The sequence below is a fragment of the Taudactylus pleione genome, unplaced genomic scaffold, assembly GCF_031769625.1.
Source record: "Taudactylus pleione unplaced genomic scaffold, aTauple2 ptg000320l, whole genome shotgun sequence".
Taxonomy (NCBI): domain Eukaryota; kingdom Metazoa; phylum Chordata; class Amphibia; order Anura; family Myobatrachidae; genus Taudactylus; species Taudactylus pleione.
Window position 1 is genome coordinate 786,804 of NW_028284721.1, and position 72,089 is coordinate 858,892.

The 72,089-nt window shown below is 44.2% G+C and overlaps 1 protein-coding gene across 1 annotated transcript; it reads left to right on the forward strand.

The window, feature by feature from the left end:
* Positions 1-13,057: 13,057 nt before the first annotated feature.
* On the forward strand, positions 13,058-41,550 carry LOC148509538 (uncharacterized). Its single transcript, XM_088442992.1, has 10 exons — positions 13,058-13,545; positions 14,698-14,765; positions 30,526-30,718; positions 31,114-32,655; positions 35,765-35,864; positions 36,063-36,316; positions 36,603-37,100; positions 37,308-37,392; positions 37,502-37,620; positions 38,133-41,550. Exons 1-10 carry the CDS (start codon positions 13,135-13,137, stop codon positions 40,473-40,475), a joined length of 5,613 nt encoding a protein of 1,870 aa, XP_088299118.1. The 5' UTR covers positions 13,058-13,134; the 3' UTR covers positions 40,476-41,550.
* The last annotated feature ends 30,539 nt before the right edge of the window (positions 41,551-72,089 follow it).

A 72,089-nucleotide genomic window follows, 5' to 3' on the forward strand; every position in this document is an offset into this window, starting at 1 on the left:
CAAGGCCTACAATTGTTAAATGATAGCTAAATGTCTGACCATTGTTTCCAAATCCACATTCAGCATATCAGTGTCTGTGTTATACTTCAATTGTCAGACACACTGTATCTATATGCAGAGCAAACACAGTATCCTTGTGTATTCTTATTTGTCACAAACATGTCCACAAGACATGTCTATCATCCCTGAATATATGAAGTCTTTAAATATATATATTTATATGTGTATTCGTGCGTATGGGGTATGATAGGATTTGAAACAGTATGCGGTGGCAATGCGATTGCACGATGCTAATAGCATATTAGCATCACACACAATGGTTTCATGCTGATGACGCACGATGGCGTCGTCAAGTGCAACCTAAAGTGGCGTCACTCAATATTAATTTTAAGATATGGTCTCAGCCAATCATCTGGCTTCGACAGTGTACATGTCGTATGAATGTGTACAATGCAAATATGGATTGTGCTGGTATGTTTAAACCGATAATGTGCGTTGTGCATGTATGTGTTTTGTATTCGCTAATGTGCGTTGTGCTTATCCGCACCCGCATGCAGTAGCATGTCGGACTTCCGCTATTAGGAGTCTCACAATAGCGTCACTAGCTATTAATTTGTAAGATTTGGTCTCAGCCAGTCATAAGACTTCTATAATGGTGATTTATGATAACACAAGTGCGCACGGTGCTGTAGGTGAATAAACAAAAATTATTATAATACTTCCCAATTCTGCATATGGGAGTCCAGTAAACGATGATCTGCAGTTGATAGTATTCACATTTACATGAAAGACATAAATATATCAAACATAGTGTGATATTGTAAAAATATATTTATTGAACATCAATACTCTAAAAAAATTCAAATTGGTATGTTCCTCACAACGCACTTAATCATGTGCATCCAAGAGATGTATCCTAGGCCGTGTATATGACACAAAATAAAAATCATAAAATATAAATTCATATACATGGGCTGTTGCCCCTTCGTTTCCAGTGAAAGATAATGGGGAATTACCAGAAGTCCTTAGCATATGGGCCTGTAGTGATATCGATGGTGGTCTCCGGATCACCTCCTCTCAAATCCTTTCAGGCGGCTTTCTGTAAGTAGTCCTGTCACATGTACCAACGCGTTTCAGGAGCTTAACTCCCTTCAAGGCTATGTGACATAGCCTTGAGGAAGGGAGTTAAGCTCCTGAAACGTGATTGAGACTACATTATCTAGGAAGTTTAAAATAACATTTACAATACATCCATGCATGAGCAAACCCATCCAAATTTCATAATCTCATTGCACATTCTATTTCAAAATTGAAATATAATCCTTCACCATATTAGCGCATGTGTTATGTATGTTGACCATATAGGTGGTGTAAGAGAAAATTCAATTTGGAGAGAATCATAACAATATAATTTTCATAGTTCTAAAAATCAAAAAACTTATGATTGTTCTTATTATGTTATCTTCGCCCTATGGGGTGAGGGCACGCTTCTGGATGATCTGGATCCCGATTCTTCCAATCTGTGTCTCATCCGGTTATCTTCGTCATCTACCAGGAATATCATCTGTCCACAGCTGGGCCTTGTCAGCATCTAGATTAGGAAATTTGAGATATCAGTCCTCTAGAATGTTTCCATCTTTCCTACCCAATCTGACATCTTCGAGCGTTAGTGGTCCCCCCCCTTCCCACTGTGACAATTTTGAATTTTGTCAGCTCCATATTGGAGTTTCCAAAAAACACAACTCATTAACATTGACGAGTGTTACATACTCAACTTTACCTGGTTTTCTCCACAAGGTGGCAGTCAATGATCCTATAATGCCTTTCTCATTTTTGGTGAAAATCTCCAAATAATTATCCCTAATCTAGGAAATTCTAAATACACTTTGACCTGTTTTCTGATGTTCCAGGGAACTAGAAAGAGATGTTAGTATACATCATACATGTATGTCAATATATAACCAATTCCTATCTATTCCAAACATATAAACTGTTAACAGATATACCCAGTTCATTTAGCAATAACAGAAAATCATCCTGTGAAACCTGTTTAAATATAAGATCAATTTTGGAACAATCTTAAATGTATTTTTCTTCAAGTTCAAGACATTCTATTCTCGAGAAATTATTATAGCATAACAGTCTATCCAATCCAGTAAAAATTTCAGAAATCCCGTACCAATAAAGAGAATAATGCAAAGATAATCACTCAATTTGCAAATTTAAAGACCATCAATATCTTACACCTAATATTTCAGTGGAAAGAAAGAAAAAACAAAACAGGCACACTGCCCAGACTGTGAAGGAGGGGAGAATCTTATTATCATACTATTAAAATAATGGGGAAAAAACTTCTAACAAGAATAAATAAATCCAAAACACTCATTTAATACAGCACAGTTAACTTACCACACAGGGCCGTATTCAATTTGGAGCGAAAAGCTGTTTTTGCGTGTTTTTGGCGAAAACTTTTCACAGATGATGTAATTTTTGCCTGTTTTGGTTTTACTCCGTATTCAATTTGAAAGACTTTACGCCTAGGCGGAAAGTCAATGCAATGCAATAGGCGAAAAAGTTTCGCCTATGAATAGCAGGCAGGAAAAAGTGCAGAATTGGGGTTTTGGGGTGCAACGTTGCAGGAACCCCCATGCAGCCTTCAGACAGTCCCCTAAAGGTAAACTGTGTCAATTTAAAAAAAAAAACTTAAGGACACCCCCAAAAAAATCACTTTGAAATTGGGGGCGAAAAAAAAAAATGTTGGGGTACAAAGTTACAAACTAGCGAACTTGACTCTGGGGTGGGTCCCCAAATATGCCCCAGGTGTTTTTTTCATTGCAGGTGCTTGCGGAAGGTGGATTTTTCATTTTTTCAACTTCACTTTAGCAACTTTAAAATATGCTGACCCCCATTTTCAAGTACCCCAAATTTGCTGTGCTTTTACTTAAAGTTATTTTGTGCAAAAAAATCCCCAGAATACTATTCTTCACCACATATACAAAAATGCTATTTAGCCCATTTAAAAACACCAAATACCTTCAGCAAGCCAAATCAGGGGGTACCATAGTGAACCCCCATGTCAGAGCATCTTTTGGGGATATCAGACTGATTTCCCCAAATCTTACATGACTTTCTGCTTGTTTATGTTTCCTCGGTCCCGTTTTCGCCTATTTTCAAATTGAATACGGCGATACGCGTGCAATACTTTTCCGCCTGCAAAACAAGTGAAGTAGGCGAAAAGTCCGGGAGGCGAAAAAGTATTGCGGCTGAGCTCAAATTGAATACGGGCCTAAATCAGAGACCAAGGGAGGAAGGGGAAGAAAAAAACAATACTGCACGTTTAATAAATTTATGAGTAAAACAACTGCCCATGCAGACTCTCTCTCTCCCTCACCAACCCACAGTAGGCGTCAACTGGTGTATCTCGCTGCTGGGCTACATAATTGATAACGCGATGTGTTCTAGATTTATTTATAAACCTTACTTGTTATAAGGAATGAAAAAATTCACACCAATACAGATTCGAAAATAAATGACAGTGCTTTTACTTAAAGACAGCATAATTATACATGTATTTTGCCAATGCAGAGTTACAACAAAAACACTTAGGTTATATTAGCAGGGAATACTTGTAAAATAAATTAGTGACACACAGTGCAGCATCAGCCAATTTCATACATACATACGGCAACGGCACCCTCGTTGTGTGCTCCCTCCTCCTAGTGCTCCCCGACTGTTCCCCCCTCCCTCTCTGGGGAGTTTTTAGACTTAACCTGGCTATACTTCCAATTAACCCAATGGGGAATATTAATTTATTTAATATCCGTACATGCTAGACCTTAATTGGTTACCAAAATATTGACACTATTCGTTGTTATCTTTCTGTTCTCATGTCATAATTGCTCATCTAGCTTTCACCTCTATTGCAGACAAAGGCTATCTCAGTTAGATCATTTGTTTATAATTACTGAGACTTGCTGTTCGCTAGTCTGCTCACGCTAAAATTGACACACTTTAAACCCATGACTCTTTCTGCAAGAGCAAAATGGCTATCACAGTTCTAACCTATACATATCTCCGCAGTTAATCACACCTGCATAGAAATAAACACTGATCTCTATATACTTTTTAATACATGTTTAATAACATACCTTTAACTAGAATATTAAACAAAATGGCTGTTGTCTCAGACACGCACTTATTTACATGCGCTGGTCACCTGTTCTCTGCAGGGTCAAATCGACCCTGTGTGGGGGTCCCACTGTGTGTGTACTGAATATAATCTCAAACATTTCTATACACTCTTAAGTGTAATAAAAGTAATAATGAGATAAACAAGCATGCATATATTCGTGAATTGCTGAAGAAACATGTACATCCACATAATTCTGTCTTATCAGTTGTACACACTGATAGCTTCACTGAAATATCTATCATAGATATCTGTCTTTTTACAATCAGATCTTTACAAAATCGTCCAAGTTGGCCTGCATGCATGAATGACCATAGATATCGTTATCGTTCCTGCGGGAAAACGCATCGTTGGAAGTTGTCAGGTCGGTGACTGCCAAAAAGTGAACGATAACGATATCGTTCAAATCACTCACAAAAGTCGTACTGTGTGTATGCACCATAACACATATGCACAATATCACATACCAGGGGTGTTTCTAGAGAGGAGGGGGTCCGTGTGCAGTCTCCGACACCTGCCCCCTCCTCTCTGCCTGGCAGCGCACTGAGCTGTGCATGGCCAGCGCCGGAGTTATAGACTCTGGGAACTAGAGTCTGCCCAGAGTCTATAGTGTCTACACAGGACACCGGGAAAATGGCTGCAGTGGCCATTTTCCCTGTACTGCGCATGCGAAAACGACGGGAAAATGGCCGCCGTGGCCATTTTCCAGTCGTTTTACAGCGCCAGACCCCTGCGCGGACGTGGGACTCCGGAGAGGTAATATTATGGGTGCAGGGTGTACGGTGCGGGGCCCACCTGGACCCATGGGCCTGTGTTCCCCGCACACCCTGCACCCATTATAGGTACGCCCCTGTCACATACATACACACTGGCATTGGCGGGGGTCACAGGGGATTTACGCACTAGTGAAGCTGGCCCTCTCTCTCCCTTAGCTGATGCATGCAGTCTGTTGAACAGCGCGGCACCAGAGCCTCTACCTGGGAACAGGTGCCGCAGGTCACCTGTTCTCGGCAGGGTCAAATCGACCCTGTGTGGGGGCCCCCCTGGGGACCCTGTGTGTACCGCCCCTGTCACCCCCCCTGAATCCGGCCCTGCCTGTTGATGTATAATGATTTTTTTTCATGTGGAGCTCATGGGCCCCATTTCACAATGAGACATAGGGCCTGATTCAGAGCCGGTCGCTATTTGCGCTCACTCGTCCAGAAAATAGGGGTGGCTATTCAAATGAACCGTTCGCTGTTTGTGGTCTGTTCACGCCTCTAGGTCTGAACGAGCGAACAAAACTTGCGGTCGTTTTTTGGGAAACTATGCCCCCTGTCCGCTCGCATCCTACGTCATGTCCGCTATTTATTAGATTAATCGAGTACATTGAACAGGGTATGAGCTGCTCGCTATTCTTGTGGTTGGTTTTTGCTACCACAATTTTGCGAGCAGTTCTGGCTATAAAATAACCCAGTGACGTGGTCAATGACGCTGCTGTTTTAAATATGCACACCCATAAAACGCCCGTTTTGACCTTTAAGCACGCCTGCGATCGGCTCTCCACTCCCCGTTTTCAAGCACCTTCCCCTGTTACCACCCACATACGCCTCATCCTGTCACTCAAATTAGCAGGCATTCGCTATTTTGCGAGCACATGAATTTCGGCCGCACTGACTGGTTCGCGCATGCGTATAACGATCCGTACGCATGCGCAGTTGGGCAAACATCGCTCGGAGCGAACGAGCTGCCAGTTACGAGTGGCTCTGAATCAGGCCCATAGCCCCTTAAGCACTCACTGAAGAGGTTATGTCCTCCTTTCAGTATTTTTTTTTTAAATTACGTTTATTTATAGGACATTTTTGTTTTCAAAACACAATACAGAAAAAAAAAACAGAATCCCCCCACCCAAAAAAAACTAAACCCCCCCCACAAACTATAATAATAATCAGCCATTAACATATACTCTTATTAATACAAATAACCAATCAAATTCGGTATATAAGTAATACAGATCAAATATCTGCACAAAAAAAATCTCAGCCATTCAATTTAGCAGAAAAATCATAAAGAAAAACTCAGAATATCAAAACATCATTATGCCGTCTCGCCGGTTGCCAGCCCTTCAGCGTCTGAGACCTCCCCACCTACTAAACGTGAATACGGTCACGCTTAGTATAGAAAAATCATTCATGGCCCACCACTTCATTCATCAACCCACACCACTCAGCAAGTAGGGCCCCTAGATGCCATCCAAGTGCGGGCAATACAAACCTTTGCCAGAGTCATTGCATTAATCACATATTGGACCGTTAAACGATTGGCCCAGTCCAAGAGACCCAATCCAAAAATACACATTTTAGGGGACAAAAGGGGGATACCACGTTCCGTGTTTGTGACACAGTTGATGACCTGGGTTTAAAACATCCGGACAGAACACTCCCAGGGGAGATGCCAAAATGAGCACTGGGGAGTAGAGCATTTAGGACACCTATCAGAAGCTCCTGTTCCAAATCTACTCAATAATAAGGGGGTGAGATACACTCTGTGTAATAAAAAAAATTGTTATCTGTTGAAATCGCACTACAGAGGTGGCAGACACAGGACTATTCAACATTAGAGACCACTCTTCATCATCTAATGGACCCAAATCATCCACCCATTTAAGTCTAAGTGGTGCTAGGACATTATCAGAGTTAACGGTTAGGAGGTAGGAATATATTCGAGAAATCAATCTCTCACCACTAGTCGCTTGCAGCATAGCCCCTAACAGGATCAGGAGTAAATTGCGGAGGGCCAGAAGAAAACTGGACAGATAGGGCATGTCGAAGCTGTAAATAGCGAAAAAACATAGAATTCGGGACCCCAAATTCAGTCCTAACAGTGTCAAAAGTTTTGAAGACCCCATCACTATACAACTGTCCGAGGGAGAAAACCCCCCTCCTGGACCACAAAAAGCTACAATCGAACAGGTCCAGCTCTCCAAGAGTGGATGAATGCCATAAAGGCAAATCAGGATCAATACCTTCCACCCCCACTAAAGCACGGGCCTGTTTCTACAATATATGAGCCTGTGTGACCAATGGAGCTCCCCCCGTAGGACAGCTGTCATCAAGTAGGAGTTGTAAAGGGGAATGTCTACTAGAAACAGTATGTACCAAGAAAGTAGGCAGATCCTGGCTCTCCTCACCCAAAACCCATCCCCGTAGATGAACTAATTCAGAGGCCAAATAATAAAGGCGAAAATTCGGCAATGCTAGGCCACCCAACACTCTAGGTCTACATAGGGTTTTAAGTTTTATTCGAGGACGTTTTTCTGCCCAGACTAATGAGATATAACTATCTATCAATCGAAATATACAAGGAGAGATATATACAGGGGCCTGCTGAAAACATACAAAAATTTTGGGAGAACTATCATTTTTACCAAATTCACCCGACCTATAACGGTCAAGGGAAGTTTATTCCAGACGTGCAGCTTGGATCTCAGGTAGTCAACTTGTGGCTGGACATTAAGCGGGACAAAGTCCGACATAGATGATGTTACCCAAATATTTAAACCTGGAGGTCCATTCTAAGGGGGTGTTCACAGCACCAACCGGAGTAGAAGGACCATGAACAGGAAGAATGGAAGGTTTGTTCCAGTTAATGCGCAGCCCAGAAAACCGTCCAAAAGAATCCACCACTGAAAGAAGGGTGATCAAAGACTCCTATGCAACAGACAAGAATAACAGCATGTCATCCGCATAGAGAGCCACCTTGTCGACCCTTTGCTGTATCTGAATTCCCCATATTCTGGGGTTACTTCTGATAAGACATGCCAAAGGCTCGATGGCCAGGGCAAAAAGAGACGGAGAAAGAGGACAGCCCTGTCTAGTACCCCTAGAGAGGCGAAAAGGAGGAGAAACATAGCCATTAATACAGACCCGCCCTAAAGGGGAAGAATATAGTAATTTGACGCAAGCTATAAATCTAGGTCCCATCCCAAAACGAAGCAGGATCTCCCAGAGATAGTGCCACTCTACAGAATCAAATGCCCTGGCGGCATCCAAGGATACCACCACTGCCCCGTCGTCCACAGAGTTCGCCAGCTGCAAAATTGAATATAATCTACTAAGATTTTGGGAAGTAGACTTTCCTGGCATAAAACCAGTCTGGTCAGGATGCACCACCTCCCCAAATACCTTATTAAGCCTAAGTGCAAGCACTTTAGCCAATAGTTTAATATCCGTGGAAAGGAGGGAGATCGGGCGATAAGAGCAGGATCAAGGGGATCTTTGCCATATTTGGGAATCACAACAATAATGGCCTCTGACATAGAACGGGGAAGAGCACCCAGGTCACACAGTTCATTAAAAAGGTCAAGAAGTCTGGGGAAAAAGAAAAGGGCATGTCTCTTATAAATCTCAATAGGAATCCCATCCACCCCTGGGGCTTTACCTCCCGGAAATGAAGAAACAGCCACCCCAATTTCCTCTACAGTAAATGGAGAATCAAGGAATGCTCTACTGTCCTGGGAAATGCATGGAAGGGATATATGTCCCAAATATTCAAATAATACATCTAAAGCATAGTGGGCCTGGGAACAATAAAGACTAGCAAAATACTCATAGAACACATTCGTAATAGCAGGTGTAGAGGAGTGCAAATTACCCAAGGAGTCCCGAATTTAAGCTACGACCGTGACAGGTCGGACCTCACTAGACAAATAAGCCAGGAAAGCCTCAGATTTATCTGAATCTAAATAATAACTATGCTTAACAAAAAGCAGACGTCTTCTGGACTTATCTAAAAGGAAATCATATAAAAGTTTAGCGGCCTCTATATATGAGGATCTAGCAGTAATGGAACCAGAGGACAGATATTGCTGTTCAAGCACATTACAATGTTTTTCCAACTCCGCTTCTTTTTTCTTATGGAAAGTTTTAATACTTATCACCCTACCAATTAAAGAACCAAGAAGAACAGCCTTAAAGGCATCCCACAAAATATCATAAGAAGCAGAACCACTATTCTCAGCGAAAAAATCACTCCATTGGGATTCCAATTCCGAACCAGCGCCCATTAATGTAAGCCAGAAAGGATTAAACTTCCAAAAAGAGTGACCTCGTGGAGCAGCAACATCAATAGTCAGTAGTAAAGGGGCATGATCCGACACACCACGGGATCGATACTCCACAACCTGCGGGACCAGGTTCCCTGATATTAAAGCAAGATCAATCCTAGAAAAGGAATGATGAGAGGCCGAAAAGCAAGAGTACCGAGCCAGGCGAGGGTGCCGAATCCGCCAAATATCCACCAACCCAAGCTCATCCACTAAATTGGCAAAAGAATTAGGGGAGGAACCAGACACAGTCGAACTTTCACGCCACCTATCCAGGGCAGGGTGTAGCACATTATTAAAATCCCCTACACAAATAACTGGAGTATTAGGGGATAAGGAAATAAATTCAGCAGACTTTTTCAGGACCTCACTAGTACAAGGAGGGGGGATATAAACCACAAGAATATGGAATGGGGAGGAGTGAATAGATGCACGTATAAAGACATATCTACCCCAGGGGTCAATTTTAACTTCATCCAGCACAAAACCTAGGGATCTACGTACAAGAACTGACACACCTCTGAAATACGAGGAATGTGTGGAGTGATAAGCCCAGCCTATCCAAGGTTTACGCAACGCCAACACTTTCCCGCCCACTAAATGTGTTTCCATCAAATAATATCAGCCTGAGCCTTTTTAATCTGCGTCAAACTAAGGAGCGCTTGACCCAGTCATTGAGGCCCCGGACATTCCAGGAGAGAATTTGTAGAGTGGAACCTAAGCTAGTAGACATCATGGGGTTAGCCACACACCAGAGGGGAGAGGAGATACGGACATCTGAGACAACATAGCGGGGGGCACCCAGCGAGACATGGCATCACTACATAATAAAAAACACAATAAAAACTGAAAATATAATAAATAAGAGCATAATAGTTTAGAATAAAACATTGTAATGGCGTAAAATAAAAACAAAAAATAAAATCCCATACAATAACCCTGAAAAAAAAGAAAAACCCACAACCCACCCTGTATATCCACCCCAACCAGATATACCTAAATCTCTAACTTACCGACTACTAACCCTTAAACAAAATACCCAATAAACCCTTTATTTTATCTTTTTAAAGAATAAAGAGTAAGAAAGAGGGGGGGGAGCAATTCTTACCTCAGCCGTAAGGTGGATTGTCGGCCAGGCGCAGAGCAGAATTGCCCTCCCCGGTACCCAGCACATAAAATTACAGTATGAAACGAGTACCACAACAATATTACCACTTAAAGAGCAACTAAGAGCGAATCATCATCAGATTAACTAAGAAACAGGCATAGCTCACGGAATAACAAGTCCAAGTCAGTCCGGAGGAGCATCGTCACCACGGCCCCTAAGATCCAGCCACGATGAAGCCTCACGTGGAGAATCAAAGAAATGAGATCGTCCATCAGCCACCACACACAGACAAGCAGGAAATAACATAGCTTAGGACATGCCCAGATCACGCAAGCGACGTTTAATCTATATAAATTGGGACCTAGACTTCTGGACATCCATAGAAAAATCTGGGAACACTGCAACCCGATTTCCATTATATTCCAAAGGACCACGTAGACGAGCCAATCAAAGGATCGAATCTCTGTCCTTGAAATGCAGGATCTTCGCAATGAATGTGCGCGGGGGAGCGCCAGGAGGCAGAGTTCTACCAGGGATACGGTGCGCCCTTTCTACCACAAAGTGAGCAGTGAAATCATCGCGGTCAAAGGTGTCTACCAACCATTTTTCCAGAAACGACTCCGGTTGAGAACCTTCCGATTTCTTGGGTAGACCAACAAAACGGATGTTATTTCTACGAAGTCGGCCCTCAATATCGGAGATTTTAGTGCGACAGGCCACCATCTGAGACTCCAAGGCCGAAAGCCATCCCGCAACCGGAGCAGTGATATCCTCTAATGTAGAGATAAGAGTCTCAGCCTCACCAACCCGTTCTCGCATCGTCTGCATATCATGACGGATAAGGGAAAGCTCCACATGAACTTCAGAAATCTTGCCGGACAGCGTTTTCTCTGAAGAGGCGATTGCCTGCAATAAATTATGCATAGTGATCTCAGGCTCCACAGGAGGGTCCTCAGAAGCAGGTGGAGAGGAGGGCTGAGAGGAATGACACTGGGTCCCCAAAGCACTTGATCCCGTAGCCCCACCAGTTCCAGTATGGGAAAACTTCTCCAGCCGCGCAGCGGGTGACTGCTGGGAGTTTTTTCCCATTACTTCTAAATCGCAGGAACAAATTCAGAGATCAGCAGGGTGGTAGCCAGCTACTGGGTTCACAAGGAGAGGGACTGTGCAGGCAGGAAAATTATCAGAAATATATAAGTGCAACAGAGTTCAAATCCAAGCTTGCAGCCACACCAGGCAAAGTTTCCCTGGAGTTTCAGAATGTCCTCATATATCCAGGGAGAGGATCTGCCACCTCCCCAGCCTCCCAGGATTCCAAACCACAGTGTTTTGTGCCCAGCACTGAGGACAGGAGCCCCTGATGCAGTTGGATCCGGATCCAAGATGGCGGCCGCGATCGGGAATCGCAGGTCCGCAGCAGCACTCAGGATAGTGAGCAGAGAGTGTCCCTCACCTCCCCAGCCCCCCAGGGCACCCTCCGGACTGCAGAAAAACGCTGGAGCCAGGAGTCGCCACAAACACCGGGGGCCGAATCCAAAATGGCACTCCAGCGACCAGGAGACGCTGCAGGGAGAGAACTCAACTCCCACAGCACAGCAGCCAGCTCACCCAGATCGACCCAAGGACTCCAGGAGCCAGGAGTGGTAAATAATGAGGGGTATACCAGTTTCAGGGACCGGGTACAGGTCAGGATGGATATATTAGGATATTAGGGCCTGGGAGCTACTATATCAGCCTCCTACATCCAGCCCATCCAGGCCACGCCCCCCCTTTCAGTATTTAACAAACAGCGCTGAGCTTAACTTATCGCTGCTTGTCAATGTACAACTTACGAACGATACAGTCCCCATTGCGCATACCCCCATTTTGGCCATACTAATAGGGGCCCTCACATGTTTGTTGTCCAGGGGCCCCCATAAAACCTTAATCCGGCCCTGACTGACTTGCATTGACGGCAGGGTAGCCGTCCTTGTCAGTGGATATTTCCGGCTGTTACACGGCAACCGTACCGTATCTGTGCCGTCTGAAAGGACCCAGCCATTTACATACTTAATTAAATTTACTACACCGCTCTCCGGTCAGACACGGCCATTCTTGTTCCTGGGGCCGCTCCCCTGCCAGGCTGGTGAAAACCGGCGCGTGTGAAATAGCAGTGGCATATCTATAATGGATGCAGTGTGTGTGGGGCACACGGGCCCCCCGGGTCCAGGGGAGCCCCGCACCGCACACACTGCACCCATTTTATTTTAGACTTACCTGTCCATGGTCCTACGTCGGGTGTCTGCGCTGCTCAGAACACCGGAAAATGGCCGCCGCAGTCGTTTTTCCGGTGTTCTGCGCATGCATAGTACGTCAGTCGGCTGCTTGGCCACCGGGGAGAGAGAAGGGGGCCCCACACAGGAAGTGCACACGGGCCAACTCCTCTCTTAAGACGCCCCTGTGAAATAGCTATGTCTCTACCATCCCTAGCATTCAGCACCATATAGACATGTCGTCCGCCCGGACTCTTTCATCGGCTCTGATTGGCTGTTCTTGCACAATGCACAGCCTTAGCTATAATGAGGAAGGAGGGTAGACGAGAGTAGTAAGATGGCGCTATACATTGATATTAGCTGTAATGATGGGTGTAGAAAGATGGCGAGTGCAGCACCGATGACGTCATGACGTGGCAGCGTCAGATACGCGAGCTGCAAAGCTAGAGCACAGGGTTTTGTATCGTTCGTCGCCGCGGCCTGCTGTGACTCGGTGTTGGACATGTACCAGACACCGATGCGGCGCGGGCTGTCCCCGGACACCCCACCCCTGCTGAACAGCGATAGGTCCCGCAGTAGCTCACGGAGCTGGTCCCGGGGGCGTTCTCCGACTAGGCCGTACCGCTCTCCGACCAGACGCGGCCGCTCTCGTTCCCGGGGCCGCTCCCCTGCCCGGCGCTCCCGCTCCAGATCCCAGGGCCGCTCCCGCTCCAGACACGCAGCCCAGCACCGCTCCAAGTCCCGTTCCGGACGCTCACGCTCCAGGCCGGGCCGCTCCCCTCCACCACGCCGCCGCTCCCCATCACCACGACGCCACTCTACGACTTATCGCCGATCCCCTTCACCCCGGTACACAGACCGGAACCGCTCCCCACCGAAAGCTAAGACTTATGAGGGCCGCAGCAGAGAGCAGGTGAGTGTCCCGCCCCTGCGGCGCTGTCACCATGCCCATATGGACTTGTTAGAGCCTTTTGCCTTGTCACCTCACATTTGACACCTTTTAGTTCCCCACCAGTTATTACCTGCTGGTCTTATTAACTACCCTCTCCGTACATGTTTCCTGCTCCCTCTCTCCTTTTTGCCATGCTCCATCACATCCCTGTCCCATAGTCATGTGACTCCCTGTCACCTAAACCCCTCCAATAGTCACGTACCTATCCTGTGACACCCCACCCCAAGTCGCGAGCATGTCTCATCACCTCCATGTGCTATAAATAAAGCATTGATCTGTCGCCTGACCCATTACCAACCCATTCTGTAATCACAGGCTTGTCTTGTTCTGCCCTCTCCCATAGTCACATATCCACTCCATCACCTGTCCTTCAGTCTGAATTATGTACTGCCCTGCCACTGGACCGTTGTCCTCTCTCCTACCGCCTCTTGCTCCTGTCACGGGCCCGCCCTCTCCTACCGCCGCTTGCTCCTGTCACTGGCCCGCCCTCTCCTACCGCCTCTTGCTCCTGTCACGGGCCCGCCCTCTCCTACCGCCTCTTGCTCCTGTCACGGGCCCGCCCTCTCCTACCGCCTCTTGCTCCTGTCACGGGCCCGCCCTCTCCTACCGCCTCTTGCTCCTGTCACGGGCCCGCCCTCTCCTACCGCCTCTTGCTCCTGTCACGGGCCCGCCCTCTCCTACCGCCTCTTGCTCCTGTCACGGGCCCGCCCTCTCCTACCGCCTCTTGCTTCTGTCACGGGCCCGCCCTCTCCTACCGCCTCTTGCTCCTGTCACGGGCCCGTCCTCTCCTACCGCCGCTTGCTCCTGTCACGGGCCCGCCCTCTCCTACCGCCTCTTGCTCCTGTCATGGGCCCGCCCTCTCCTACCGCCTCTTGCTCCTGTCACGGGCCCGCCCTCTCCTACCGCCTCTTGCTCCTGTCACGGGCCCGCCCTCTCCTAACGCCGCTTGCTCCTGTCACGGGCCCACCCTCTCCTACCGCCTCTTGCTCCTGTCTTGGGCTCACCCTCTCCTACAGCCTCTTGCTCCTGTCTTGGGCTCACCCTCTCCTACAGTACAGCCTCCTGTTTTGTTTGTGTATCATCAGATATTAACTCTGACTTTTTCCTCCGCAGGATCGCTACTCACCCAGTTACCGTAACCGCTCTCCTGATCACCCTCTGGCCAGTCCCAGTGCTGACAGGTACACTCCCCTACACCACCTGAATATTAAAAACTGTTGCAGAAGGGAAATGTTGGTGCATGTTACGGAAGGTCAGTTATTCCCAGCATATTGGTCAGACGGTGGCATCCGTTTGCTTCTTTAGCTTTTAACAGGAAATTTCAGGTGGAGGTCAAATAAATAGAAGTCAGCATAGTGATTTTAATTAGGTAACATTTATTTCGAGTAGTGCTATCCTTTTAATTGTACTGGAGACTTTATGAAACTGGCGTGCTATAAACTATGCAAAAAGATCCTGTCACCCCTAGCAACCAGTATTTAACAAACATCGACAACAGTTTAGGAAAAAATGATTAAGCAAATTTTATTCCTAGGTCTCAATCCAATTAGCATCGAATCCGCTCGGCTATTTGAATTGAGCCTAGTGTCTGCAAATACCCCCCCGTGTCCTCTTTTGTTTTCTGTGTAGTTATTGTACTTATAATGGGTTTCATAACACATCCTGCAGAGGAAATTATTGTTTTATTGTGTGTGCAAACCCTGTGCCATTTCCCTAATGCAGCTGTAGGAAAAAGGTTCTGACAAGTGTTTAGTTGACTTCTTGAAGTACATTAGGATTTGTGCTTACACCTCCCAATGCTTCAGCACTGCAGCAGTAAGGTGACTATAGTATCAAAGGTACAACATTTAGAAAATCCCATGGTAGCGAAAGAGCTAAATGGCATGATTGGCTGTAGATAATATTTTGGAGTCCGCCATCTAGGTGGCCCCTGTTTAGAACACCTTTTAGGTGAATGCATTTCAAAACGCAATGTTCGTTCAGGTCATGGTCTTATTCTGTTATGGTGGACGTCCTCAGCTTGGCGGCCATTCTGTCTCAGTCACCAACTTGTTTTTGACTAGGGCCTCCTGCAATGGTGTGGGGGCAGCGATCCGACTTAAACTTTGTCCTACTCTATGATGCAAAAATCTCGCAAGCGCTATGGATTTGTATACATTTGACATTATATGCCTTGCATTAGTTAATGAGCCAAGTGCTCTCTGGTCAACCGTTGCCTGCAGGTAAGATTTACCGCCCTTCTTACTTTTTGAGGACACTGGGGCAAGTGTTCTTTACACTCTAGCTCACTGGGTTTCAATCTGCCAATGTGACCTAGACCTCTGCTCAGTTGAAGCCCACATCCCTCATGTACAAAAATTGTTGGGCTGGCCTAAGCTGGAACTGTCCTGGACAAAGATTTTACCTTCCTGAAGAGTAATCTAAAACTGTTATGGATTGAAAGATCTACGGTAAAAAGGTAGACAATCTAGACACCAGATGTTAAATAAGCAAAAGGTCAACACCTGTTTTGTTTTTTTTGGTTTGTTTGTTTTCCTAACCCTCCCCTTGGTGCCTAACCCAAACCGTCGGGGTAGGTGCCAGACCCTAACTGTTCCTTCTAGTGCCTAACCCTCCAGTAAGTTCCTAACCCGGAATGCCTGCATCGTTACTGAGAGGCATCAGGATTCCGGTGGCGGCATCGCGCCACTGGGATACTGACTGTATCCCTCTAAAACAGCAAGAACGCTGGTACTCGAGCAGAAGTCTTATTCGCCTGGTACTGAAACATAAATGGAGATGGAATTGAAGTTGTGAAGGATGGATTTTGAAGGCAAAGCTCAAATCCATAAGCCTATTGCTTCAAGATGAACGGTCATTGAGGCACTCGCTTCTAAACCAAACCTCCCTGTGTTATATGTGACTATCTTGTCTCTAAAAATATGCTCTTTCCTTCTTTCTGCTGAATGCCCTCTGTTGTGTAACGCCATTTTGAATATATAATTTCAGTGTGGTACATACTATTCCATCATCTTAGCTTACCCACCACTGTTAGCCCTCTCCTCTCAGACATGCTCATTGAACGTGCTCCCCGTCTCCTTTGTTTGGCACACGAGATAGCAGCAGATAATCGTACATAATGTAGAAAATTACTACAGTAGGGGGTAGAGGCTGCAGAAGGTGGAGTAATTATTTTTCAATAAAAAATATTGGTTTCAAACACCTAAATAATAGGTATGTGTCACTGTCTTTCAGGACAGCTTAAGAAAGTCCAAGGGTTCCTCGCGAGTGTGTTCAGTTGTGAAAGAAACCATTATCAAAGAGGAACTCTCCAAATGTTTATGCACGCTTTAGCTTTTTAAAAATGGACTTTAGAGCTATGTGGGATGTTGATCAAAGTTGTGGCCAGAATGGCAAAGAAAATATCAGTCATTTTAATTAGTAACAGTTTCTTGTATAGCAGTGATCACAAATACCCTGTATAGTGTTCACTCTAGGTCTGGCGCCAGACCTAGAGAAATGGGACGTGGCCAATGAAAAGGCAGTGTCTTTTAAGATGCGTCCCCTTTTCGTCACTCTTGGCGCTGTGTCGGGCACTTACGGACATGCTGAACTGCCCCAAGCGCTGCTGTCAGTGTGAATGGATGCTGGGCACATGCGTCTGGCATTTATTCACCGGCGGTGACCGCTGCACTGCAGTTTTCTCCACCCGAATGACATTGCGACCCGCGGGTGGGGACGGCACTTGCAGGCTGTTTCAGTGCAGCTTCACGCCAGAGGGCAGGGTGCTTTTTGCCCTTAAGAAATAGCATCGGGGCGCCCCACTAAAACAGCCTAGTGGGAACGCTAATAGCGGGTATTTTACCTGATCTAGGGGACCGGGGACTCGCTTTTAAAAAAGGTCCGGGGCGCGCTGTACTGCTGCCAATGCCTGACAGGCTTTAAGGGATTGGCCGCAGCACAGCGCTTCCCCGGGGACACGACCCAGCTGACATGCAGAGAGAGACCGCGCTCCTGTCATTCAACCAGGCGCCGGTCGCAGTCCAATCTGAGTTTGCGGCTGCCAGTCTTCTAAATGTCCACATCCCTTTTATACTACACACATTCTTTGATAAATATGCCTTTTATTACCTAATGTTTCTACATCAGGGTCCATAGGGTATCCACAGGATACCTTGGGGTATAGGCGATGGCGGCAGACATCCAGGCACCACAGAGTTAAAAACTTCTCCATCCTCCCAGGATGCACTGGGGTCCCTCTCCTATACCCCGCCCCCAAGCCTGAGGCACTCGGTCTTCGTCGGTGCCTGGCCGAAGTCGGATGCACCGTACAGAGTGGGAGTCTGCAGGCCCCTGAAGTTCTTCAATGCAGCTGTGGCTGCACATCTAACGAGCAGACAACATGGACAGTCTGTACTGATGTCCATGTCGTTGCTCCTTCACCCCGCTGGTACCAGAACGCCGGTACTGATCCGGGACTGAGGACTGGACAGAAACAGTAAATGTCCAGCGTCCCAGGGGTTAAATGCATGCCAGGGGAGTGCGCTTTCCCAGCTAAGCAGCCGGCACCTCCCCCGCTGCACACGGCCTCTCCACAAGGTGGTTAGGCATCTGCATGCGCTCTGCCCCCGGACCAGCCCTCCCTCTGCTCCTCGGTGGCCATTTTAATACATGTGGCAAGCGCTGCTGAAAGCTGATAACGCGGGCATCGTGGACTGGGTCCCCCTGCATACCTCTCCTCCGGTGCAAGGTCAGTGTATGCAGCGCTGTTTCCTACCAGGCTGAGGTCTGGTTAGTTGATGAAGTGCAGATACTGCAGGGTTTTCAATATTCTGCATTGTATGTGACTTTGTGCTAGCCCTGCTGTCTGTTACTTTCACATACTGTCAGCTATTTTCCCTATCCCTTTCTTCTTCTCTGCTAACAAGCCCTTGCGGTGCGGTGTTGCAAGGGGGATTTATACCTCACTATACAACTTGTTGTGAAGTGCGGTGGTCACATACAGCTTCGGGTCACACACTCAGTATGTCTGACAGTGAGCACGATTTCCCCATTCCGCCTAAGTGTACTGTATGCAAGGTACCATTGGCAGAGGGTGATGGTAACTCTGATGGATTATGTAAGGCGTGCCTGTGGTTCCCCAGATGGGGGTCTCACAGCACCCCTATGCAGGGGTTTCCTAAACAGTTAATCGTGCCTCAGAGTTTCCCGTTGTCGCCCCCTCAGGTCATCCTTGAACCTGCGTGGGCTAATTCACTGTCTACCTCAGTACAACGGCTGTCAGAGGTGTTACAGGGTGAGTCGTCTGTGTATGGGCGCAGAAGCGTTGGCTACAACCTCATCAAGATCAGGATGCTGTGACGACAGATGATGGCTCATACATGCGGTGCGCACGGCCTTGGTTATTGAGGATGGCACTCCTCCTGTAGCTAAATCAAAATATGCCTTTTTCAAGGATATTAAAAGTGATGCTACGGTGTTTCCCCTATCTGATCAGCTAGTGGATCATTTAGAGGAGGCGTGGAAAAAGCTGGGTAAGCGTTTGCGGTGGCATACCCTTTTGCAGTTAATTATTTAGCAAAATGGGATAACCCACCACAAGTGGATTCACACGTCTAGTAAAGAGTGCTACGTTGCCTATGCCCTCTATGTCCTCCTTAAAGGATCCAACGGATCGCAGGGTAGAAATATGTTTGAAAATGATTTATGTCCAGACCGGCTTTGGCCGTGTGCTGGCTGGCAAGAGCTATGGAGCACTGGGCTGATACCTTGGAGGCATCCCTGGACCCAGACTCGTCACCTGAACAGGTGGAGTTGGTGCGTAATTTAAGGGACTCACCTACCTACATTAATGAGGCAGCTTTAGATATGGGCCTCATGGCGTCCAAGATCTCCTCGGCAGCAGTGGTGGCTCGTCGTATCCTGTAGCTGTGTTCTTGGAAGGCGGATGCTGATTCCAAAAAGGGTTTGGAGGGGTTACCCTTCAATGGAGAAGTGCTGTTTGGCCCTGATCTAGACAAAATTGTGGCTACTTCGGCAGCAGCTAAGTCTGCGTGTCTGTCTTCCACTACTGTCCCATCAGGAGCGGGTTCTTCGTCCTTTCGGCCCTACAGAACGCAGAACAGACCCAGGGTACAGTCCTTTCCTGGGAGGACTGCCGCCAAGAAACCTGCAAAGCCCAGGACTCAGGCCTGGAGTACCAGACGTCCCACTCCCAAGTCCGATGACAAACCTTCGGCCTGACGGGACGGGCCTCTCTTTGAGGGACCTCAAAGTGGGAGGCCGACTTCTGAAATTCGCCCAGAGCTGGTGTCTGACCACTTCAGACACATGGGTCAGAGAAGTGGTCTCTCAGGGGTACACCCTCTCCTTCCGCAGGAGGCCTCCCAGCCGGTTTTTCACCACTGGCATTCCGTTCAATCGGGACAAGGCCCGGGAACTCAAGAAGGTAATGCACTCGATGCTCCAGAATGGAGTTATAGTGCCAGTTCCTTTTGTCTCAGAAGGGATTGGGGTATTACTCCAATCTTTTTCTGGTGCAGAAACCCAATGGGTCCTACCGGCCGATACTCAAACTCAAATCCCTCAACAAATTTCTGAGGGTTCCTCGGTTCAGGATGGAGACCCTGCGTTCCATTATTTTAGCAATGGAACCTGGGGATTTCATGGTGTCGCTGGATATTCAGGGTGCTTACCTGCATATCCCTATTGTCCCAGCACACCAGTGCTTCCTCAGATTTGCAGTGGTCAAGGACCACTTCCAGTTTCAGGCTCTGCCCTTCGGTTTGGCTACAGCACCTCGGGTGTTCAGCAAGGTTATGGCCATCATGGCATCCCACCTGCGGTTGCAGGGAGTCCGTCTGTTACCTTATCTGGACGATCTCCTGTTACTGGTGGAGTCCTCAGAGAAACTTCAGCGACATCTGCAACTAACAGTCTCTGTATTGCAGTCTTTCGGCTGCCTGATAAATTGGAAGAAGTCCTCCCTGGTACCATCACAGAGGATGCTCCATCTAGGAGCTCTGTTGGATTCCCAACATCAGAGGATCTTGGTGACGGGAGGAAACATCTCTGCGTTACAAGCAAAGGTCCATCTTTGCCTGCAGAGTCGCCGGGTGTATATTCACTCGGCAATGAGGTTACTGGCATCCATGGTATCCATGTTCGACATGGTGGAGTTTGCCCAGTTTTATGGTGCATACACACGGTCAGATTTTTCCTTCAGATATGAACGATAACGATTTAAAAATCGTTCAGTCGTTCATATCTGAAGGAAAATCTGACATATCTGACATGCCTGAACGATGGACGATCTACAATGCGCGTTCCCGTTTGTCAGATAACGATATCTGACATCTGATGTGTTTGCAGTCAGACTTGGACGATTCCATTCATTTTAATGCAGTCAAAAATCGTTCAAAACTTTGGTAAAATCGTTCAAATCGTTCATCTGACAAGTCTGACCGTGTGTATGCTCCATTACTCGAGACCTTTGCAGAAGCTGATCCTCTCCAGATGGAATGGGTCGCCCCAAAGGATAGACACAGACTATGGTGCTTTCCCCGGAGGTGCGATTATCTCTGGCCTGGTGGCTATAGATGGCTCACCTGAACAAGGGGCGCCCCTTTTGGATCGCAGACTGGGCCCTTCTGACGACGGATGCCAGTCTCCGGGGCTGGGGAGCGGTGATGGGTTCACACTTCTTTCAGGGAAGGTGGACATCGGTAGAAGCTGCTCTTCCAATACACATAGTGGAACTGCGGGCAGTATTCAAGGCTCTCTCCAGCAAGCACGACAGGTCCTGCAGGGAAAACCTGTGCAGGTACAGCTGGACAACGCCACCACGGTGGCATACATAAACCGCCAAGGAGGGACTCGCAGTCAGACGGCTCTGATAGAGGTGTCCCGCATTCTAGTATGGGTGGAAAAGCATCTCACTGCAATTTCAGCAGTGTTCATACCAGGAGTTCTCCACTGGGAAGCAGACTTTCTCAGCAGTCAAGACGTGCATCCAGGAGATTGGTCTCTTCACCAGGAGGTGTCAGCTACTGTTGAACAAGTGGGGCCTTCCAGAGATAGATCTGATGGCCTCACGACACGACAACGAACTGCCGATGTTCGGGTCAGGAACAAGAGACGCAAAGGCTTGTCTAGTGGACGCTCTGGCGGTCAAGTTTACTTTCCAGTATGCATACCTCTTCCCTCCGTTCTCCCTTCTTCCTCGAATGATACGCAAATTCAAGCAAGAAGGCGGCATGCTACTGCTGATTGATCCAGAGTGGCCCAGGCTTCACTGGTACACGGATCTTCAGAGTCTCTCACTGGACACTCCGCTGTTGTTGCCTCAACGTCAGGACCTGCTGTCTCGGGGTCCTTGCCTTCATCCGGACCTGAGTCGGCTGTCTTTGACGGCGTGGCTATTGAGACTGCCCTATTGAGTCCAGAGGTTTCTCCAGCTCGGTGGTCAACACCATGCTGAGAGCTCGGAAGCCTTCATCTGCCAACATCTACCATAGAGTGTGGCGGGCTTTCTTCCAGTGGTGTCGCACTAGAGGGTATGCTCCTCAGATGTTCAGATTGTCCAGGGTTCTGGCCTTCCTACAGGCGGGTTTAGACCAGGGTCTTCGCCTAGCTTCCCTGAAGGTACAGGTGTCTGCACTTTCAGGGTGGTTTCATCGTAGGATTGCTATGCTTCCTGATGTCCGCACTTTCATGCAAAGGGTGCTTCTTATTCAGCCTCTCTTTGTTCCACCTGTGGCACCATGGGATCTGGCTGTGGTCTTGAAGACTCTTCAAGGACTGCCCTTTGCACCACTGGGCTCAGTGGATTTGAAATGGCTAACCATTAAGACTGTATTCCTTCTGGTTATTGCTTCGGCCAGAAGGGTTTCAGAATTGGGAGCTCTCTCGTGTAGACCTCCATTTCTAATTTTTCATAGAAACAGGGTTGTGCTGCGCACTCGTCCTGGGTTTCTTCCAAAAGTGGTATCTAGTTTCCATATCAACGAGGAAATTATTGTACCATAGTTTACTTCACCGGACCTTTCGGTTGGTGAGGCCACCTTGGATGTGGTGCGGGCCTTGAAAATCTATGTGGACCGCACTTCTGTCTGTAGGAAGTCAGACTCTTTGTTTGTCCTTTATGGCTTCCATAAAAGAGGTTGGCCTGCCACTAAACAAACATTGGCAGGATGGATTCGACTGGCTACCTCTGACGCTTTTGCTCACGAGGACCTTCCTGTTCCATCTTCTGTTAAGGCTCATTCCACTAGGTCTGTGTGTCCTTCATGGGCAGCTCGATGTGGCGCCTCAGCTGTTCAGCTTTGCGAGGCGGCCACGTGGTCATCTGTCCATACTTTCGTACGGTATTATGCTTTTGATACCTACGCCTCTCAGGATGCTTCCTTCGGGCGACGGATTCTCCTCTCAGCACAGGAGCGTCCCCACCCTTGAAGGATACTGCTTTGGGACATCCCCAAGGTATCCTGTGGATACCCTATGGACCCTGATGTAGAAAATATGAGATATGGTAAGAACTTACCTTTGTTATCTCTATTTCTATGAAGTCCATAGGGTTCCACAGGACTCCCACCCTGTCGCACCTGTACTGCAGATGGGCTGTGGTTCTGGTCACCCTCTGGTGAGACTGGGATTCTTGTGTGTTCCAGACTTTCTTCTCTCTCTCTTGATCCTCCTCCGGCCTATGGCTTGTGACTAAACTGAGTGCCTGAGGCTTGGAGGCGGGGTATAGGAGAGGGACCCCAGTGCATCCTGGGAGGATGGAGAAGTTTTTAACTCTGTGGTGCCTGGATGTCTGCCGCCATCGCCTATACCCCAAGGTATCCTGTGGAACCCTATGGACTTCGTAGAAATAGAGATAACAAAGGTAAGTTCTTACCATATCTCATATTTTTATTCACTATGTGTTTTGTGTACAGACAAGTCCTAGCACATGTAGGCTCATGAAGGCGTTAAACATGCATTTAAGGGGCATGTGGGGAGGTCTGATGCTGTTGGGAGAATCTAGGGGTATGTCGGGATGTGTGGAGCTCTAAAGCATAAATTATGATGTGACCTAGAAATGGTCAGGCGCGATCACTGTATAGCGCAACATATTTGTTGTGCTTCACAGGAAACATTAATAGAATAAAACTGGGTAATAACAGACAGAGGTTGGAAGGCCCTGCTTGCTAGCTTACAATCTATAGAACCTTCAGAAATAACTGTTGTTCTCAATGCCAAAAATCAGGTATCCCCAACAGGTCATGAGGATTTCTGACTATGGAGGCAGGTGGGATAACTGATCCAGCAGAATGATTACCTCATGAATATAGAAATCCACAAGACCTGATGCCACCACAAGCCCCCATGGAGTATAAATGCTTTTCTCCAGGATACTTAGTGTTCATGCTATGGCAGAGGTTCCCAAACTCCGCCATTACAGTCCAGGTTTTACAATTTCCATGCTTGAGCACAGGTGACTTAGTACCTCGGTCAATTTCCTTTAGCCAACTGGACTCGAGCATGGATATCCTTTAAAATCTGGACTGTAATGGCAGAGTTTGGTAAAGTCTGCACTAGGGTGTTTTAGCAGGGCACCGCACACTGCCAGATTTGTGATGGTGAAAAAGCATTGTGCCCTTTTAAGGAGTGCCATGCTGATTGGTTAGTCAGCGCTGATCTGCTCACTAACTTATTGTTGAGCGCAGCTCTTACCCTCCTCCAGGCTGGCCCGAGACCAGTAATAGCGCAACGCATGGGGGACCTGGTATTGAGACAGCCCCGGGGTCTGCTCCGAGCAGGGGCTCCGGACACATCTCTGTCTGTAACAGAGACTCTGCTGTTTCCTGGTACCAGCAGCCTACTCCTCTGAAGACAAGCGTTTTTTTCTCTCTCTCCATAAAATGTCTATTAAAAATAATATAATACACTCGCCCCAATCTGTGAACTACAGAAAGAAATGAAGGACAGACACTCAGAGGAAACGTTGAAACCAGCATAAAGATGCATAATGTCCGCCCAATGGCGTCTTTCAGCCTTAATCTAGGCTATCATCACATGGGGGAGCTTGATGATAGAAGCCTAGATTAAGGATGCTGTCGGGCGGGCATTAAACATCCTTTTTTTTTTCTTTGGTGGAGGAGAGACAACTGTGATTACCAATTATTGTTATATATATTTCAATACACATAGGAAACAATTGTGATTGCCGATTTACATTCAAAATTGTATATTTCGATACCAAATGTCCTGCCTTGTGGGTTTTGAAAGATATGAACAAGATATATATATTTATTCAATAGGCACTGACTATACATCACAAATTGAGATGATTGCATAGCAAGAATCTGCTTAGAGGCAATCTTGAATACTTGCATTGCTAAGTGCTATGTGTATGTGCATATATACATATATGTATGTATGCTTATTTCACTCTAATATGCATGTGTTTTATTGCTGCTACCGCACCAAGGAAGACTCTCTGCTTACTCCGCTATTGAGAATGGATGCATAGCCGAAATCTGCTCAGGAAATCCTGAATACCTGCATTGTTAAATGCGCTATATATATATGGTGCAGCACTCCCCTCTCAATAAATCAAGCAGAGACCAAAGGATCAATAGAACGTTTCAGTACTTTTAGCACCATCTTCAACCATAGTACTGAAACGTTCTATTGATCCTTTGGTCTCTGCTTGATTTATTGAGAGGAGAGTGCTGCACCTTCATGCTTCTATTTATCCCTATGTGAGGGCACCCCTGCAGGATTTGGTTGATTATCTGGAGTGCCGGACCTGGAGACTTTGTGTGTGTATATGTATGTATATGTATATATGTATGTATATATATGTATATATATATATATATATAATATATATATATTTTATTTTTTTTTTCAATATACACAGGAAACAATTGTGATTGCCGATTACATCCAAATTGTATATCTTAATACCAAAAGTCCTGCCTTGTGGTTTTTGACAGATATGAACATATATTTTTCCCATAGGTATATATTTACATATTGCAGTGTATTTCCTACGATTGGAGAATTGTTTGTTTGTATTGTTCAAACCTGATAGGTGTTTTTGGCCATTTTTTTCTCTTTTCCTCCTTTTTTTTTTTTTTTTTTTTTTTTTTGAATACCAATAAAATGTATTTTTTATAGCTTGTTAATTCTATAGGAGTGTACCCCACATATGGAGTCCTTTTTGTCTCCTCTCTGATCTATATGACCGGGGGTCATGGAGCGACATGAAAGTGTGAAGTCCATGGTTCCCATGTTTTGGTAAAACTGTTGGAGGAACCATAGAGAATGCTAGTCATCTATTCCATAGCTTTGGCTATGCTCTCTTGCAGTTGGAATCTTTCTTTTTTCCAAGCTGCTGCTGCTGGGCCGTGCGGCTTATCAGTTTATGTTGATGACTAATGGCATCAGGGATGTTTTGTGGCAAAAGAAAGTATTTAGGGTTAAAAGGTATATTTAATCCTACAGATGTGTCCACATACATGTTCCTTCCGTGTTGAACAGCCCTTCTAGTCACGCCATGCCGTGCTGTGACTGTAGCACTGAGCGTCTTCTAGTGCGACTTTCTACCTTCAAATGCGTCTTGGACGCACAAACAGCTTTTGCTGATTAAAATGATATTGGCATGCTTATATTCTGTGTGCGATTGCGGCTGTATCTACATGCAAGATGCTACGTTACAGTATCAGCGGCTGTGACACTCATTTTAATCAGCAGAAGCTGCTTGTGTGTCCTATTCTCATGTAAAGACACACGGTGTTACAGATTCACTGCATGGCGCGACTAGAAGGGCTGTTTAACGCACAAGAAGGATTTATGTGGGCACGTCTGTAGCTAAGGTGTGCAATATAACTGGATGATGCAATGAGGATCTAGGTTATACCAGTCGAGTGAGGCACGGCAGAGAGGAAACAAATCTACTCTGAGCATTCAAGCTTCAATTGATACTTTCTGATTTATGGTGCCCACAGACATAGCGATGTGCTCACGATCAGCCGTTGTGTACGATTGCCCTTGAAACTCTCCCCGGCAGCTCTGCACACGATTTGCACACGATTTGGTGTCCAATCTTCATACGATCTCTCCTGCATCCAGACTTTTTACAGTGCATCGCGTCCTAGATTGTCAGATCTGTCCTACTGCACGGCAGATCTGACGATGCGATGTGCGACCAGCAGGGATGCGCATCGCATCGTGGTCATGACTGGGGACTCACAATTTACTCAAGATTTGGCCATATTTTACACGATCTGTCGTTCCAATGTGTCGGAATCGACCCAATCGGGTAAAATATCGCTATGTGTGTGGGCAGCTTTAGTCTGGTTCCATAAGACACCTTGAGCATGTCTGGCTACTATGTAGTAGCCTTTGAAATTTGATGCGTGTTTCTGTAATATTTCAAGTCGCACTCGCGTTATTTCGTCCATATGCATTGTGAAGTGATATGATGTAAGTTCTTAAAGCCATATGGAGGGACTCTTACTGGTAGGGCCTGAAAGAAGTACAACAGTTGAGGCAATAAATTAATCTTAACAGCATTGACCCAGCCAGTCCATGAAATATAACTGCCACTCCAGCTGTCAATATATGTCTTGAGTTGTGCCAACAGCTTGGGGTAGTTAGCCTGAAATAACTGATGGTTTCTAGTGAGAGTACAGCGGCCCATATACGGTGCGATAAAACGGCCGATCCGACGGATTGGTACGATTTGGCTGCTATATCGCGTGTATGGGCATGATATCGAATAGTGTCCGCACCCATGGGGTCATACATCACACCCCCAGATCTTACTGCAGGTTGTCGATCTGGGGATGCGATGTGCGATCCCATGCAGCGCTATGCGAGTGGGGGAGGGAGGTGCCGGCATATCGGGTGGTCGGCCACCTGATCGCATCGGGTGTGGGGACCGCCCGATATGTCGGATACCCCGTCACGGTGCATATTGCATTGTGTATGGCCGGCATAACTCCCAGATATTTCATCTGACGGTGATGCCACTGAAAGGGTAATTAAGTTCCAATGTAGTTTTGAGTTCTCGCGGGATATGGAAGGGGGGAGCACTAGTGAGTAATAGATGACCCCTAAAGAACTAATTATGAAGGTATATACCTAGGCCACGCCCCTGGCATTATACATCTGTATGCTGGATTAAAAGATTTCTCTTATTTTCATCACAACAGTGAGTACCGGTCCTTCGTTTCTTTCTGTATTTCACAGATTAAGTGTATTACTGTATATGTTTCAATCTTGTACCTTTTCATCAGGAGCATCTATATGATTGAAACATACATTGGGCTTTTATCAATGCTGGACAGTTTTAAATAAATGTAACTACTTTTTAATAGGGATGTGCAGGCTTGGATTAGTTCGGATTTTTCCAGCCAAAAATCGGGTCTCAGAAAGAGGCAAAACGTCATCTTTCATGGACAAACCTCATCATTCCTGGACAAAAGTCCATGAAAGATTATGTTTTGCCTCTTTCTGAGACCCGATTTTTGGCGGGAAGAATCCAAATTTGGCAGGAAATCCGAACTAATCCGAGCCTGCACATCCCTACTTTTTAACTACTTTCTTCACTATTGCTGGACCTTCCTATCTGTATATCAGATAGGTGAAGTATGATTGTTTTATGGATCTTGCACCATGGTTACATGTGATTAATTTTTATTTTGTATTCAGTGCTGTCTCTTACTTGCATACACACACAACTCTATTTGTATTATATTACATTAGTAAATTGTGTAATTTATATGGTGTCACAAGGGTTCCGCAGTACGTATGCCTCAACGGTACTAACCGAACGCAAGAAAAAAAAAAGCGCCAAAAATTCCAATGCAGGGCATGGGATACAAGCTGCATATACATTGTTGCATATGCACTCACAGTACCCACAATGGTAGTGATGCCTAAAGTTTTAGAGCCAATGTGGGTAGAAGAGGAGCACAAGAGGGAAGAGGGCCCTGCTTGTGAGAGCTTACAGCCTAGATAGGAGACAAAGGTGAGACGCATGAAGGGGTGAGATCTAGAAGGCTTATTATTGAAGTGTTTGGGGAGCTCTTTTAAAGCTTTGAATTGAAGTGGAGAGTGTATTTGGTATAGGGAGGGAGTTCCAGTGATGGGGAGCAGAACGGGCAAAATCTTGGAAGTGGGAGGAGGTACTCTGTTGCGACAAGAGATGGCAGTCTGAGTAAAGTGGGTGAAAAAATAGATATGATGTGAGTCAGGGCACTAAAATTGTAGTCACCTTGGAGTGAATGTATGTATTAGATATATACTTATACTTCTCTTTTCAATATAGACAAGGTTTCTGTATACTGTTTGGCACGTCCTCAATGTGGGTTGGATTCACCAAGGGTTTATGCAAATAAATAAATGAAAATAATGTAAAAACTGAAGAAAAACATACAATGAAAGTCTTTCTCAACATAATTTATGCATCTATGCGAGATAAATTCAAGCGTACCCCCTCTCACTGAGTAAAGGGAGGTGATTTTCCCATAAAGGTATCTTTTATTAGGACGAGAATTAAAGCTCCTACAGATTAGTAGTATCTCTGACTTGTGAAGTATAGTTGTTGATATCTAGTGTATTTCAGAGAGGTGGCGTACTTCACTTACACTAATATGCAGGTAGCAAAGCTTGCAAAGGTATCGTTTTAGGTCATTCATAATAATGCGTACCGCTATTCACAAGTTATCGTGGTGGTAGAAAGCATGTAGCAGTATCTTTAAAAATGATGATTTCCAGAATATACTCCAATATTACAAAAAGAGCGATGTTTTATTCACACAAAGATAAAAAAATCCCCACTAAAATAATTAATAAAAAGTTATATTTAGACTGAAGGGGTAGGCAACACTTACGGAGAGGCAGACTAAGTAACGAGAAATGTATAAAAAAAAGTCCCGGGATTTATATAACAAAAGTTAAATGGTCATACCTTTACTCCAGTAGTGTGTCTAAAAACCGTTCCATCAGGTAGTAGGTCCTCCGACCCAACGCGTTTCGAGTTAATAAACTCTTTATCAAGATGGTGCTCTGGGAGTTGTAGTTTTCACAGGTAAACCATCTAGTTTGAGGGTGGTTCTTAAAATCGTTTAACATATAAATGAAGTTATTGGATGGATATACTTAAAAGAGGAGATATTGAAAGAATTTGTTTCTGGAGTAGACCCTATATAATTGGTCTCCTAGGAAGAAAAGGAGGTTTGTAAAGTGGGTGCCCAGGAGTGTGAAGGGAGATGAGGTTGGAAATGTAGGGTGGGTGAATTGGATGAGGACTTTATAGGTTAGTGTGAAATGTTTAAATTGTATTCTGAAAGGAAAGGGGACCAATTGAAGGGGGGAGGCAGAAGCATTATGTTTGGTGAGGTGGATGAGCTGAGCCGAAGAATTGAGGACAGATTGAAATGGAGAGAAATGGGTTCCAAGGAGACCAGATAAGAGGAGGTTACAGTAGTCTAGTCTAGAGATGACCAGTGAGTGGATGAGGGTCTTTGCTTCCTCTAGGGCAGGGGTGGGCAATAAGCTGCCCTCCAGCTGTTGTTGAACTACACATCCCATTATGCCTTGCAACAGTTAGAACATGGCCAAATATAAAACTACACATCCCAGCATGCCTTGCCAATTTTGCTAACAGCTGGGGAGCCGTTTGTCCACCCCTACTCTAGGGTGAGAGGGTCTGATCCTGGAGATATTGCAAAGGTTGAAGAAACAAGACAGGGATAGGGACTGAATGTGCTTTATTTAAGGAAATAATGACAGACTTGCTGGATAGATGAGATGGTGATGTGGTTGATGGATGGTGAAATCGAGGAAGCAGAGGGGACCTGGATAGGAGGGAAGATGATCAGCTCAATCTTAGACATGTCAGGTTGCATGGTATTGTTGCCATGTAGTTGTTGGAGTTCTTAGTCCTATTCTTTATTGTTTCAGATCTGCATCTGGCCATGAGGCGACGTCCAGTATCTACAAGAGTTCTAGTGACTCACGTCCAATCTCTGGGTTCCCCTATAACTATCCAAGCCTCCAGGATAGAAGACCAGGTGAACCACTGCCTATGCCAAAAAAGTCCATTTTAAAGAAACGTACTGAACCAGAGGCCATGCGCAATGACCAGTCCCCTCGGGTATGTCCTCAGTCCCATGCATCTTCCTCTATAACTGTACCCCCACTACTCATGTTGTTAAGAATCTGTTTATCTGTGTGCAACTTCCCACATCAAATGGAATTTATTTCCTGACCTGATAGAGCGAATTCTAGGATCAGCAGCCTCTCACTAGTAAGTGCTTCCTCCTATGTGTCACTGGAACTTGGTTAAACTACAAATGTGCGGAATCATTTTTTGTTTTACGGTGTTGGAAAATAACTCCATCTCTGCTGTAAAAGTATTCTTAGAAATGTCCTGAGAAATCCTTGACACCAGCAATGGAGTCCTTTGTCGGCCAGCATTGGTGTATTGCACATGGACATTCATGGTTCTATTCACAGTTTAATTTTGTTTTTATTTCCTTCTAAAAACAGGTTGATAATTCAAGTAACAAAGATCTAACAGATTTGAAGTCCTCCCCAGCTCCAGTGAGAACCAGTGAAGTAGGCTCTGAAATTGCTGCTAAGGGCCCCAGCAAGACTAACTTGCCACAAATCACAACCAGTCATAAGACACCAGTAAACCAGAAGCCCAGTCCTATCCTTCCAGCACACAAGATGAGTAGCATTTCCAACCCTCCCTTAGCTGGAATGAAAACTAACTCTCCACTTGTAACTGGAAGTAACCCATCTCCAGCAACACCAATGGGTAGAACCTTGACCACAGCAAAACAGGGTGGCACACTAGCCAATGCAGACAATGTGGTCAAGACACCTCAACATGACATTTCTGAGAACAAATTGCCTACAGCAAATGTCCGTAAGAGTAGCCAGAATGGCTCTATGGGAGACTTCCTGCATATGTTTAACAAGAGTGCCTGTGAAGCTCAAGGAGTTCCTTTCAATTCCACCAGACCCTTTTTGGAACGTAAGGAAGAAGTTAAAACACCAGATGTTGATAATCTGCACCGTTTTTTGTTACCACACGAACATGCAAAGGATATTGAGTGCAAATTATCTCCTCCCGTGGCAAAAGAAAATATTTCTAGCAGCACTCCGAATCAGAATCAAAGAAGTACCTCGGAAATTGAAGATGAGGAAAGATTCTTGTATGGTGATGAGGATAATAACACTGATTCTGAGAAAGTGTCATCTAGCCAAACACTCTCTGTACCTGCACCTGCTGAGACTCCCAATAACCAAAAGTTTGAAAAGATCCATGATCTGCTGAAGACTATTGGGTTGGATATTGGCTTAGCAGAAATCGGACAACTCGCTGACAGAACTCATGAACGGCTTCATGGAAAGAAATATATACAGAAGATTCCACAGGCTCTAGCAGAGCAACCACAGGGTGTGGCCAAAACCAGTCCTGTTGTCCCCAAACTTCAGACTGCTCAGCCCCCTGTTACAACAGAAAAGAAGGAAAAAGACCTCACTGAACCACCAGCAGAGATAGAGAAAGCCGCAAAGCCAGTTCAGCCGGTTAAAGAGCAGACTCCACCAATACCCCAGCCCTCAAAACCTACCACCAGAGAGAAAACGCCTCCACTAATACAGAAGCCAGTTCCCAAAGAGCAGGCCATTCCCTCACACAATGTAGAAATACCCATGCAGCCACCCACGATTAGCCATGTGCAGGAGCCAATCTCTCCCGCTCCCCAAGTTCCCCTTTATCCGCCATACAGTCCCACACCAATAGTGCAGACATATTCCATGCCGCCACCAAACTTTAATCCCTACTCTCCCTATCCGACGTATCCCCCATCCAACTGGCCCATGTATCCACCGGTCCATCAGGTTCACATGCCTGCCCCTGTGGCTCCTCCCATAATCTACAACCCCCGTAGTAATTTACGGGTCATTGAAACCACTAAAGAGTCTGTCAAAAGTGAGGTCAGACCATCATCTGCTGTTGAGGATGAACTAATATCCAAACAGGAAGCCGACCGCAGAAGCGAAACTGAGAAAATTAAAGTAAGTCTCTTCTTGAATATTAAAGGGCACTTTATTTTTTTAACTTTGTATGTCTCAAGTGATGAGATGCATTGTTTGTTTTCTACCCTGATGATTCACTGTAGCTCAGCTAAAAACAGAATTTCAAAATCCCTGTCTCAGCTGTTAGACCGTGTACAAAGTAGATCTATTATAGGCAGCAAGCTAAAATAATAAAGCCTAGCATGTCAGTTATACTTGCTGTTCCAGTACCTCCAATCTGCAGTTTGCATAGAGCCTTTTCCGCTACATGGTACACTAAGAAACCAATTGGGCATCTGATTTTTATTTTTTTCACTACCCTGGAGTGATTAAAGATCGTGAAGCACATGCTTTCTGAGCAATAGCTGCTGTCTCTGGAATGCACAGAAGAATAAATAGTGAGACAGCAGTAAATAGCAATCACAGATCATCTCAATACCAGCTGGTGTATAGTAGTGTAACATTAAATTGCAGTGTTCTCCCCATGCTTTTATTTTTTGGGTAGTCTGGTCAGCAAGAGTCAGCTGTTGCCCGGCTCTTTGATGGGGGCAAAAAAGTTGTGTTGCACTGGCGTTTACTGTAGAGACCGCAGCGCGACTTATCGCGTCAGACTAGAGTGCAGAACATCTATCCCCTTAGTGTAAAAGGAAGGGGCGTGTGGTTGCCAGTGTCCAATCTCTGCATTTCAGTGGCTGTGTGTCTATTACTGGGGGTGGGCCTTCTGTGTAGCCAGCAAGTGGGGCATTATCTGGGCAGCACTGCCAGCTGTCCAGTAAGTATGTTGTTAGTTACTGGGACTTCTGTGTAGCGGCAGTATCTGGGCTGGCTATCAGTCCAGATAGCAAGTAGGACAGTATCTGGGCAGTGCTGCCATCTGTGACCAGCCTGCAAGTGGGACAGTACATGGGCCGCTGTTAGAAAATGTGTTTCTAAAAAGCAAGTGGGCAGTATCAGGGCCGCTCTAAGGATTTTCTACAAAAAAAAAAAATAGACCCTGTGTAAAGAATAACATGAAGTAGAGCCCACTAATAAAAGCTGATGATGATTTCACTAGAGGAACCAGATGCTACAGACTTTGATTATGAAAAAGCTGCAGACGACTGGACCCTTATGCTGGGTACACACTTGCCGATATATATTGGCCGATCAATTGATCGGCCAATATATTGTGCCCCGTCGGCCAGTGTATACAGACGACATGTCTGTGAACAACGTCGTTCAGACATATCGCATTGTCTGTGCTGCACAGCCGATGAACAGATATGTCTGCAGACATATCTGTCCATCAGCAAGTGTGTACGAGCGATCAGCCAATCGCCCGTACACAAGGGTGCAGAGCTCCCCATCCACAGCAGCTCAGCACACGCTGCTGTGTGCTGGGCTGCACTGGGAGACTGTTCAAGACTGCTAAAGCAGCAGACCGAGCAGTGTCCTATGCCAAATGGGGGAGCGATCACCCTGATTGCATCCCCCATTGGTTGTGCGCCGGGCTGAGGGGCACACAGCACCCCTCTCCCCAGCGCTGCAAATGTTTTTGTTTTTTTCCCTCAAAGGGGGCGTGCCACGCCTTACGCGATTAGGCCACGCCCCCTACCTGACGCCGCCCCCCCCCGGCTGCCAGGACCCGCTGCAGCATGCAGATGATGGTCGTTCAGTGTGTATGAACGACCATCATCTGCAGATATATTTGTCAGGTGTGTACCCACCTTAAGAAGAGAAGAATTAAAATATAAAATGTTTAATCTTGAGTTTAAATCAATATGAGGTCAGGAATTTAACACTTCATTATTCCAAATGCCCCTACCCAGCTACTTCTTGATGCCCTCCAGCTGGCAATTTTATCAGGGTAGAACGCTGAATTAGGAGAGAAAGGAATAGAGATGCGCTCAACACTGGTCAATCTGTATTTAAACTGATCGTAATATGAATCAAAAAATATGACTGGTACAAAGGAAAAGTGTAAAATAGATTTACTAATATAATTGATATAGGTAAGTGAGAAAACTTCTAAAACGCACTTCACTTGTAGTGCTGATTTGTCCTCAGGTGTTAAAGATAATATCTGGATACCCACGTACTTCTGTCTTAATCACTGCGGGGGGGTCAGCTTCTCTTTGAGGGATCAGCTCTCCGTATGGTCTCTGCTTATGCTTATACCATACGTTCCCCAGGAGACCGCTGTGCGGTCATCAGTGAGAGACAGGAAATAATGGACTAATGTATTCCACCTATATGGGTGGGAAGCTGTTGACCGCACATTCAGTTAGACTGATATGATGTTACACTGTTGCACACTGCTGGCCTCCCTACACTTAGAAGCATGTCTAGTTGTCGGCAGTTTCTCCTGAGATGTTTAACTATTACCTTTGCCACCACTTCCGTCCCCCCATCCCCCCCCCCATCACTCTTTTTTTTTTTTCTTCTTTTAATCAAATTCCCTTCGTTCCCCAAAATACTTTGCCATGTAGTGTGAAAACCCCTTTCCTGTGCGTGTTCTTTAAGGAGGTAGAACGGAATAGAATCTCCAACCCTGCAGAGTACACCCAGATTAAGCACTTTGAGGGGGGGAATCAATTCTCCATAATTTTGCCCGCTGATCATTACCACTTGTTTCGATAAAGAATTTCTGCACTCTTTCCTGTGCACCTGTAAAGGGGTGTGAGGGAAAATAAGCGTAAGAACATCACTGTAGTGCCTTCACAGACGTTTCGGAGGCTCTCCGAGGAGAATACGTTCGCCCCAATGATGTTCATTGTAAGTCATTGTTAAACCCTATCAGCAGTCTCCATGTTTCTAATCATCATGATTTTTGTTTTGGCTGTTACATTGGTTTTAAGCTACCTAGATCATGTTTGATTAGTTCTGCATTCCAGTGATGTCTGCGATTTACTGTGGTGGTACTCACTGAAAAGGTTGCGAACCCAACTGTCATGCAAAGTTTTAAGTAAGACTGAAGTTAAACAATTCTATGTACGTCCTTACCGAGCTTCGGAGCTGTCTGGCGTCGTTCCTCACACTGGCCATTGGGCCATATCTAGGTATGTAATATGTAAAGATATATGCACATTTGACATGGGGGAAAAAAAAAAGACCCTTTCATTTATTGAAGGTTATGGAGGAGCTGAATGAACTTAAGAAAGTGCATCAAGCCAAGACCGAGAATTTGAAAACACTCAGTACAAAGGTGGAGCAGCTAAATATCCATCAAGGTGAGTGTTACCACACCTAGTTTACACTGAGGACAATGACGTAGTGTCTGATTATGGTCAACCGTCTGCCCATTATAACATTTTATGAGAAGGGAATGCAATAGGAGTTTGGCAAATGTGTACTTCTAAATCTCTTATCACCATAACACACCCACCCACCCATCGACTGCACATGATGACTTGCTTTGTTTCTCCCAGGTCTTCTGCTGCGGAAGAAACGAAGGGAGAAGGCTGGCCATAAGGATCCCCTTCTAGAGGAACTGAATACCGTTTTGTCATCTGCCCGGAAGCAGCTTACCTCCCTGTGTCAAGAACTTGAAGATACAAAGGAGAAGAAGCAGAAGCTCATTAAGGTGGCAGAGATCCTAGGAGTCAGCCCTACCGAGTTAGCTGAATTGAAAGAAACGTCTAAGAAACGGGAACGGAGCCCTGGCTCTCCTGTGTCCTCAAGGGTGAGAGTTTCACAGAGGTCATCTCATTCCTTTTCGTGTCTCATATGAGAATTGTCTAAGTTTTAGTAGTGAAATTGCAGTAAGTAGTTCTTTATCATGAGCCCAAATTGAATTGATTAATCAGTAGCACAAATGGTGCCACTCTTTGGCCAGTAGCTCCATTTAGTGTTCGCCGATGAAATATCTGCCATTTATACATTTCTTAAGATTCATCTTACCCGTTTTCCTCCTCCGAGTGTTCCATGTTCATTTTCTACTAAAACATGTTTTTTTTTTTCTTACGCAGGGCTTTGACAGTGAGTCAAAAGCCAGTAGTGACTCCAAGACGAAGACTAACTTGAAGAGCAGCAGTGACCCAGTGCCAAAGATTGACAAACTCAAGAGTGGCACAAAACCTGGTTCTGACAATAAATTAGGGGATGTCAACTCATCTGCCAGTTCATCGGACTTATCCAGCAGTATTGTGAAGTCAGACGATTCCAAGCATAGAACCAGCCCACCAAAATCAAACTCTGACTTGAAAGTGCCATCAGAGCCCAGCTCGTCTTGTTTATCCAAGACAGAGGATAGTTTAATATCTAGAGACAAGTCGAGATCAAAAAGCCCAAGGTCCAGCGCCCCGCCTTCCAAGACATCCCCTAACCACGAGGAGCCTGCACCCTTTGATATGACTCAAATATTTGAATATTGTGATTCTGGTGCACATTGGTGTGAGAGCTGCAATCTCCTCTTCATGACTTTGCTGGAGTTCCTCCTGCACTTGCATGATAAACAACACAGTCAGGTATGACATTAAAAATCGGTATCTGTTTATTGTATGACTGAATGATTATGGGTGCTTGTAATGTTACTCATCACTGAGAAATTGGGTGTTTTGGGCATTTGTGTACAACTAGTAGTTTTTTAAATATATATTTATATTTTTACCTCTATACTGTATGAGTAGACGTGTGATCATCTGAAATGTTCATTCCCCTTTCTATTCAAATAGAAATTGAGAGAGCCGCAAATGCCTTGGGTTAAAGAGAAACCTGAAAATAGTGTTAGAAAAAAGAAAGTGAATGTTACTCTGAGAGGTGAGACTTTGCTCCATATAGTGGCTTGGAAATGGGGAAAGGAGGGGTGAGGGGGGGACGACATCTTGAATGTTCTCTTACTTGCCTGCTCTACTGTCAAACGTTGCAGGTTCTGAGTTCATGGTCCCAACTTCTGGATACTACTGTAGACTATGTGAAGAACTCTTTGCAGATCACAAGGTTGCTGTAGAGCATGTGAAAGCTTATCCACACAATGAAAAGTACGAGGTATGTCTTTCCAAAATGAAGTCTTTAAACCAGATGCTTTATTTGAGATTTAGGGCAGTGGTAAGTCTTTTGCTATGGTTCATGAGCAGCCCTGGGTACGGATGTAGTCAATGTCTGTCTAGGGGGCTTATCTGTGATGAACCCTCCTCTTACAGTTTTATAGGAGACTTGACTACTTAAACTCTTCCCACATAAATCCTGAACTTTTCAAATTGTGCGTTTTATGGAAATGCAGTGCTGACTTTTTTTCACATTTTTAAAGACCCGCAGACGGCTTACATTGTATGAGTCCGCTAAAAAGAACTTCTGCAGGCTTTAAGATGTTCTTGTCTTAAGCAGCGAGATGCCTATATACCACAGACATTGTTAAAATAAAGAAAGTACTAGTTTCCTAGTAAAGACTAACCCCTTTCTCATAAATCTAAAACTTGCAATGCTACAATTTCTTACCTGGTTTATACATTTTATTTGAAATGTATTATATATATTTTTTTTTTTTTTGCATCCTCCAGAAATACCTTGCTGTTAACATCAATTACGAAAAACTGCATCTCGAGAAGAAGAAAGCTGGCTTGATAGCTGCTCAGGAGGCAGCTCGCAGACAGTCAGAGCAAAAACGCAAGGCTAACGAGCACAGAATCGAGCAAATTGAGCAGAGCAAAGCTAAGAAGATGAAAAGAGAGAAAGAGGAGAGAGAAAGAAATGTCAAACGCAAATCCTCTCTTTCACCAGCCAAGTCTGACCAGGAACGGAATACTATTCCAGATAAGGGGGCAGTTAAATCCACTGCGGTCGGGAAGTATGCCTGGAAGACATCGGAGTCTAAAAGCCGTACCGTTAGCAGCACACCAAAAGTTGAGGCTGCAGCTAAAAAAGATCAAGACGATGAGTTTAAGGGTCATGCTGTGAAGGCAAAGGGAATTGAAATTAAATTATTGTGTAAGCCCAGTAATACACAGGAAAGCCCTCGAAATTCAACCTCTTCCTCCTCCACTGAATCTACCACGTCAACAGTCTCCACATCCACCACCAGTTCCTCTAATACTACTACTTCAACTTTCACAACACAAACTAAAGTTCGACCCGATCTGCCAGCTCCTACGACCCATCGAAGAACTCCCTCCGTGGCTCCAATAAGCAAGCCGGCTCCTCTCAATACATTCTTGTCTATAAAATCTTCAAGCACATCATCCAAAGCTATCCCTATATTGAAAGGTAAGCCCGCAGAGGTATTTTCGGAAGATTTGGATTCCAAAGCTTTTGGAGTACAATTGGTGAGTCTGAAAGAAACTAAAGAGTCCGTATCGAAACCAGAACCGGTTTCCACAGTCAAACCGACCAACGAGACCTCTAGCGGTGTGAAACCAAACCATGAAAAGACAGTTTCCCAAATCACTAAGGAAGTGGCCAATAATGAGTTATTGGAGAAAAGAAAAAAAGAGCTATATGATATGATTTTCAATAAAAAGACAAATAGTGTTGATCATAATACTGAGGCTAAAAAAGGAAGAGAGACTGCAGCACCCACAAAACTGGTGGATTCTAGCTCTAAGAAAAGTAGTGTTAATTCCAGCCCAAGTAATGCTGCCTCTTCCTCCAACCCTTCACATAAAGTTACTAGTAATCCCAGTGATCTAACAAAAAAAACAGGTACTGTAAAGGTCCAGCACGTGCAGGTGACGAAGTCTTCTACTCAAAGTGCTAGCCACGTGGCACCTGTCAAAACATGTCAGCCTCCAATTAACACAGCACCTGGCAAAATGGAGCCGCCTAAAGCAGTGACCATTCCAAATAGTTCAACAAAAAGTACATCCCAAGTTGAAACAGGCAAGAACATCAAAGCTTCCATTACTCCATTGGCTAGTAAGCCAGGATACACCCATTCACAAGAAGAGAAAGGAATAAACACCAGTGTGCAAAAGCCTTCAGATACCAACGCACCTAGTAAACCAAAAGAAATTCCTACCCAATTCACCTCTCTTTCAATGAATCCAGTGACAGGTAAACTGGAATATATACCTTTGCAAGAAACAAAGACCAACAAGGAAACCATTGTCCCAAAACCATTGGAAAAGAAGCCTGTTATAACTATTGCTCCAAGTGTGAAGCCAACTTCAGTGCCTGCTGTGAAGCTAAATCCCATTTACAGTGCTACTACCAAACTAAACCAAAAATTTAAAAGGGCACCTCTGTCTCTGCCATCTTCTTTGTTTGGCCAAACACCAGACATAGGGTATATTAAAATATCATCATCATCTGCAGGAGCCCAGAAGTCCACTAAAGCAGATAATTATGCAGCAGGTCAACAGCCCCATGAGCAGAACAAGGTGACTATTAAAACGAGTCCCACTAAAGATCTGCAGCATGAACTGGACTCCTATTACAAGCTAATGGCTACAGAAGACGATCCTGAAGATTTAACAACTTCTGAGGATCAAGAAATGGAAGATCAACCAGTTGCCGCCAGTGCTACTGTGCAAATGAAAGTGGAAAATCCAAGAAAGAACATAAAACTAGAGCACGCACAGCCTCATACGAAGACACCAATTAAGCCTATAATCCCAGTGGAATCTTTTGAAGATCTGGATGACTCCGATATGGCTTGTGAAGTCCCCGATGTCTCCATGAGTGCTATTGCTGCTTCCAAGCGCACACGCTTTAGTCTGAGCTTAATGTCATCTGGTTACGAGTCATCACAATTCGATTTGTCTGCAACCAAGCAGCCTGTGAATATTTCATATGGAAAATCTCTTGTGGATAAGGATTATTCAAAGACCATACAAGAGAAGACCCCACCTGTATCGGATTATTCCATGGACGACTTGTCAGTACTAACCACATGTGATTCTGACTAAACACGCGCTCACCGCTAAGACGAACAGTAAAATTCAATGTAACGCAATTGACTATAAATATTAGGAAGGTTCCATCCCTGCTAGTCCTACCTCTGCTTCCAGCAAAATTACTTGTTTGTGTTTAAAACCATAAATCCACAGGTTGTAATATGTTAGGAAACTGCTTTCAACATTTAAATGTACTTCAACTTTTCAATTGTAACCTTACAAAATTTGATTTTAAATGTTGGATTGTGCATCGAATTCTTGGTGTTCAAGCAATAATCCTTTTGGTTTGTAAATACTTATTGTTTAGGAAGGGCGTGTTTTCCTTTTCAGAAGTTTGGAATCTGTTCAAATTAAACTTCTGTTCATCATCAACGTGCTAGGTATGTCCTGGGACCAGAGATGTGTGTAAGTAACGGCTCTACGTGGGGCACACTTACCTTTCTTTTTTTTTTTTTTTCTTCACATCTGCTGTATTGCGGTTCTGTAAATATTTGTTTTAGGATCACCATTCTATGTTCATATGCATACCTGTGTTTAGATCAGCAGTGGGCAATAAGCAGCCCTCTAGCTGCTGTAGAACTACACAGCCCAGCATGCCCTGCGACAGTTTAAACATGGTCAAATAGCAAAACTGGCAGAGCATTCTGGGATGTGTAGTTCTGCAGCAGCTGGAGGGCTAATTATTGCCTACCCCTGGTTTATAATTTTTTTTTTTGTTTTTAGTTTTTTTGGGGGCTGAGTTCATACTGGTGTCATTGTATAATTGTTCCTCGGGCATTGTGGTATCCTGCAGAAAACTAATTGTCGAGTTGATGTCTGAGAGACTGCAGACCCAACCATGGATGTCTTAGACGTTGTTACTGCCTTTCGGAGAGAAATGAAGTAAATGCATGCAATCACCCAGCGCAGTTCAGCTGCATGTTAAGAATACTGAGACGAACACTGTATAATGGGCACACATGTTCTGTGGCTGTAATACCTTTCCACCTCTTGAAATACATTGTTTTGTTTGTTTTTTTTCTTAAAAATATCTGTGCAGTGTATGCTAAAAATTACATTTCAATAAAAGGTGATCATAAATAGTTAATACTTGCCCCCCCCCCCCCCCCCCCCCTTTATTGTGGTTGGTATTCCGACGTGTACATAAAACATGTGCATTGGAATATTTGTGCTTGTGTAAGATTGATGGTATAAACAGGAACCAACAACAGACAATGTCGTAGTCTCGCACCTCAGTGTACATTTATAGATGCATCAACTTTTTTTTTTGCCCATGATTCTGTACAAATGCTTCAATCAATCTAGAGGAATATGAAATGTACGTGATTTGTGTATGTGACAACATCAGATCATTTAAAAGGACAAAGTTAAGCGGAGATCGGCATCACTCTCTTACAGCTCAGTCTCGCTGACTGCGGCGAAGTCAGAACTCGGAATGACATAATCTGTAATGTTCCGCAACTTCGGCATCAAACACCACATTTTTCTTTTAAGTACAAACTATCTTTATCGGAGAAGAGTTAGCGGCTAGATTAGTGCGCTCTGAGGAAAAACAAGTGATTGTATGAAGTGGTTTTGAATGAAGTCCTGTTATGTCATGCTGTGTGCACTCGACCATTCTGCAGTTTAGTAAATAAAATAGTCTGCAAATCAGCTCATCGGCTCCTTAAACACTCCGTCAGGTGTTAAGCCAAATATTTACGCGTAGCCCATTGTGTGTGAGTAAATGCGGCTATATGCCGTACTTGCGTTACTTCTGGTCAAACTGATGTTTGTTCACATCCCCATATGGCTCCTTACAAAAGTCTACGAGTCTGGGGCGAGATCGAAAAAGTTCACTCTAGGTCTGGCAGCAGGCAGGGCGCCGGACCTAGAGCTAGGGCACTTCTGCGCATGTGGCCAAAGAAAAGGGGGGTGTCTTTTTTGTCACTCCTGGGCATGCCCGGCACTTACGGAAATGCGCGGCAGCCCCCAAGAACTGCGGTCATAGTGCGGCATCCATTCACCGGCAGTGACAGCTGCGCCGCCGTTTTGACCACCCGCGTGACACTGACCCACGGGTGAAGACAGGACCCGCATGCTCTCTTAGCGGGGCGCCGGGTTGAGAGAGGAAAGGGGGGCGACTTGTGCTGTTATCGGCCTTTCTACGAAGGTACAACACCATCTCACTCCCTCGCACTGAATAGTGTGTTCCTATAAATGTCTGTTAATTGTGTGTGAAAGGATGGAGAGTGTTAGTCCTGCCCTGGGTGCTGGGTCATTGCTGCAGAGAAGTGATACTGTAGATCACTGGTTCTTTACTTCAGTCACCAAGTACCATCAACATGGTCATGGTTTTAGGATTAATCATGCACAGATTAGTTTATTTTGTTTTTTTTATGATCAGTAATAATCCCACAGAAAGAATTCCTGAAAACATAACCTGTCGGGGAGTACATGCGAATTGAATTTGAGTCACTGCTGTAGAACACATGAGATGTTATAGGGAGGGAGTCCAGATGTTTACCATGCTTCATCCCCTGCATAGGTTTGTACCCCAATTGGGGTATGCCTTCCTATACCTGCTACATATTACAAATATTGATGTAAATATAATAGATATGTAGAGCAGTGGTTCTCAGCACCAACCCTCAAGTTTTCCCAACAGGTCTGTAGAAGCAGGTGGGATAATTACTGACCCAGATGACCTCACCTGTGCATGATTAAAGATGTCCACAAAACATGACCTGTTGGTGGTACTTGAGTACCAAAATAACCTGGCCCGGAGGAGGCAGCCAGACTAGCCTTAGCAGTTTAATACCACTCACAGGCAGATTAAACTCTGCATTTAATTCACAACGGCTGAGTTCCTGGTATTAAATGTATGTAACTCGGACTATTTTTCTGGTATTTCTCATTATTGCAGCACAATAATAAGGCAACTTGGTTTGACCTCATCTGGAAACCATGAGGACACTACTTTGTCTGATCATAATTTGCAACTGAATGTAAATGAGTGTAATTTTCACACGCTGTATTCATGTGGTGTTTCAGTCAGTGGTAATGGGTAACGCCACATATTTCATGGCACTAAAAAGTGGCACCTTATCCCAAAAGGTAGAAGCATAATGCTGCCCATCCACTAGGCGATTAAACCTAGCGATGGAGCGATAACAACGGTCATTATCGCTCCATCACTTGGTAATCGCCCGCAAATGACTATCATTTGTTCTGTTATTACTTTCATATGTAATGTGATTTTGTTTTGTTTTTTACACTCTTAAAGGTTGTTGTTTCTACCTCAGGGGTTTCTAGAAGAACTTGTCATGTAGTGGGGACCTTTTTATGTGTATGTTGTTAATGCTGTATGTTTACTCCTAGGCAGGCTATCATCAATCCATGCTGCAGGAGGGTCTGGAGCAGAGTGCCTGATTCAGAGCCGGACGCTGTTGAAGAGCGCTCGCTCTGAATCAGGGCGTTTTTTTTTGTTGCTGCCTCCTGGCCGCTCGCTAAGCTGTGGGTGACTACCCACACCTTTTGCAAGCGACCAGGTAATGGTTGCGACCATCGGGGCTTGTGACGAGACCCTTGTGGTAGGGTCTCGTCCGTCGCAAGCCCCTGAGAGCTTCCTGCTCTAACAGAGCAGGAAGCTTTCCACTGACATCACTGGTGATGTCAGTGGTGCCTCCCACAAACGGTAGGCGTTCCTTTGGGGACGCCTCAGTTTGTGTAGCCACCCCCCCCCCCCCCCTCCGCCTAGAAAACGATGTTGATCGACAGCTGCCCCTTTTGTAGTGAGCCCCGGAGCGAGAGAAATTCTCTCTCGCTACGGGGCTTGCACATGCCGCACGTGCGCAGTACCCCACCATCGACCCGCTTGCGAGCGCTATGCATCAGGCCCAGAGTGTGGAACTTGAGTTTGGCTGTCAATGTAGAACATTTACTCCTAGGTCGGTGAACCCGGTTTGCGTAATTACACAGCTTATAAAGGCAGCATAAGAAAAAAAAAAAAAACTTCAGAAGTGGCCATTTTTATATAGTATCTCACAAATTATTTAATTTTATATGGCAGAAAATGGCTGGGCCTGACCTGTTCTGCACATGTTCAGAACGGATCTGCGATCCCTCACGCAGAATGGCAGCCTGCTGCCATTTGTGGGCAGGTAGGGGGGGTGACGGCCCGTATACCGAATTAGAGGTGTATCTCCGCTGTTTTGATCAGGATCTTTGGCTGCTGACTGAGATTTCCAGGCCTCTTTCTCGCCTCTGTGGCGGCCGGCTTGCTTGAGTATCCGATGCTGCATTCGACAACACAGCTCGGATAAGTAATGCACAGGAAGCGTGATGCCTCCTGCTGTATTACCATATCTGCAAGGATCGCCATTGCAAAGCTGCCTGTGTGCATACATCATATCTATAGCCTGCGTGCAGCTTTGCAATGGCGATCCTTGCTGAATCAGGCCCAGGAGCCCCTGTAGAGGTCTGCAAGTTCACTCTGCTAGTGAGAGTGTGTGAAAGCAGGTGGGTCTAGAAGGAGAGTATGGACTTGGGACTCTTTCAAACGACCTGGCAGCTGGGAAAGTCACTGTGCGGTGTCGATGGTAGTGAGGTCTGGAGGAAATCCGCTAAGGTTGGTAAATTTGCACAACCGCTAGAGACCTGGCCAAGGACTGGTCCAAAATACCAGTTTGTTAATCTTTATATAGCTCCCACATATTGTGCAGCGAATATGCACAAGTGTGATCTTGCACTCTGTTCTGTAACACGTGTGTTATATACTCTGTCTAATTTATGTCAGATGTCAAGTAAACCAGTATATCTCTGCTGTTTGTAGAGGGGTGGGGGCTCTGAACAAAGCAACTAAAAAAAACCCTAGGCTGCAACAGATCTTATTGTAGTGGAATTATCTTACGGAAATAATTAGGCAGTTCAATGACCTAACAAGATCCCATGCCACATGGCTGCATTTCCAGGCATTGCGGCAGGTAAAACCAAACTTATTTTTGATTGCACCTCTGTGGAACAAATCTGCACCTAAGTGTTGCTTTTACATAAATACATTGTAAGACCATTAACACCTCTTGTGGGTCTGAGGATGCTCTACAACAGTACACTTTATATGTCCTCTAAATTTCTCTTCTGTACGCTCTTTAAACCCCCCTCCTATATAGTTTTTTTATCTTATACTTTTCATGTTCTCCCTGCACTTCTCATTGTTGGTGTTTTGAAACCGTGCCATCCTATCAGAGGAGTCAAATGAGATCACACCAGGGTCATGTGGTCAGGGGAGGCAGAGCCATACTCCCTGGCATGCTCCAGAGTTTTGATATAAAAACTGTTTTTATACATGTGTGCCTCCCCAGCCATTGACCTCACCGCACATCACTGGAACAGTTTGAGCCTGATTCAGAGGTGGCCACAGGGAACGGGATTCGATGATTTTGTTCTGCGTATGCATGCCAATGGTGGCCGCTCCGAGATGCAGATCGAAATTGCACTGCACTGTACCCAGTGGCCATGTTCATATGGACAATCTGCTTCTCCATAGGGATGGTGTAATGCCCGTTGGTGTGTCTTTGTGCACACAGCAGTGGATTAGTGCCTCAGCCAGTGGCCGTCTCAGTAGGAAGCCCATTGGCTGCGGCATTAACTGTCAAAGTCAGATGATTGGATGGGATCGTTTTTACAATTATCTGTCAACACTATTGTCCCTTGTCTAATAGCATGTGACTGGCACGCTACTGTGTGCTGGTGGGAATTTAACACAATTACATGCGAACGTTATTGTTTAGAATGCCATTTTCTGTATGTAGTGTTGTAGCCCGTTTAAAACTCGTTCTTCGTCGGGAAAACGCACAATAGAGACTGTTGAAGAACTGACCCATACCCTGATGACACCGTATGAACTGACCAATGACCTGCATAGTACCAGACTGACTTGAAGCCGGGACCAATGAAAACCTGCCAACTGTCTCCTTTGTTTCCAATGTAAATTAAATTGTAAGTATACCTCAGTCATCTTCATCTTGTGACCGCAGGCTTCAGGACTGAATGACTGCATGCTGGATCCAGTGCGCTAGCGTATGTATGGGCTGTACTATGTATTTTTCGATGTTATTTTATCTTAATTGTTAAACTACTTTTTGTTACCCCTTTTCATATAAAATTAACTTTTTTTTGTGCTTTGGAACCACAAATGCGATTGGAAAGCAATTTCTTTTATAGCGACTAGATGGCATTAATATAACACAGACGCAGTCGCCCTGTGGCAATTTACGCAGTCACTGCTGCAACTGCTTCCACCTCTAGATCAGGCCCCTTGTCTCCAGATTATTGCACATTGTGCAGTGGACTGCCCTGGCACACACCTGTCATTCACAGTATGTGGAGTAGAAGTAATGTATACCAGGCAACTGGTCCTGAACTGATCAAATTTAGAGTGCAGGTGATTGGTTGTCTGTGTTAGGTACTCACTCTACGGGGTTTTCTATCTTTTTCAAAACTGCATCTATGACCCGTATTCAATTGCCGGCGAAAAGTCCTAGAGTTTTCTCCGTCATCGTTAGTGTTGCCTCTGGAAAAGTGTCGCGCCTCGTCACAGCGATTCGCCCTATTCAATTCCAAAGGACGCGAAAACTCATCCTGGCGAAACTCAAATCACCGAAAAGTCCTGTCAGATTTGGGGAAATCAGCCTGACACCTCCCAAAAGATACACTGACATGGGGGATCACTGTGGATACCCATGAATAGCCCTGCTGGAGGTATTTGGGGTGCTTAAATGCTCTCAATTGGTGCTATTTACCATCTTTACAGAAGTGGTAAAGAATAGTCCTTTAACATTTGGGGTACATGAAAATGGTTGCAAGCATAGTTAAAAATCGCTAAAGTGCGTTTTTAAAAAATGCACCTTCAGCATCCACCCGCAATCAAAAAAACACTTGGGGGACCCCCTTGGAGTCTATTTTGCTAGATTTTAACTTTGTCCCCCAACTATGAATTTTTTCGCCCCCAAACTAAAGTACTTTTTTGGGGTGTTCTAAACAATTTTTCCCATTTTATTTTTCTTTGCAGCAGTTTATCTTTGGGGGACTTTACCAAGCCTGCATGGTTGTTCCTGGAACTTTGCACCCCAAATTCTGCACTTTTTTCCACCTTTCAGAGGCAAAGCTTTCCCACTGGTTACATGGCGCAGACTTTACGCACCGGTGAAAAGTCTTTGGAATTGAATACGGGGAAAGGTTCTCGCCTAGCGAAATGACTTCACCGGCAAAAACTTTTCGCCGGCAATTGAATACGGCCCTATGTATTTATAGCACCACAGGTGAGCATCCGATCTCTTTCCATGGCTCTGCCAGTTGAGTATGTTGCTAAACTAAAAATTTATGCACGAAGTTTGGTCTCTTGTTGTTGGTGTGGTTGTGTGAAATGAATTTCTGAGCAAACAGGCAATGTTAACTTTGGTTCTATTCTATTTTGTTTTAATTTTAGCCTTGTGACAATTCATCTACTTCATGCCCCTCGTTAGCGGGATACAAATGGCGGATACATTGTGCACACCGTGAAAGTGGCGGCTCCTGGCAAAACAGGAGAGGTTTGTAAGTAAACATGTTCTTGAGGGAGTGGGATTTCCAGTACAGTCAGCTTGTGCTTCTGTTACTAACCGTTCCACATTTTTCTCTAGATTGTTTTAAGCGCTCCCACAATGTGACTGTCTTCCATATGATTTGTTATACTGTAATGCCTATTATTGAGTTTGGTGTGAAACATGTGCCACAACTACAGCGTATGATGTATAGTGCTCACTGGATATGTAGTCAGCTGATACAGATTATGGTACTAAATGTGTCCCGTCTATAGTAAATTTCAAAATGCAGAGGAAGGTGGTGGAAAACATTAGTAATGCTGTGTATATATATATATATATATATATATATATGGAATGTACGAGGTCTGTCTAAACAGTTCGGTGAATGGTCTGATATATCTGTATGCAACGCTTGCAACAAGGTCACTCATAAGCGCTGACATGCCTGGACATGTCTGGGCCTGCCGCCACTTGGGGTTTGCCCGAGACCGCCACCGCTCTCATTGCATTCATTTCAACAGAGTGTCCTGAGTAGTGTGCGTCGAACAGCAATGGAGCTAGTCTTCCACCGATTCCTTGCCACTGCGAAAGCGTGCAAACCAATCTACTCACAGCATCCTGCCCGTACACTTTCACCAACATTTCATGCGTCTCCGTCGCCGATTTACCCAATTTGAAGCAGTGAGTAGAAAGTGTGTACGATTGGTTTGCAAGCTTTCGCAGTGGCAAGGAACCGGTGGAAGACTAGCTCCATTGCTGTTCGACTCACACTGCGTGGGACACTCTGTTGAAATGAATGCTCGACGCACACTGCTCAGGACACTGTTGATATGAAAGCAATGGCAGGGCGGTGGTGGCCTCGGGCAAACCCCGACCGGGGGCAGGTCCAGGCATGTCCATGCATGTCAGCGCGCATGAGTGACCTTGTTGCATACAGATATATCAAACCATTCACCAAACCTTTTTAGACAGACCTCATATATATCACTGTTTGGGGGGTAGAGGGGGGTGGCATGCCTTATACTTTAAATTGTAACGTAATACAATTAACCAATCATCCAATAAAAAAACGTTACCATAATCTGTGTGGTTAATTCATTGTGCATTTTCCAATCGTATAAAAGGAGCTGATTGGTCGGAGCTTTATCTCTCTCACGATTTTCTCTTTCCAAGCTTTTATTAAATCTCCCCCTTGGACACAATAATATAGTCAGATATAAATCCTCTGCAGAACCATGACCTATAAAAATGCTAGTACTTGCCACTGGATCATGGTTCGTATTAGAATGTACATTCTCTGCTCTAACTTGTCATCCCCTCACATGATCCCCTAGGTACTCTACCTCTGTCATCCCTGTCTATCTTTGTCTGACTAACGGTTTTGCCCTTTTTTCCCTGAATATTCCTTAACATCTGTCCTTCACATGTCTTTCTAAAGATGACAATGTCATCTAAGCCTAAAAGAAATCTCTGACTCCCTTCAGCTTGTGGTTGACTGAGCAGTAGAAGATAGGTTGCATTCTTCACCCTAAATAAAATGACTGCACTGGTACACGCTAAGGGGTCTATTTACTAAGCAGTGTTAGAAGTGATAAGGTGCCAGCCAATCGGCTCCTAACTGCCATCTCACAGGCTGTGTTTGAAAAATTACAGTGGGAGCTGATTGGCTGGCATCTTATCACTTGTCACTTCTCCTATCACTACTTAGTAAATAGACCCCTAAATGTATTATGGACATCGATTCTTTTTGAGCCTCTGGGGTCAGTGGAGTCAGCCAGTTCCCTTTCAGTGGTGGAAATTTTCCTAACCTCCCTCAGCTCATCTAACAAAGCAGCAATATGGAACAGGTGAAAAGTTATCAGACTATCACATTGTTCAACCAGGAGTAACTGTGATGATTTATCCTTTGGGGTTTGACAACTGAAGCTGCCCATGTACTGTGCGATGCCCTCATAACACTTGACCAAAGTTTCTATTACTGGACATCTGTATTGTGAGTTACACACCTGGCACCGCATCACAATTCTCCCTGCTACAGAAGTTACCCTTTTCTAGATTGACTTCTAAAGGCCTAATCTCCAAAATGTACCAATTGATGATAACCCACATAAACATAAGTGAGATTCCATCATGGGAAATCTAAAATCTAGTGGTAAGCAGAGAGAACATCTTTAACAGCTCCATCTACGTAAGAATGAAAATACAGGTAGAAAACATTTTATTGGGTTTAATAAACCAGGGCGAGTTGGCTAAAGCTCTTCAAGCCCAAATAATGATTTTTACACAACAACATATAATAAAACATGATGAGCACAAGTCACACACAAAGGGGCTGCAAGTGCGGACTGGTGCTGCAGCCAGATTTACCACTTTATGCTAATGCTATATGCACTGGCTTCATGAGTGTAGTCACACAGACTGGTTTTCCCATCTGCAACCGTCATCATTCATATTAGCACCTACACCTTTCCCATTCTGGGTGGAAAAGGTCAGCCAGGAACATGGGTCCTTTTGTCATACCTCATAATAGCATGGAACTCTGGCTACAGGCCCACTAAATGGATCTTTGGTGCGTTCACAAGGTTGATGCCTATTTCATAGATAGAGAACCGGCCCTGCGCCCTCCATCGATGCGCGCATGCAGTTTGCTAAAAAAAAAAATCTTTACATACGTCCACTTTTGGACTTCAATGCAACTCAGATTCTGGCCCAATAAGAGCATATTGATACCCCTAAATCTATATACCCAAAATGTTGCTGTTTAGCGCTACAAGTCGCATAAGAAACAATTGCTTTCCATTCCAATTGTGGTTCCAAAGCACAAAAAGTTATATTATTCAATGAAAAGTGTAACACGTTGTGATCTATACAATTATCGCAAAAAGCAAGTAAATACAAAAGGTACAAGCCGATACATACGTGTGCACACTGGTCCCAGTATACAGTCATCTCCAGAAGCCTGTGGTCATCCAAGAAGAATGGCTGTTTACTATAACCAGCACCCAGGCTATATACCTTACAGAACAAAGAGACTAGTTAACAGATTTCCATTGGGTCTTGCTCCTGGACATTCTGGTATGATGCAGGTAATTGGACAGTTCATACAGTGTCACTAGGGGTATGTCCCAGTTCCTCAGATGTTGCTTTGCGTGGTTTTCCCGCCGAAGAACTGGATTAACCTAATAAAAGACACTATATACAGAGATACATTCTAACCACTAATTTCCTATAATTCATATCTTGCAGACGCATGATGCGATCTCCTTGCCGATATAACTGGAGATCTGCAAATAAACAGTGATTTTAGAATGGTACCAAACATGACTTGTCTCCTAGTCTCTATACCTTAAACATCATATACTTTACATTTCACAACATAAGTATTCGCTAATAAAACCTCTAATATTAAGCTTAATGCCTGGGAACCTTTTTATAAGTGATTGCATGTGTGAAAGTAAGGATATTGCATAAAGTCGCTAGTATGTGTTTAGTGCTTATCTGTGCTTTGCTGAACAGCGCAACTGCGTTGTGTATCTTGTATATTTTATATGTATTATTTAATGTGCATATAGGTTATGGTAGGACTTTCAACAATATGCGGTAGCAGCAGCCACACGACCCTAATAATCAAATATAGCATCGTACACAATGGTGTCATCGGGGGCGACACAAGATGGTGTCATCAGGGACGACACAAAATGCCATTGCCAGATATTAATTTAAAAGATTTAGTCTCAGCCAATCATCCGGCTTCGACAGTCCAGCATTTGATAGCAACCAAAACGCTATCACACTCTAGGCTTAATCTATTCAGTCATACACCATGAAATATTAGTCAATGTTATATTATGGGATGGCATTTATTCGGTCATTAAATCCTCAATATTGCTCCCCTGGGAGGGACATAAGACTACCCTTATGCACACCGCGGATCTCTGTAGATCATGGGAAAGATGTGGGGATGCACCTAACCTATAAAGGAAGCCTTGAAGGGGATATTGACTTCATTATTTAAGATGTTTAAAATAACATTTAATACATTTCATGCATGGCTAAATCTATACATCATCTGATGGTACATTCTAGTTCAGGATTGTAATGCAGTGTTCATTTACCTTAGTATTCATACTATTACTGCTAACCACCATCATAATTTAATTCTTTCGGTTTACCTTAGCATTACATTTTCCACACTTCAACACAGCAGGAACACATCTGACACATAAGCCAATTATTAACATGGTAATCAATATGAGGATCAGGAGCTTACTCACAATAGCAACCAGTTCCTGGACCCACTCTCCTAGACCGGAGAACCATTTTACAGGGTTCAACCACGTGAATCACTCTTCTACCTTTTTCTCCACCTCAGTCAATGAGGCATGGTTCTTTCGAAATTACAGTTGCAGAATCTCATCCATCTTCCGGTCTATCACCTCTTTGGGATCACTAGTATTATTTGTGATGTAAGTGCAACACTTGACACCAATTTGGGTGGCCAGAGTCATACAGTATCCACCAGTTACAGCTGTTCCACTCGCGTGACAAAGCGTCTGCATTGGCCAGCTGTCTTCCTGGCCTGTGTTCTACCGAAAACTTTTGCAAAGCCAAGAATCACTTCGTTATTCTCCCATTGCTCTCTTTGTTCTCTGACATCCACTTCAAAGGGGCATGGTCAGTGATCAGCCTGAATTTCCTTCCCACCAAATAGTACCTGAGAGTTTCTAATGCCCATTTTATGGCCAACGCTTCTTTCTCAACTGTAGCATAGTTTCATGTACATTAATTTCCTGCTTAGGTAAAAAATAGGGTGGTCCTTGCTCTGGACAGGACCGCTCCTATACCTACTTCTGGTGCATCAGTTTGCACAACAAACTCCCTGTCAAAATCAGGAGTCCTCAGAACTGGTTGGGAACACAATGCTATTTTTAACTCCTGAAAAGCCTTCTCTGCTTCAGGACTCCATTCCACCATGACTTACTGTTTGCCTTTGGTAAGGTCAGTCAGTGGGACGGCAATGGTGGCAAAATTGGGTATAAACCTCCTATAATACCCAGTAATCCCTAAGAAGGCTTTCACCTGCTTATTTAGGGGTTGTGGCCAGTTTTGTATTGACTCAATTTTATTAAGCTGTGGCTTTATCAAACCTCTACCAATGTTGTATCCAAGATACTTTACTTCTTCCATCCCTAGACAACACTTTTTTGGGGTTGGCTGTCAAAACTGCCTTATAAATGGAGTCCAACACTGCTTGTACTCTGGGCAAGTAAGACTGCCAATCAGGACTATAGATGACCACATTGTCTAGATAAGCAGCAGCATACTGCCTATGGGGCCTTAGAATCCTATCATTCTTTGAAAGGTAGCCGGTGCCCCGTGTAACCCAAAGGGCAACATCTTGTATTGAAACAACCCTTCTGGTGCAGAAAAAGCTGTCTTTTCTTTGGCATTCTCAGTTAATGGCACTTGCCAATACCCTTTGGTTAAGTCAAGAGTGGTTAAATATCTGGATGTCCCTAGCCTTTCAATTAGTTCATCCACCCTAGGCATTGAGTAGGCATCGAACTTTGACACATTGTTCAATTTCCCAAAGTCATTGCAGAAACGCACTCTCCCGTCGGGTTTTGGAATAAGCACAATCGGGCTTGACCACTCACTATGCGACTCTTCAATTACACCCAATTCCAAAAATGTTTACATTTCTTTAGCTACTGATTCCCTTTGGGCTTCTGGTAACCTATAGGGCTATAGGTTAACCTTAACCCCTGGGTCAGTGATTATGTCCTGTTTAATGACCGTGGTTTTTCCTGGTATGTCAGAAAACAACACCCTATTTCTGATCAGAAATTCCTTAACTTCCTGCTGTTGAACTGCTGACAGGATTTTTCCTACTGTCACTTCGGGAACCAAGAGACCTGGTTTTACTGGAGGGGCTCGGACGGCTGGCAGAGCTGCTCTATCCTTCCAGGGTTTTATAAGGTTTACATAGTGTATCTGTTCTGGCTTTCTTTTCCCAGGCTGGTGAACTTTATAATTGACCTCCCCCACTTTTTCTAAAATTTCAAAGGGCCCTTGCCAGTTAGCCAAAAGTTTGCTTTCTACAGTGGGAACCAACACTCTGTCCCCAGGAGCAAAGACGCGTAACTGAGCATTGCGGTTGTATACCCTCTGTTGGGCATGTTCCAAGTGCTCTCTTACTATTGGCACAACGGCAGCAATTCTTGCTTGCATTTGGGAAACATGCTCAATAACTGTTTTATATGGACTGGACTGCCCCTCCCATGTCTCTTTGACAATGTCAAGTAACTCCCTTGGGTGTCTCCCATATAACAAATCGAAAGGTGAAAACCTCGTGGAGGATTGGGGAACCTCTCTTATGGCCAACAATAAATAAGGCAACAAGTAATCCCAATCTCTACCATCCTTGTCGACTACTTTTCTTAGCATATGTTTTAACGTCTTGTTAAACCTCTCCACTAACAAATCGGTTTAGGGGTGATAGACCGAAGTTCTTAACTGTTCAATTTTAAACAGGTGGCATAACTCTTCATGACTTTTGACATAAATGGGGTACCTTGGTCAGTCAGTGTTTCCTTTGGTATTCCCTACCTGCTAAAGACATGGACTAACTCTCTAGCAATGGTGTTTGTAGACATATTGAGCAATTGTATCACTTCCGGGTACCTGGTAGCGTAATCCATTATCGCCAGAATATATTGATGGCCCCGGGCAGACTTCATTAAGGGTCCAACCAGATCCATAGCTATTCTTTCAAATGGCACCTCAATAATGGGTAATGGGACTAGTGGAATTTTAAAATATGGTATTGGAGCATGATACAGACCCTCAGGGCAGGATGCACAATAGTCAGATACCTCTTTATGGACCCCTGGCCAGAAAAACCTCTGCAAACTTCGCTCAGTGGTTTTCTCTACCCCTAGGTGACCTGCCGTTATATGACCATGAGCCAGATCTAACACTGTTCTGTATGCTTTGGGAACTACTAATTGTTCCACAATATCTTCCCCTTTCTTAGTCACCTGATACAAGAAATCCTGACACACTGCCATGTGAGGATATGACAACGGACTATCGGAGTCTATGGGTTTACCATCAATCACTTTGACATTCTCCTCTGACCTCTAAATCAGGCAGACGATCAACTGGCTCAACACTTCCCACCTCAGTGGGGGACACATCACTTGCTGAGCCACCATCACGCCCCGCATTCTCTAGTTCGCCAGTCATACTAGAAAAAGGGAACATGTCTGACCCTGAAGAAGCTTCCTCTGCTACTACATCAGTAACCTCAAATGGGTCAGGGTGATTTACCTTTGTAAAGAATCAGCTTTCCCACAACTTCCAGAAGAAACAAAATCTCTCCCCAATATTGCATCATACATTAAGCCATGTACCTGACCCACAGAGACTACTGCAGAACCACATGGTGTTTCTATGTTCACTTCTGCAGTAACATAATACTGGGTATAACCATGTATGCAGGTCACACCAACAGTTTTCCCCTTACGCTTCAAGGGTATTGATTCCTATTAGTCGCTATATAGCACTGCAAGTCGCTTAAGTAAGAATTGCTTTCCAGTCCAATCGTGTGATCCAAAGCACAAAAAGTTATGTATAAAACACAATGTAAGATTTAACAATTAGAGTAAAAAGCAATAGTAAAAAGTAACAGCCGATACATAGGCATGCGCACTGGTCCCAGTATACAGTCATCAATCCAGACGTCTGTGGTCACAGAAGATACCTTTACACTGGGATCGGGACACAGCTTATATACCTTACAGGTTTCTGAGTTAACAAAGGTACTAATTAACAGGTTTCCATTGGTTCTTGCTTCTGGATAATCTGGTCATTGGTTAGTTCATACGGTGTCATAAGGGGCATGGCTCAGTCTTCCAACGGTCTTCCCGCCAAATAACTGGTTAATACTGGCTACAACACTACATGCAAGTTATAACATTTCTATCCAATAATTCCCTATCAACCATAACTAGTGGACGCATGATGCGACTTCTGTGCCGATAGATATGGATCTGTGCAAATAAACAGGGATTTAGTACGATACCAAACATGACATGTCCACTGTATTCTAAAACGTAGATCTCGTGTACATATTACATCATAATTATTAGCTAACAAATACCTTTAATAGCTCTGGTTATTAACTATAATGTGTGGGAACCATTCTATACATATGCGTTCGCATATGTGCATGTATTGAAGTAGGAAGTATATGTCCGTATGTATCTGACTATATACAGGTCAGCATCCATGTGTAAGTGTGCATATGCATATGAGCATCTATATATATATGTATATACATACACATATACACTTGTATGTGTGTGCGTTATGTGCATCAGTGTGTGTTGTGAATACGCAGTTTAGCACATCGGATTGCGCGACGCAAAGTAGCGTCCTTGTAACAAGTCATCCGACCATAGACAACTATATCATCATAATAATTGTACAACGATCATAACCAATTATTTGACTTTGACAAGGGGTTCACCAGTTCAGCTTTCATAAGTGTAACCAAGCTACCAGAATCTAACAGCCTCTACTCTGTTGCCTTCTACAGTGAGTACACACATGTGCTTCTCTGTCTCAGCCTGCCGGTCAGCAGTACAGACTGGCTGTGCAAAGAAAGACATCCTGCGTTTGACATGAGCAGTATCACATTGCATAGGCTCAGAGGTAAGTGAACAATTAGCCGCAATACGGCCGAAACCACCACATCAGAAACACTGAATCACACTATTATCTAGTCTTTTACGGGGTAGGAACCTTCCGCGCTTGGCTGGCCCGTCTCCAGGTTCCACACCCCTAGTCTTGAGTACATTCCACCGCCCAGCACCGTTCTCCCCTGGAACAGTTACCAGCGTCAATGGGAGTTCGCCGATGTGCCGTCGGGGCTCGTTGGGGCACACTCATCAGCTCCTCAGCCGCCATGTACCTCTCCACCAGTTCAACTAGCTGGTCTGCGGACTTAGGGTCTGCATGGCTCACCCACTTGCGCAGAGTTGCAGGTAGCGATCGCAAATACCGGTCCATCATGACACTTTCCACGATCTGTGGTCCTGTCAGCGTCTCGGGCTGTAGCCATTTTGTGGTTAGATTGACCAGGTCATGCATCTGTGAGCATGGAGGCATTTCCATTTGGAACTCCCAGCGGTGGACTCATTGGGCACGAACAAATGTGGTGACCCCCAAGCGAGTTAGGATCTCCCATTTTAGTTTATCATAGTCTTTTGCATCTGTCAGGCACAAGTCATAGTATGCTTTTTGTGGTTCTCCAGACAGGAAGGGTGCCACAAGACTTGTCCACTGCTCTTTAGGTCACTTCTCTCTTTCAGCGGTTCTTGCAAGGCCATAAGATATGCTTCCACATCATCATTCAGGGTCATCTTTTGCAGAAAGTGACTGGCCCGTATGGTGTGAGTGTTAGAAGAGCAGGGGAAGCATCTCCAGACCCGACTACTAGCTGCTGTACCACCTCTCTTAAGGCCTGGTGGGTTTCCTCTATGGCGACTTGTTGCCTCTGGGCGGTCTCCAAAGCCAATATTTGCACATTGGTGGATTCCTGCTGAGCTCTGGTAGCTTCTTGCTGAATTTTGTTCGTTTCCTGCCGAGCTCTGGAAGTTTCTTGCTGAGCTCTGGTAGCTTCTTGATGAGCTGCCGTAGCTTGGAGCAAGGCCTTAACAATGTCCTCCATGTTGTCTTTAGGTGTCGGTTGGAAGCTGAATCTTTAAATTTTAAAGGAAAACTTTTTTCCTTGCTGCAATTTCAGTGTGTGATTGCCCGCATTCTCCACCAATTGCGACACAGTCGGGATAGGGGTCCTTCTCCTGGGGTAGATGGACCCCCTCTTTACACACACAACAGCCGAGAAAACAGGACACAAGTCTGGGGTTCTTGCACAAACTGGTCGGCGCCAGTCTTTATTGTACCAAACACATAAATAAAACATAAACAAAACCCTAGCCCGTCTGGGCACTAACTAAACAGTGGGTACCCTCACTACCAGAACGGTAAAGCCTACTGCCCTCACCATCAATAACAGCACGTACACAGTACTTACAGGGTAATCATACAGTGTCTCTGGACATGCTAGCCTGCATGCCTACTTCCCCAGATGTAAGACACTCAGCCACAACAAACCATGCTTATATTAGCCATTTTCAGCTGCAAGCCCTAATGAGCCTGTTACCAGGCTGAAAGGCCCAAGACCTGGTGGCGTGTGCATGGAGCCCTCCATCTTGTCGAAGTCAAATAATTGGTTATGATCGTTTGTAATTATTATCTGACAATCTAGTCGTTTATGGGCTGATAAAGAGCAAAATCGGACGCTACTCTACGTCGGAAGCAAGCTGATGCGCACAAATGCGTATATATATATATATCTATTGAAAAATGCAACTTAAAGCCAGTGTATAGGAGACAGGTTCTGTGTATGTGTGTGGCAGATAATTGAAAAACACACACATACTGTGAGGTGCAGACGAATGCAAAATTAGAAACCATTGTCATAAGTCTGACTATCATTGTATGCCTAAAGGAACTAACGTTTACATTCCAAATAGGCAGAAGAGGTCTTTGATTAGCCATCAGACATTGTGACTCCATCAAGTATCTATCTGCTGGTCATCTCTGATCAGAACAACTTAATTGTCTGTCATTTGTTGAACTTAGTTCAGACGGATATAATATCAAAAATATAAGTTACTGGATAAAGATATATATATATCTATTAATCCATGACACAAACACTAATGCACATTTGCGCACACATGCATACACATAGACAATCGCATGTATATCCACAATGCAAACACATAGACGCTCTTATATTTACAGGGTATGTTCATGGGTAGGTGCGTAACTATTTTAATATGAAGACGTACAATAGCACACTGATGAATTCCTGTAAATATCTCACATTCATTTATGCAAGTACACATATAAAAGGTTCCCTAGCATTGAGCATAATAATAGAGCTTTTGTTATCATAAACATTTTACATCATAATGATTAGCTATGTAAGGTATAGAACTTAGTAGACATGTCATGTTTGGTTCAGCAATATTGGGGTATTCATACTCTCCTCACATCCACACCCCCAGGACCCATTCCGGTTTTTCTCCAAAGCTGACATTTCTAGTCTGTTTTTACAAACAGATTTCTCCTGGGGGTCTTAAAACACATAGGACAGGAATCTGGGACACACATAGAAGCCATTCAGCACTTCTCCAGTGCTTTTATCACAGTATATAAAAAACAAAATTGAGTACAAGGTTAGCTAGTTAGATGTGACTGCCATGAGTTGGCTGGGGCCTTTACCTCTGGTTTTGTATAGCATTCGCACCACTCCAAAGCAGCCACTTAACCTGTGCCTTATGAGCTGTTTTTTGGAAAACTGCCTATCCTTATTGTAAGTCCAGCAACAGACTTGTCACTGTTATATGATTTAACTACGGACTATGTTATACAAGTGTCACAGCATCTGAAGACTTTACAAGAAAGGCAAGGAAAGCTTATGAAAAGTCTACCAGAGGAACCTTGCCTTGTCATGGAGTCCAGCCTGGAAACTATGTAATGGTGACAAATTTCTTACGTTCTGGTTGTCTCATAGATCATTGGTAAGGCCCGTTCCAGGTTCTGCTAACAACCTCGATCTGGGACAATTGGATTCATGCATCTCACTGCAAAAAGGTTTCCGACCCGGCGGTGAGGTCAGTTAAAGCCAGAGAAGACACAGATAAAGACATTGACTGTGATTTAAATCTAATAAACTTATTTGATGATGGGCCTGATCAAAGCCACAGTTCAGACCAAGGTAAGGTCCACAGAATCGGGGACATTATTAGTAGTGTTCTGTGGATTGTGGACAAAGAAAAGAAAGATGGCTAGGTGTGAACAAGCCTCTGTGTATCCATTGATTGAGGCAGTTATTTTTGTTGCATTTTTAAACTTTTTATTTTTTCTAGTGAATAATAGCTGACAAGGACTGGTGACTGATGAGGACGGTGTGGAGAGTTATTCTAGGGATACTGCCGAGGTCATATTGGTAGACTCCACTCCTATTTTGAAACCCATGATTGTAAGGGATAGGGTGTTAACCTCATTAAGAGCTATAAAAGACGCACACACTCATTTTACTACTGATACTCCCAGGTATAGGTACGGATCAGAGGATGGTCAAAAGACCAAGGTGAAAAATTCTTCATAGCTCAAATGTAAAAATAATTAGAAAGTTTGAAAAGAAATACATTAAAGTAATAAAATACAGGTAAATAATAACTTATACTGGTACTGGGTTTAAGATGTATCTGGTGAAATATCGGAAAAGGAGAGCCATTACGGTAAAGCAAAGGTGTGAAGGGTTGTCTCACAATTCCAAGGTGTATATGTAAATACTGTGGTTTAAATTCAGAGAAAAGGGCTATACAATGGTCCAGAGACAGCACCTCTATACAAACTGATACTTATTCCCTTAACACTTATCATGAGCTGATAGAAAAAACAATAAAGTTGATTGTTGGGTATGTAGTCACTATGTTATTCAGGGAATGTTGTTTTAATGTTTATCTCATTGCACTCAAATCAAACAACACTTCACTCACTATGTGGAACTCACACACTTGAACCTAATGGAGCATACACACGGTCAGATTTGTCAGATGAACGATTTTACTAAAGTTTTGAACGATTGAACAATTTTTGACTGCAGTAAAATGAATGGAATCGTCCAAGTCTGACTGCAAACACATCAGATGTCAGATATCGTTATCTGACAAACGGGAACGCGCATCGTTGATCGTCCATCGTTCAGATATGTCAGATTTTCCTTCAGATATGAACGACTGAACATTTTTTAAATCGTTATCGTTCATATCTGAAGGAAAAATCTGACCGTGTGTATGCACCATTATAATGTCACAGGTTCCCTATGTTTAAAATTAACAAAGTATCCAAGGTATGATCAGGACAACATCATGTGTATTAATAAAATAGTATGGCTGAAGGTACTTATTTAGGAACCTGTATTTGTAACACAATTTTACAAAGAGGACCTTACGGAATTAAACTTGTTTGGGGATCTTTTAGAAATTATTAAATACACAATATCTAATAGAGAAGAATGTGTACGCAAATTTTGGAAGATATCGGTGGCAGGTCCCTTTCTCTTTGTATTGGGAACTATATAAGCACCATTTCCACGATCAACACAGGGGGCGATATCCGTTTTTATATATACTTTCTTCATCAGTGCTTCACATTGTATGTTTTTTATTTTGTATATTTACTTCCCATACCATGGACATCTTGTGAGAGGAGAGGAAGATTTCATTTTAATTGGTTTTTGGAAACCTCACGAACTTTGAAATATTTTTTTGATGTACGACCTTCTACATAATTTTATGTATCACCCTTGATCTTCTTCTCATTTTTGTATTGTGGTAAGAGAGTTTCAAGCAATAAAACACTGAATTAAAATGCAGCACACACTACCTGACAGCTGCAACTTTGGATATTGTGTCACATTACAAACAGTTTATGGGTTAAAGTGTTATACATACCTCACAAATTCTTCTGATGCAGAATAAATAAAATAAAGGTTAAATGAAGTTACTCGGGTTAAAAATTACGTTGCTGAACAAATAAATGTGAGGGTGTGATTTCCGACAGTTGGTTCCCCTGGTTGAACCCCAGTACCTAGTTCGCATGGGTTGGAAATTGGTTAAGCAATATGATGCACATATTGGGATGGTTAATATTTTTTGTCATGATAATGTTGATTTTCTATATATTAGTGAAATTCTTCAAGAAGATGTTCCAATGCATTAAGAAGAAATCAGACAATGCAATTTATGAGAGCTGTGAACTGTCTTTGGTTTGACGAAGGTTCATGAGGATGGAACTGATAACAGGAATATGTGGTCTTACATATTCCTCAGCAATTCACGAATATATGCATTCTTATGTTCCTTTATTTTCCCTTATATTGCAATGTAGAATATATAGAAATGTTTAGGATGATATTTAGTATAGTTGTGTGAGGTGCAGTTGGGTCGCATTTGTCAAATGGGCTCAGCCCTGGAAAAGATTGAGGCCCACCCTCCCCTCTCCAAAGTAAATAAATGAGTCCCTGTCGCACCAGTATTTTGTTTAATGTTTGATCTAAATGTATATTATATAATGTATTAAAAAGTATATACAGATTAGTGTTTATTTCTATGCAGCTGTGATTAACTGCAGAGATATGGATAAGTTAGAACTGATGAGGCCGCCATGTTTTTTAATGGTTCAAGCCATAGAAATGCTTGTACTGTAGGTATAAATCTGTCAGTTTCTTAGTGTGTGCTAAACAGCAGACAATAAGTCTCAGACTTATAAACAAAAAGAGCTAATCAAGATAGCCTTGGCCCATATGAAGCAAGAATTAGTAGCTCCAGGGGAACAAAATAAGAAGATAACATTATATTTTGGTTAAGACATATAACCAATTAGTGTCTATCATTTAAATACATTAATATTCCCCCTATGGGTTAACTGGAAGTATAGTATAAAGCTCATGAGAGAAAGGGAGGGGGGCAGTCGGAGGACAAGGGAGAGAGGGAGCACATCGAGGGTCTGAAGGTGGTGCTGGGCGCGGTTGCCGTGCGGTATGTATGAAATTTCCTGACAGGTATGACTGGCACTAGGTGTCACAAATGTATTTTACAAGTATTCAGACTGCTGCTAAAATAACCTAAGTGTTATTTTTTTTGTTGTAACTGCACTGGCAAAATACATGTATGAGACTGCTGTCTAAAAGTAAAAACATTGTCATTTATTTTAGAATCTGTATTTGTGTGAATTGTTTCATTATCCTTTATAACAAGTAAGGTTTATAAATAAATATATTGCAAACTGCGTTTTCAGGCCGCTACAGTGAGAGGATGGAGAGAATAGCCAGTACAGTGCGAGAGGATGGAGAGTATGGCCGCTACAGTGAGAGATGATGGAGAGTATAGCTGCTACAGTGAGAGGATGGAGAGTATGGCCGCTACAGTGAGAGAGGATAGAGTATGGCCGCTACAGTGAGAGGATGGAGAGTATGGCCGCTACAGTGAGAGAGGATGGAGAGGACGTCCACTACAGTGAGAGGATGGAGAGTATGGCCACTACAGTTAGAGGATGGAGAGGACAGCCGCTACATTGAGGGGATGGAGAGTATGGCCGCTACAGTGGGAGAGGATGGAGAGTATGGCCAGTACAGTGCAAGAGGATGGAGAGTATGGCTGCTACAGTGAGAGGATGGAGAGGACAGCCACTTCAGTGAGAGGATGAAGAGTATGTCCGCTACTTGTGAGAGAGGATGGCCGCTACAGTGAGAGAGGATGGAGAGGACGGCTGCTACAGTGAGAGAGGATGGAGAGTATGGCCGCTACAGTGAGAGAGGATGGAGAGTACAGATGGTGCATTGAGAGAGGATGGAGAGTATAACCATTACTGTGAGAGAGGATGGAGAGTATGGCCGCTACAGTAAGGATGGAGAGTATGGCTACTACAGTGAGATAGGATGGAGAGTATGGCTGCTACAGTGAGAGAGGATGGAGAGTATGGCTGCTACAGTGAGAGAATATGGAGAGTATGGCTGCTACAGTGAGAGGATGGAAAGTATGGCCAGTACAGTGAGAGGATGGAGAGTATGGGCAGTACAATGAGAGAGGATGGAGAGTATGGCTGCTGCAGTGAGAGAGGTATGGATTCCTACCTATCTATACACTCTAAAATTGTCGCTGTTTAGCGTTATGAGTCGCACAAGAAATAATTGCTTTCAGACTTTAATTGTGGTTCCAAAGCACAGAAAGTTATTATTCACCATAAAAACAGATAGTTACATGCTGTGATCTAAATATAATTAGCACAAACAAATTATACAGACACAAAGTACAGTTGTTACATATGGACACGCTCTGGGTCCAGATCCCGGCATCAAAGATGAAACCTCCGTCAACAGCAAAGCAAGACTAGCATCTAGTTTCAGAGAGCCTGTATATATACTCTTACAGAGATAGGCAGTACAATAGAACAGTTTGGCATGAGTCCATTGGTTCTTCCTGGTTCTTTTGTTACAGTACAGTTCATAGGTCAGTTCGTATGGTCACATTCCAGCCTCTAACAGCTCTTTGTGTCCATTTACCTGCTGCATAACAAATTAGACTGGCTGCATTACAGGATACATTTCAATGCCTAACTCTATGATCCATAACATGCAGACACATGTTGCGATTTCTTCCCTGATGGAACCGGAAATCTGCAAAGACACATTGGTTTAGAATGACACCAAACACGGTCTGCTTATCATGCACTAAACCTTAGATATCAAATAACATGTATTTCACAACATTACTGATAATGAATAAAACCTTAAATATTAACCTTAATGCTAGGGAACCTTTTTATGTAAGTGTGCAGTGTAAGTATTGGGGTTTTGACAAAAGACGCTAGTTAGCGTTGTGCGGCTACGTGTTTTGCAGGGTTGATCATATATGTTTTAGTAACTGTATATAATGAGGACTTTTAACATCTTTCTATTGCGTGGGAATCGCACAACGCTAAATAATACCATCGCCGTATGTACTTATAATGGGTAAGATTCGCTAAAATGGTGCTAGGCGGCCAGTCGCAAAATGGCGTCTTGTTGCCATTTGCAAAATGGTGTGGTGCAGATTTAATTTTAAACAGATTTTGTCTCAGCCAATTATCCAGCTTCGACAGTCCACCCTTTGATAGCAAACAACATGCTATCACACTCTGATTTTATAATTTAATTTAGGCTTACATTATGACATTTAGTGTTATATTATGGGATGGCACAAGGTGGTTCTTAAACCATCAATAATGTGTCTAGGGAGGGACATAAAACTACCCTTATACGCACACCGCGAATCTTGGGAGATCATGGGAAAGATGTGGGGATGCACCAATCCTATAAAGGAAATCTTGAAGGGGAATAGGGACATTTTAATAACACATTGCATGCATGTCTAAATCTTATACATCATCTGATGGTACCTTCTAGTTCAGGGTTGTAATGCAGTCCTACATTTACCTCAGTATTCACATTGTTACTTGTTACCACCATCAGAATTTCATTCTTTTGGTTTACCTTATCTTTACATTTTCCATATTTCAACACAGTAGGAACACACCTGACACATAAGCCAATTACTATGATGACAACCAGTATGAGGATCAGGAGTTTACCTATACTAGCAACCATTTCCTGAACCCACTCTCCTAGACTGGAGAACCATTTCACTGGGTTCAACCAAGAAACACATTCCTCTACTTTCTCCTCTACTTCAGCCATTGAAGCATTATGGTTCTTCCGAAATTCCCATTTCAGCTGCAGAATTTCGTCCATCTTCCGGTCTCCTTGGGATCACTAGTATTATTTGTAATATATGTGCAACACTTTACACCAAATTGGGTGGCAAAAGTTACGCAATACCCTCCAGTGACAGCTGTTAAATAATTTAAGACTAATCTATGTTGCACAAGTTCTTTCTTGTAAGCTTGCAACCTGTATATCTAAATGTGTCATCATACATCTCGGTGATATTATCTATTAATTTAGCAAGATCTTGGATATATCTAAAATTTTGTGTACCCTGAGCTATCCTGGTGGGATCCAATGTGACTAAAACTTGAAAGCCTGTTGTTTCACTAATTAACTGTGTGGCTTTATGTACATCACCAGGTATCATATTTCTTTTGTCTCTGTGTTCATACTGTGTGTGAAGATATGGTGATGGTGTGTTTTTATGAATACCAAGCATTTCATCATGTGTAAGGGTCATAACCTCTGGGACTACTCTTCCCAGGTATCACAAACCTTCGGAACTCAGAGAGAGCCACTTGTATGCTTTCCTTCCACATATAAATTATACATCATCGGGGAGAACATAAAGGATAGTAAACATCAGTAACCCACACATTTCCCTAGCAAGTGATCCTACTTCAGGTTCTCCCATTTGACTCATACAAGTTTCCCATTGTAATATCTTGGCAGAATACCCTTCTGGTACCCTACCAATCATTTCTTTGGTGTTACTTAGTGTATATTTATACCGGAAGTGTCTTCCACCCGACCTAATTGTGCGTAACAGTTCATAATTCATAGGCTCATGATCAGCTCTTAGTGAAAAGGTCATCGTCTGGTTATTCCCCGTCACCTCCAAACTTCCTGGGTCATTGGAGTTGGTGATGTTCAAACATAAAAGTGATTTATCTACTTGGTACTGGTGGAGTTTGAAATGAGGTGGTTTGGACTTAAGAAATTTTCCATCCAGTGCATGCCCTTTTTGCGATTCAAAAATTTCAGAGAAATTTAATGGGAATGGCACTAACCCTACATTATGCTGTTCTTGAGGCACGTGGGAGCACACCCAACAGTCGGTCTAGTTTAAAACTTTGCCCACCATGGTATGATAATCCTCTAAAGGATACCCACCCCAATACTGGTTATACCTTAGGTTGGCACTGCAGGATGCAATTCTCATCAACTGAGGACCCACAAAACTCGCACATGCAATAATCTTCAGACAATAGACCTTCACACTGTCTCCGAGTTTCTACAATAGCAGATCTCTTAACAATTACTGTACTGAGTTTGGTCAGATACTCCCCTGGTTGGTTTAGCTCTCCTTCTTCCAACTCCACTCCATTGATATCACCATCAGCTCCCCCCTCTGTCCTCCATCACAGAAACCAGAGATCCCAAAACACCCCAAGATAATGAGAACTCTGGGAGAAAACACAAAGATAACCACAGCAGACCAATCCATTGCTGAAAACAAGGATCTACAAATTTCTTTAGCTCAGGTATCTCACTGTAACCTTTAACCCTCCCCGAACAGGCTTGCAATTGACAGGTCTACGTTATCTGCCTCGATTCCGCCTTGTCTCCACCGGTTGAGTGACCTTCTTACAGTGAGTGGAATGGACCCAGGTATCTCTCTCCAGCACCTTCAATGAAGTTGTACTCATCAGCAACACCTGATAAGGACCTTCCCACTGATCTGTCAAACAACCTGAATGCAATAAATTTCTGATCGTAACAAATTCTCCAGGTTCAGCATCATCACAGTTTGAAATTGTTGTCACATGACATGCCTGAAACAGTTTCTGCTGTTGCTGGTTTAACTGTTTACTCATTGTTATAAGATACCTTACAGTTACTTCGTTGTTACTTTTCAAATCTTCCTGCGGACTTATAATCAAATGAGATTGTCTACCAAACAGTATTTCAAATGGGGACAGATTGAGAAGGGGTCTAGGAGTTGTCCTGATACTATGAAGGACAAGTGGTAGTGCTTCTGGCCAACCCAGTCCAGTTTCCACCATGATTTTACTTATTTTACTTATTTATTTTTAACAGTACCGTTCATCCTCTCCACCTTGGCACTGGCTTGTGGTCGGTAGGGGGTGTGAAGTCTACTATTAATACCCATCAACTTACACATGTTTTGGAAGACATCACCTGTGAAATGAGTATCCCTATCACTTTCAATAATTCTAGGGATACCGTATCTGCATACAAACTCCTGAACAATTTTCTTAGCAGTAAATGCAGCAGTATTTGTGGCAGCTGGGTATGCCTCAACCCAATTAGAAAACACATCAGTGCACACTAATACGTACTTGAGATTCCTGCAGGGTGGTAACTGGATTAAATCAAATGATATCACCTGAAAAGGTCCATCGGTCGGAAGAATGTGGGATGGTTTGGTAGGGATCATTTTCCCAATGGTTTTCCTCAAGCAGGGCAGACAGGACATTGCTCTCTTTTCTGCTTGAGAAGAAAAACCTGGTGCATACCAGTATGCTCTCACCAATTTGCACATACCTTGCTTTCCCAAGTGAGTCAGACCATGCGCTGCCTCAGCCAGGATTGGGTAGTGCGCCTTGGGAGCCACTGGCTTACCTTGTCCATGTCTCCAGAGTCCAGAGGACTCTTGCCCACATCCCTTGGACTTCCAGACTGCCTTTTCCTGAATGGAACACAAATTTTGCATCTCAATTAATTTCAGCATGTCAATCATTTGAAACATTATTTGGTTAATTGGCACATTCACTTTTAACCCTGCCGCCCAATAGGCAGCTTTGTTTGCCCTGTTGTTGCCCAGTAACACTGGATCATCCTCATGTATGGACTTTACACTTAATTACTGCCACTGTCTTAGGCAATTGGATTGCTGTCAGTAGTCCTTTTATATGTCTGGAATGTGCGATTGGTGTGCCTGCTGCTGTCATAAAATTTCTCAGATGCCATAGAGCCCCGAAATCATGTACCACCCCGAAGGCGTACCTAGAGTTAGTGTAGTTATTAGCAGATTTACCTTCTGCTAATTCACACACTCTCCTTAATGCCACCAGCTCCACTTCATTGGGCTGAATGAGGTAGACCTAAAGTTCGGCCTCTATAATTTAGGAAACATAGGTAGGAACCTGCGCTTCAATATAGCGGATGCCGCACTTCAGTCCACTGAGGTGGTCACACAACACCTCACAAGCACAACGTAGATAATAAAAGTATGGAAAAACCTTCAAGAATATAATAAACAATTTATATGAATATAAATATAAAATAGTCCCAATTAGGTCTATGATATCTTCGTCATTTACTACAGCATAACCTGTACATAACTCTCCAGTGTCAGTTTGTCTATGACAACTCCCATCCATGTAAAATGTCACATCTACATTTTCTAAAGGTTTATCCCATATGTCAGGTCTTGCAGTAAAGGTTTGATTCAGATATTCCATATAATCATGTGCATCAATATACCTGCAGAACTCACCTTTCGCCAGCGACTCACCTCTCTCCACCCTTTGTGAATCATGTTGCACATATGGTAAATATGTTGCTGGATTTAATGTACTGCACCTTTTGATGGTGATGTTTGCAGGTGCTATTAGGGCTAGTTCCCATTTTGTGAATCTAGCTGAGAAGACATGTCTGGTTTGGGTAGAGTTTAGCAAAGCAGATAACAGCATGGGGAGTATAGACAATCATATCATGGCCTAATACCACATCCTCACTCTTACTGACCAATAGAGCAGTTGCTGCTACACTTCTTAAACACGTTGGGAGTGATCTTTCCACAGTGTCCAATTGTGCACTGTAGTATGCTACGGGCCTACTGGCATCACCATGTTTTTGTGTGAGGACACCTGCTGCACAACCATTAGCTTCCATACAATACAAATCAAAAGGTTTTTCCCAATGCAGGTGCTCTTGTCAGACTATCCTTAAGGTTAAGGAAAGCCTGCTCTGTTTCCTCTGTGTGTATGACACGATCGTCTTTGAGGGAGAGACTAAGTCCTGTAATGGCAAGGCCAAAATAGAAAAACCTGGGATCCACATTCTGCAGTATCCACACATTCCCAAGAAGGTACGTATTTGCTGTTGGTTCTGCAGCAGTGTCATGGTCTGTATGGCTTGGATTCTGTCATTTGTCAGATGTTGTAACCCCTGAGTTAGGCAATGTCCCAAGTATTTAACCCTGGTCTGGCATGGCTATACTTTGTCCTTAGCAACCTTGTGACCTGTTTCTGAGAGATGAAGCAACAAAAGTTTAGTATCATTTAAACATGACATAAATGAATCAGAACATAACAATATATTGTCCACATATTGCATTAGAACAGATCCATTGGCAGGTTGAAAAGAATGTAAACAGTCGTGTAAGGCCTGGGAGAAGATACTGGGGCTGTCTAGGAAGCCCTGGGGCAATCGTGTCCATGTGTATTGTACACCCCTGTATGTAAAAGCGAATAGGTACTGACAGTCAGGATGAAAAGGTACAGAGAAGAAAGCAGAACAGAGATCAATGACAGTGAAATGGGTTGCATTTGGTGGGATCTGCATAAGAATGACAGCTGGATTCAGCACTACAGGAAACTGGCTCTCTACTACCTTATTAACCCCCTCTAAGGTCTTGTACCAGCCTGTAACCCCTCCCACCACTTTTCTTCACAGGGAAGATGGGACTGTTAGCTACACTTGCTGTACGGACTAAAATTCCCTGCTGTAATAACCGCTCAATTATGGGATAAACCCCTAACGCTACCTCCTGTTTTAATGGGTACTGGGGAATTTTTGGAGCTTGCCTACCTCTTTTTAGATTTACCATTATGGGAGCTACATTTGCCATTAATGCAGTGTCCTGTCCATCCTTGGTCCAAAGTGAATCTGGAATTGGGATAACATTTGATCTACCTGGAATGGATTTTTACCTGAACCGGTAGAGTTATACATTAACCTTTGGGGAGTGTCCAATATATCCCACACATCGTGCCACTCTCTCTGGGATATCTAAGACTATACCATCAGGGGTACAATATATGACACATCCCATCTCACATAACAAATCCCTTCCCAGTAGGTAAGTAGGAGCCGCTGCAGCCAGGAGAAAAGAATGCCTGGTATACAATGGCTCGATAGTAACCTCTGTGGATTTGGTTAAAGAATAATGTTGCACTTTACCTGTTACACCCATTGCTGGTACTGTCTCGTTGGTCACCTGTAAATTAGCTGGAGATTTTATTACTGACCTGGTCGCCCCCATGTCTACAAGAAAAGGATGTTTAGTACCAGCTACATCAACCATCATCACCGGTTCTTCCCTAGTACTTCCAGTTAACCTGACTATCTGTAGACTACAGGTATGACCTGACCCTTAGCGTTGACTCTCACTCTCCAATACAGCATTTAAGGCCACAATTGGAGCTGGTGATTGTGGGAAATTAGTATGGGTTTTGTGACTGTGTGTGATAAGTGGGGTAGGGCTGTGTTTGTGGTGGTGCAGGATTGGTGAGGGCATGTAGCTGTGCAGGTGCATGTGTGTCTGGTGGCTGTGATGTTACATTCATTCCTTTCAGAGCTTGAATACTAATAGCCATTATCTTCTCGCTCTTGGTCTCTCTCTTTTTGTGGATGTTTTTATCATGCTCAATAGCGGACTCCCTAAGTGTGTCTATGGTAACTCCTCTCCAGCCAGGTAGAGAGGTCTGGACTCGGGTCTTTAGCTTGTCTTTAAGACCATCCATAAGTACCATGATGACCATTTCCCTGTGATGAGTGCTATCTTTAATATCTTCCATCCCAGTGTACTGAGTGATAGCCTGCAGAGCTCGGGTACAGTAATCAGGGGCTGGCTGGCAACTTTTAGCCTGGGGGGCAAATGCATGCAGGCGGCCCTGGCAGAGGGGTAGCGTGTAGCCAGGGTGCCCGAAGAATACGCGTGCTACGGCGCCCCCCCTCAAGTGTTCCAGAGAGGAAGCGGGTCCATATGGGATTAATGTAAAGTAAAAATAAAGATTAGGAACAAGCCCGTCATGGTGCCCATATGCAGTGCCCCCCTGTGCCCCAGGAAAGGATCCCCTTATGCAGGCCTCCAGTTGTGATCCCCCTATGCAGTACCCCTTATACAGTGCCCCCAGCAGTGGTCCCCCCTGTGCAGTGCCCCTTGTGCCCCCAGTAGTAAGCCCCTTATATAGTGCCCCCATCAGTGGTACCCCCTATGCAGTGCTCCTTATATAGTGCCCCCAGTTGCAGTCCACACCCCATGCAGTGCCCCCAATAGTGGTAACCCTTATGTAGTGCCCCTTAAATGGTGGCCCCAGTTGTAGTCTCCCCCCTATGCAGTACCCATGAGTATTGCCCTTTTTATGGAGCCCCCAGCAGTGGTCCCTCAATGCAGTGCCCCCAGTGGTAGTCCCCTCCCCCCTATGTAGTGCCCCTAGTAGTAGTCCCCTCCTCCCTATGCAGTGCCCCTAGTAGTTGTCCCCTCCCCTTGTAGTGCCCCTAGTAGTAGTAGTCCACCCTTGTAATAGTAGTCCCCCCCTTGTAGTGCCCCAGTAGTAGTCCCCCCCTGAAGTGCCCCCAGTTATAATCCCCAGTAGTGATCCCCCCTTGTATTGCCCCCCCTGTAGTGATCTCCCCCTTGTAGTACCCCCAGTAGTGTTCTCCCTTTTGTAGTGC

Bases quoted from the DNA above. Each gene is read 5' to 3' on its own strand.
- LOC148509538 (XM_088442992.1), top strand. From the start codon at position 13,135: ATGTACCAGACACCGATGCGGCGCGGGCTGTCCCCGGACACCCCACCC. The intron at 14,766-30,525 runs GTACACTCCCCT...TTATTGTTTCAG, and splicing joins GCCAGTCCCAGTGCTGACAG to ATCTGCATCTGGCCATGAGG. The intron at 37,621-38,132 runs GTATGTCTTTCC...TGCATCCTCCAG, and splicing joins CACACAATGAAAAGTACGAG to AAATACCTTGCTGTTAACAT.